We start from the raw sequence: 72089 nt of genomic DNA, 5'->3' as shown, positions 1-72089 counted from the left end.
AAACGAATTTACTGTTTCACTAGTAGTTATTCGTAAACCCTATCACCATTTTTTTTCATTGAAATCAGATGTTAAACCCACCTAACAGAAACCCACCTGCAAATACTATGAAACTATTCTGCTGCAGTACCTTTTCCTTCTGTGTTATGAATAGACATGAATGAAGATGATGATTGAGTATTTTTCTTGATGGCCGACCATATTAAAGGTGGAAAGTTGGACTTGCTTATTATATTGGGTAGTAGCTTTATGCTGGGACGTATGGTGGATTCCAAATCAGCAAATTAGGTGAACCAGTTTACTTATTTAAAATATAAAATCTTGAAGCGGCTGTTGCTATATTGATTTGATTTACAAATGGAATATATGTTACATTAATAATTGACCGAACAAAAGGGTTAGATTAATAGGTTGTCGGGCCGTGATTCCAATTTTTACTAATGGGCCGTGTTCAAATCTTGCTATTGGGCCGAAATCATCACAAGCCCTTGTTACAAAATTTAGACATTGATAAGGTATAACAATGATGATCGGGTTTCAAGTTTAAGGAGAAAATTTAAACTGAATTAAAACGGGTTAAGTACATATAAGTTTGGTATTAATCAGAAAAAAAAAGATAGATATGGAGTAATGGTTTAGGGGTGTTTGTGTGGAACGAGAGGTCATGGGTTCGAGTCTAGTAGCTGCTATTCTTTTTAGAAAATACTTTTCAAAAGGTATAACCTTTTATCCTTGTTTTTGTTATTATTATTATTATTATTATTATTATTATTATTATTATTATTATTATTATTATTATTATTATTATTATTATTATTATTATTATTATTATTATTATTATTATTATTATTATTATTATTATTATTATTGTTATGTATTAATATTATTAAGTATTATTAATTATCATAATTATCATTGCTATTATTATTAGAATAAGTGTTATTATTATTATTATTATGAGTAAGATTATTGCTATGTAATTATTGTTACAATTAACATTGATATTATGAATATTAGTATCATTAAGAAGTAATATTATTATTATCATTATCGTTACTAGTATTATCATTTGTAAATCACTAGTATTATCATTACTAATATTATTATTAATATTAGTATTATTAGTATTGCATTATTTTTATTAGTATTATCAATGTTATTTAGTATATCGATAAAAATGAAAATTTTAAAGATGTTAAGATTATAACTATCAAATTCTAAATATGAAAATAAATGTTAAAATGGAATATCATTATTATTACTAATATTAACACTATTATTATTATGGTTATTATTACAAATAAAAAAACTCTTTATATAAAAACATATTACAATACCTATTACTAAATTTTATTTTTGTTTTATTTAAAACTACTATTATTATCATTATCATAAGAATAATTATTAAAACTATCATTAACAGTATTATTTTTATTAATATTAAGTATTATCAATATTATCATTTTTACCATTACAAATATTATTATTATTATGATTACTAGCTTCAACAAACAAATGATATATGTATAAATATATTCAACATACATAACTTAGCTATATTAATACTTTTATATACAAAATAAATACATTTAATTAACTAATGAAAAATATATAAGTTAATAATATAAAAATTATATCACTAATAAATATTTGTTTAATTTCAATTATGTATATTAATAAATATACAAATGATATAGGTTCGTGAATCCGAGGGTAACCCTGCATTGTTCAGTTTCGTCGTATGAATATTTTTACTACAAAATATTCGATATTGGGTTCATTTGCTCCCTTTTACTCTTTATATTTTTGGGACTGAGAATACATGCGCTACTTTTACAACTGCTTTATTAAATGCTTTTGAAATACATTTTGAACTGCAAATACATGAAATGCTTTTATAAATGTTTGACGAGATAGACACAAGCAAAACATTCCTCGAATGAATTATGTGGACGTGATAATTGCCACCATTGAATTATGTGGACGTGATAATTGCCATAATTTATATGAATATTTTCCCCCTGATTATTATTGCTTGGTAACCTAAGAATTGGAGAACATCACTAATTTTGAGAATTAGTGCACGCCTAATTGACGCGAATCCTAAAGGTAGCTACCGGGTTTAACACCCCCACCCAGAATGTTCACTAGACGGATGAAAGGACCCGTCCTAATCCATCTGGACTAAGTCACCAACATCTGGTTCCATTGAGATGATAGACTCCAAATAATGTCTTTAAAATGAGCAAATGCACATCGGAATGTTTCTTTCATACCTGAGAATAAACATGCTTTCACGTGTTAACCAAAAGGTTGGTGAGTTCATAGGTTTATCATCAAACAATAAAATTCATCATTTTGATAGACCACAAGATTTAAATCCTGCATGGTACAAATGGGCCCAAATCCTATACCCACATATAATGTACATGCGATATCTTTTAAATACAGTACACTTTTCTCGTATACGAAATCATCTTTCATAAGTCTTAATAACCGTACACATATCTTGTGCACAAAAAAATAACATACACATAACTTGTGTATAAAATCATTCTCTCGATATATAACATTCACATCAACTGGTGGCAATTATCATGTCCACATAATTCAATGGTGGCAATTATCTTGTCCACATAATTCAATGGTGGAAATTATCATGTCCGCATAATTCAACGGTGGCAATTATCATGTCCACATAATTTAACGGTGGCAATTATCATGTCCACATAATTCAACGATAATCCGCAGAACTTCTGTCTGCATAATAATTCATTCGAGGAATGTTTTGCTTGTGTCTATCTCGTCAAACATTTATAAAAGCATTTCATGTATTCACAGTTCAAAATGTATTTCAAAAGCATTTAATAAAGCAGATGTAAAAGTAGCGCATGTATTCTCAGTCCCAAAAATGTAAAGAGTAAGAGGGAATCAAATGAACTCACCTAATGTATTTTGTAGTAAAAATACATAAGAAGATATTAAATAATGCAGGGTTGGCCTCGGATTCACGAACCTATATCAATTGTATATATTAAAACATGTAATCGTAGTCGAATATTTTATATGATATTATTATTAATAATATGCCTATTTATATTATATGTTATATAGTTAAATTTAATATATTTAGTTCATATATTTTATATTGTTTATACTTATTATATTAAATATCAATATTGTTTAATTAATAACATTTTATTGATAAAATATAGTAATAGGTAATATTAGTGTAATTGTAATATGTTTATATATAAAGTTTTTGTTTATAATAATAGCAATTATAATAACAGTGTTAACAATAATAATAATCATGATATTTAGTGTTATTCTTATTCATAATTTTCATATTAATATTTATATTTGTAATAATTTTAGTGATAATGATACTGATAATACTAATAATAATAATGATACTGTTAACAATAATACTTAGATTAATAACAATGGCCATAATACTAATAATTTCCTAAATGATACTAATACTTACATTAGCCTTACCAATTATATTACTTGTAATAATAATACTAATATCTAATAATAATAATACTAGTAACAACTATAATAATATTTAGTAATAATAGTCATACTAATATTATTGTGTTTTAATTAATAATACTTAATACTATTAATTATAAGATTACTAATAATGATAATAATCAGTTTAATGATAATACTAATGATAATAATTATAACAATAATATTAATAATAACAATAATAATAATAATAATAATAATAATAATAATAATAATAAGTGAAAAATAACTTTCATGACCCGTCCTAATCCATCCGGACGAAGTCCATATCGATTATAAACGATTCACAACAGTTGATTACATCGCGAGGTACTTGACCTCTATATGATACATTTTACAAACATTGCATTCGTTTTTGAAAGACAACATCGAAAGTTGACAGGCATGCATCACATTTCATAATATATCAGACTATCAATGACTTAACAATAATCTTGATGAATTCAACGACTCGAATGCAACGTCTTTTGAAATATGCTATGAATGACTCCAAGTAAAATCTTTAAAATGACCAAATGCACAGCGGAAGATCTCTTTCGTACCTGAGAATAAACATGCTTTAAAGTGTCAACCAAAAGGTTGGTGAGTTCATTAGTTTAACATAAATAATCATTTCATAATTTTAATAGACCACAAGATTTCATATTTCCATTTCTCATAAACATACGTCCCATGCATAGAGACAAAAATATCATTCATATGGATTGAACACCTGGTAACCGACATTCACAATGTGCATATAAGAATATCCCCATCATTCCGGGATCCTCCTTTGGACATGATATAAATTTTGAAGTACTAAAGCATCCGGTACTTTGGATGGGGCTTGTTGGGCCCAATAGATCTATCTTTAGGATTCGCGTCAATTAGGGTGTCTGTTCCCTAATTCTTAGATTACCAGACTAAAAAAAAGGGCATATTCGATTTAATAATCCAGCCATAGAATGTAGTTTTAAGTAATTGTGTCTATTTCGTAAAACAGTTATAAAAGCAGCGCATGTATTCTCAGTCCCAAAATATATATTGCGAAAGCATTTAAAAAGGGATTAATGAAACTCACCATACTGTATTTTGTAGAAAAAATACATATAACGACATTAAACAACAGAACAATGCAGGGTTGGCCTCGAATTCATGAACCTATATCATTTGTATATATATTAAATCATATACTCTTAATCGAATAAAACTATTTATTATTAGTAATGTATTTGTTATATTAATAACTTATAAGTTTCATTATTTATTTATATATTTTTATTTTATAGAAATATTAATATAGTTAAGTTATGTATTTTAAATATATTTTTTATGTAAAGATCATTTATTAATAGTTGTAAATATATTAGATTAAGGATAATAATAATAATAATGATAATATTAATAATAATAACAATAATAATAATAATAATAATAATAATAATAATAATAATAATAATAATAATAATAATAATAATAATAATAATAATAATAATAATAATAATAATAATAATAATAATAATAATAAATATCAAATTATACCTTAGAAACACTAAAAAGAGATAAACTTCCTGAGACGGGACTCGAACCCAAGACCTCTCGGTTAAACCCAAACACATTGAACTATTCCTATGCTCCTCTATTTCTGTTTTAATACCACAGAATAAATATATATCTAATCCGATATATCTATCGGTTTCTCTTCCTTATTCATCATCATCGTACGTAATATGTAACCTCATCCTCCCTTCATTTATCTTCTCGGCCCAAAAACAAAACAAACACCCTCGACCCAATCTTCAAACGGTTTAGCATTCATTTGGCCCAACAGGAAAAAATGGTTGGAGCTTCGGCCCAATAATAGCCTAACCCAACAACAAAAAGAAATAAATAATTTGCAGCAGCCTTGGTTCGAACTCAAGACCTCTCATTCACCCTAAACGCACCTTAACCATTGAACCGCTATGTATTTTTTGTTATAATCTTTCGTGCATATTTATATATATCATATATTATTCGTATGTCATCATCATCATTAATATCATGTATCATTGTGATCACCATTATCAATCGTTAAACTTCCTCGTTCATTACTATTCAGCGTCTTTATCCCTAACTACCGGAATAGTAGCAGTAGCAATACATAATGATCATGATGAACATGAAGTGGAGAAAAAAAGAAAGAAAGAAAGGCTTGTTACAAAAGCTTGTTGTGTTCTTGTTCGTTTTACAACGATAATCGTAAGTAGCAGGAGTAAAACACAGCAGCAATAACAGTTTTTCAGATTGTGTAGAAGGGTTTTCAAGAAGGTGTTCTAATTATACAATAGAAGAGAGATAGGAAGAGAAATGTTGATTTGTTCCGGTGGTTTACAGCAAACAAAGGAAACTTAAAAGAGTAACAGAAGTAGCAAAAAGTATAGTAGTTGCAATCGCATGTTGCAGGAGAAAAAGAAAGGAAAATATATATATATATATATATATATATATATATATATATATATATATATATATATATATATATATATATAGAGAGAGAGAGAGAGAGAGAGAGAGAGAGAGATCGAAGGTGAATTGCGGATGGTGATGAATCACGGAGGTTGAGGATGGTTTGGCCGATGGATATCCTTGTAGCAGCAGTAAAACAAACAGTTAATGTGATAGGGTTTAGTTGTCTCGAAAAAAATATATAAAGAGAGTGGTGCAATGGTGGACTAGGGTGGTGACATGGTGGTGGAGGAGAGTGATAGGCGGTCCTAACAAGATATGGAAACAAACCATGATCATGATGGTGGTGATCTTCGCGGAACAAAAGCAAAAAAAAAATGTCGGATGTGGTTTACTTATAAATAAACAGAAACGTGAGGTTAGAGGTGACGGGTTTTGTAGTAGTTATCAAGATATTTAAGTGGTGATGGTTCATGGGTTTAAGGTGGTTGTGGCTCAATGAAAAAAAAAATGACAGTGGTAAATGGTTTGGGTGGTTTGCTCTAGTTTGACCATAACAGAAAACACGAGTGATAGTAGTTGGCTAAAGTTTTTGTGGTTTTATTGTTCTCTCCAATTTTAGGTGTGTGTGTTCATAGATATATAGACTACATTAGATACTTGGAAAAATATGAAGACAAACACAGTAACACAAGTTGATATATATATATGTATTTATATAATAATAGTGTTAGCAAATAAGTGCATAAAAGTAGAACGTGTAAAGAGTGATTGAAAAACAAAAACAGTGCATTTTCATTTCTTAAATTCAAGTCACGGATTAAAATGCTATTAATATGCCGACATCCATAATCCTTATATTACACATGATACTTAGTTTTATATATTATTTAATATATATTATATTTAATCTTTAGAATTAATTAAATATTATATTATATTTACGTGCATAGTAAAAATGTAATTTTTGTTGAAATGACTCGTACGTTGTCACTCGACTCATGTACCACTTTCGGTTTTTCGAGCGCACTTTCGTAGGTTTAGAAAACTAGCCTTTTACGTTACGCGACATGTATACTTATTAATAATTTGACTTTACTCATCAAAAATTTACCTTATGATAAATGTAACCTATAAAATTGAGCGTTGTGGTCATTTGCTTCTATAGATCAGTGACTCGTTCTTTATCAAAATATATTATTTTAAATTAAGACGTTTTATGACTAAGTTAAAAATATATATATATATATATATATATATATATATATATATATATATATATATATATATATATATATATATATATATATATTCTTATTTAGAATTGTAAATTTGTACATAATATATGTGTTTGAAATATTTATCTAATGACATAATATTTAGTCTTTCAAAACCAATTACATTTCAAAGTTCATTTTATATAATTTAACTTGTTTTAAATAATAGTAGTTATTTTACCAAATAATGTTTTTAATATGAAAACTAAATAGTTGATTTATCAAGGGACACGATTTTATCAAAGTAAAGTATACCTTTGAAATTTAAACGGAAATGATCACTACTTTTGACTAACTCTCGTTAATGACACTATTGTAAATCACTTTTACCAAATATTCTGGATACCGTTAAAAGGAAAGGTTTTCTAAATAAAAGTGGACCTCTCAATAGAGACTCGAAATCATAATTCAATGTATCTGATAAATCAATCATTGATTTCATCTTCTAATTCCATCGATAAACATATTGAAACAAATACGATCATGTAAACTATAATACGTTTAATACTTTGTTAACGTTTTCAAGTTATAATATATGCACATATACATATATAATCATATCCGTTCATATAATGGTTCGTGAATCATTGGAGTTTGGTCGAGGTTAAATGAATGTATGAACACAGTTTAAAATTCTTGAGGTTCAACTTACAAAATTTGCTTATCGTGTCGGGACTATATAAAGATTAAAGTTTAAATTTCGTCAAAAATTTCCGGGTTGTCACAGTACCTACCCGCTAAAGAAATTTCGTCCCGAAATTTGAGTGAGGTTGTCATGGCTAACAATAAGAATGTTTTTATGACAAATATGAGCTGATAAATAGAGTTTTATCTTTAGTGAGTAATATGGATAAAACAATCCGATTATTCGAAGCGTAAGAGTGAAATTATCACAAAAGATTGAAATAGAAAAAGTAAAGATTCGTCTTAACTTTTGACAGAGTCAGGGTTTAATTTCGAAATTCAAGGGATTTAAAGAAAATCTTCGAAATCTAAAAGATTTGAATCTTCGGCGAGTAAGGAAATTAAGATCTCTATAATTAAATACGGTGATCTACCTCGATTACTATGTCTGCTATTTTCATTATAAATTAAAATCCTTCGTTCCATTATTCTCACCATTCCTATTCTTTCTTTCTTAGTTCATACATCCAAAAGATTGTGAAAATGCTTAGTCCAGTTCTAATCCCTAATATTTTCCTAATTATCATTTTTGTCATCCTTCTTTTCAATCTTCTACCAGAAAAATCTGTTTACTTTTAATATAATCTTGGGGTGGTACTATTCTTAATTATGCCGTCTCTTTATATTGCTATTATATTAATATCTACGGTTTGTAACCTCCGTGTTGTTATTGGACTTTATATTTTCTCTTATATTTTGGAGCTCTTTGCCTTTTTATTATCCTCCCAACCTCTAAATAAGCGAGTAACGGTCCAGAATTCGTAAGTATGGAATTTTGGCTAAACATCATGTTCTAAATAAGAACTAATATATTAGCATGATTTGATTTGTCAAATTACCAGAATCACTGAGAATAAAACTATCAAGAATATACTTTCTTGATATCTTCAGAAGTTAAACAGAATGAAAGAGTTATATAACATGGCACATGATGACGTTATGATCTGTGACTCATCACATTCCATTAGAAACTCAGCATGACCTACTGTAATATAATCACGTTGATCAAGTGTCATTATATTATACTAACTCATGCATCAGTTCTCAACATTACTTCAATAACATTCATATTTTAAGCTCGAAAGTTTACAGAATATAGAAACTAACAGTTTCTATATGATGTAACACTGATAGCACGATGAGATTAATAATTTCAGATAAGAACAGTTATGAAAATATCTTCAGAAATATGGAGAATATTTATAATGAAAGATACGATGATATCTTGGAATTTCTAATATTGATGGATGATGAAGAAGATTTATCCGTAAGGATTTAGATTCGGAAGGAAGGTATTTGCTAAATATTTCATCAGAAACAGAATCATCAGATTCTTTAAATACAGAGTTTGGTACTTGTATTTGTCCTTGGTCTCCTTCGTGGTTAGCTCAATCCATTTTTCAGTTCCAACTTTTCTGAGCTTTTCCAACATACTATTCTTTATCATTAAACTTCCGATGATTAAGTTCGTTTACAGTTGTCTACAATTTCTGCTGCTTCATTAAGCTTTTTCAACATTCAGAGTATTGGTTTGTAGACTGAGTGCTGTTCAGAATTTCAGAATGAAAGATCATAATTCTAAGAGATGAATGTTATACATATAACTATTGATATAGATATGCTGTGAGTTTTTAAAGTACTGATTGCTGATTCCCGGTAATTGGTATGTCAGTTCTCGTTACAAGATGCGGATGAGTATATGATAGGGTTTCAATGAATAAATATAATGATTTATCAGAGAGATTTAAGCCAAGGAGCAACGAGGTTGCTGGTACGTCTGCTGGTAATATGATGGAATATAAAAAATTCCCTGGTAACAATAAAAGAACACACATATAAATCAAGGTTATAATATGGTTGTTTCGAATGAAAATTCGAAGTTGTCTTGCTGGAGCTGTGATAAAATTGGCTATTTTGAAGAAGAACTGCAAAGTTATTTTGGCTAATAATAACACTAAAGGAATTAGCACAGCTACGTGTTAAACGTTTACTTAGTTTTCGAGAGTTTTTCAGGTGCATAACTATATGCATCAATCTTTGCATCCGTAGATGAAGTGCGGTTAGTTCATCCTCTTGATTGAGGTATTTTCAAGAATCATGAAAGGTTTGAACGCAGATTGTAATCGTTAAGATACAAACGAGGTTTAAGATGAAATCAAGTGGCAAACTTGAAGAAATGTTTAGTTTCATATGTTATAATCAATATTTTAATTCATTTTTAATTGTCCAATCTTGATAGTCCACAGTCGATAGTCCACAGTAACAATCCAATATTTCATATATAGTTTAATATATAATATTCGAATTAATTAATACGTGTCGTGACCCGTATATGTCTCAGACTCGATCACAACTCAAACTATATATATTATTGTAGAATCAACCTCAACTCTTTATAGCTAACTCCCGCATTACTGCATATAGAGTGTCTGTGGTTATTCCAAATAATATATATATATATATATATATATATATATATATATATATATATATATATATATATATATATATATATATATATATATATATATATATATATATATATATATATATATATGGGTCGATATGATATGTCAAAACCTTGTATACGTGTCCCGATTTTTAAAGTGTGCAAAATAAATAACAGAAATTAAATGACGATAAATAAAATTACGAGAATATAAATTGTGATAAATAAACTGCGATAAATAAATTGCGATAATTCAATTGCAATAAATAAATTGTGATAAAATAAAATGTAATACCGAATTAACAGTTAGCTAGGAGCAGTTAGCTAGGATCTTGTTAGCGTGGTTTCTTAACAAAATTTCATATTGTTAATTAGTCTGTTTCTAATCAATTTTTATTGTGTCCATTATTTCTTCATTATGCCACTTGTTGGATTCTGATAGGTCAATATCCAAATATGAAATTGAATTTGAATGAAAATAGTTATTCTTTGGTGTACGGATACGTATTTCGGTGGTTGTAAATAGGACAGTAAATGATAGTTGAATCAAATTCGAAGAATGTACAGTGTAACTTATTAATGTGAAATCTAAATATTCCTCGGGTATTACCTACCCGTTAAAATATTTTCACCATTAACAGTTTGTACAAAGGAATTTTTAATTACAATCTTTATGAAAACATATATACATATATATTTTCTTCAGATGTAATCTTGGATTTAATGAGTTAATATGATATTAACTCATTTGATTTACCGTTAGAACAAGAATATATAATCTCTGAAACATTAGAGATTACATACTCTCCGTGAAGAACGAAGATAATTGATGTAGAACAATACGTAGAACGATGTTTATACTCGAGGTATAGAATGAGATATTGAGGCATGGATTGTTGAGGGTACTGGTGCTGTTATTGATGGTACTGTTGGTTCCAGTGATGTTGCTGAAGCTGGTAAATTTTGCACCATATTCTTCGAATTTATTACTCGGGTACGAAGCTCGTTGACTTCTTCCATTACTCCAGGATGATTGTCGGTCGGGACGAGCAGATGAATAAGGTTTAGAATTGTGGATAATATATAATAGTTACGAGATATCCTAGAAATGAGGGTGAAAATGGTGTTTCGAACTGATTCGCCGGTAAGTGTTTCAGGTTCTTCACCAAGAGGTGAATTTGGTTGATGGAAAGGATCGCCTTCTTCACGTCTCCATGGATTAAGTCGACTATGAACCCATCCTCAATTCATCCAGAATAGATGATGGCTAAATGGTTGATCCATTCTGGTTATACTGCTTTTGGAGCTTGAGTGAAAATCCATGTCGGAATAGCTGTCAGAATAACTATCGGAATAGCTATCGAAATCTGAGGGACTCGAACTGGTTGAGGGGTTCATCTTGTACGATCAGATGAAAGATTTTCGATAAGAAATAGATTATAGGATGTAGATTAGTACCCTACAATACATAATTTACATATGCATATATAATACTAAAATCCCATAAGTTATGGAGGAATCTATGGAAGCTGTCAGGCAAAGTCTACAGTAACAGATATGCTAAGATATGAATTAGCAGATACGTTAAGATACGAATTTTTGTCTATACAATATTCATGCAATCATTGCAGTAAGATGTGTCTAGACTAAGAATGATAAGTAGGTAATTTCCAAAGGATGATAAGCAGATGATTTCTGACACGAAATGATAAGCAAAACTTTTGACATCCAGACACGGTCGAAGTCCAGACTCACTAATGCATCCTAATGACTTATCAGTTAGACACACTAATGCAGACCTGGTTCGCTAAGACCACCTTTATTTAGTCTTATTTAGAATTGTAAATTTGTACATAATATATATGTTTGAAATATTTATCTAATGACATAATATTTAGTCTTTCAAAACCAATTACATTTCAAAGTTCGTTTTATATAATTTAACTCGTTTTAAATAATAGTAGTTATTTTACCAAATAATGTTTTTAATATGAAAACTAAATAGTTGATTTATCAAGGGACACGAGTTTATCAAAGTAAAGTATACCTTTGAAATTTAAATGGAACTGATCACTACTTTTGACTAACTCTCGTTAATGACACTATTGTAAATCACTTTTACCAAATATTCTGGATACCGTTAAAAGGAAAGATTTTCTAAATCAAAGTGGACCTCTCAATAGAGACTCGAAATCATAATTCAATGTATCTGATAAATCAATCATTTGATATCATCTTCTAATTCCATCGATAAACATATTGAAACAAATAGGATCATGTAAACTATAATACGTTTAATACTTTGTTAACGTTTTCAAGTTATAATATATGCACATATACATATATAATCATATCCGTTCATATAATGGTTCGTGAATCATTGGAGTTTGGTCGAGGTTAAATGAATGTATGAACACAGTTTAAAATTCTTGAGGTTCAACTTACAAACTTTGCTTATCGTGTCGGGACTATATAAAGATTAAAGTTTAAATTTGGTCGAAAATTTCCGGATTGTCACAATAACTACCTCATAAGCTCATTAAAAAAAATTGCACCCTGCAGGGATTGAACCCAAGACCTCTCGCTAATACGACATCCCTCTTAACCATCCTGCTGTACCACTCTTTCTGATTTAATATCACTTTTTATTCTTATAACCCATATTTCATTTTTCCCTACATTCTTCATCTTCTTCAATTCACTCAAGTCGACTGGAATCCAGATAACAATAACAACAGCCTAATGAGTTGGGTCTTGGATTCATAAATTAAATAGAAACACATTGAGGTTGGAACACTTGAATCGTTTTATCAGTAAAGAATTTTAAAAGGATTAACAGACCCGTTTTTGGACTTCATGAACTCGATGTTGATTTCTGAAATTAAGAACGTTTCAGATAAAATTTCCAACATGAACTATACTTTAAATCATCCTTAGAAACTATAGGAATCATCAATTTAACCTAAATCTAAATAGAAAAAAATTAATTTGGCTGAAGAACATTTATTGACTTTTTTTGAAAATTACCTTTGACTCCAAAATTGGAATTCGATACTAGAAATTAGGTTTTGAAACTTTGCAGTTAGTTTTAGTAATTAAATATTAACATACCTGCATTTAAGGATTTTAAAATGTTATTCGAATTCGAAGTCTTGGATAAAACTTTCAAGAACAGAGACAGTGACCAAGAGTTCTTCAATATTTGCAGTAATTCGAATTCGAAGTCTTGTATAAATTATAGCTGATGTTAGAAAGTGGTATCCAATGGTTATCTCTGTAATTGATCAATCATATAGGAGGTTTCAAGTCGACAAACAAATTTGGCAGTAATCAAATAAAATAAAATAAAACACAACTCAGATCCTGATTACTGACTAAGTTTGTTTCTTATGGAAGTTGATTGGTACGAATTATGAATCAAAAATAGTATGAAAGTTACATTAAACAGATTTGGGTTCCACTTGTTCGTATAATAATATATTAATAATTATAATTATAATTATAATTAAAATTCTATTAATAAAAGTATTAATATTAATGTTACCCAATAATATTAAAAATGATTTTTAATAATATTGTTAATGATAAATATAATAAATTTTATTATTTTCTAGTAACTATAATAGTATTGATAATAATAACTTATAATACTAATAATTCTTAATGATATTAATAATAATAATATCTAATAATAACATTAATTAAAATAATTAAAGTTATAATTTTGTTTATATTAATGATAATATTAATGATGATATTAATAATGATAGTAATATTATTAATAATAATGGTGATATAACAAAACAATTGTATTAAATTCCATATTTATTATTTAATAATAATGATATTATTATTATTAATATCTATTTTTAATCATAATGAAGTACTAAATAGTAATATTATTAATTTTAGTTTATCTGGCATTATATATAGTGAAATAATACTTTCCTTAATACTGATTTTAATATTAGTATTAATATTAATATTAATATTAATATTAATAATGGTAACAATAATAATATTAGTATAACAATTATATTTTAAACTTGTAATTACATTTAATATAGTAAATTTATATGTTATATACTTTTTACTAATAATAACATATGATATTTAAACCTTTTATATATATATCCAATATACATAATAATTATTTAGAGAAATCATATGTATTTTATAGCTTTAGTTTATTAATCATCTTATTATCTTATATATTATTTTACATTCTTACTTCTAATCATTTAGTTTCATTTCAATATTACAAATTAGTATGTATATATATATATATATATATATATATATATATATATATATATATATATATATATATATATATATATATATATATATATAACAATTGTCCGTGAATCGTTGGTAATAGTCAAAGGGTAATTGATTACATAAAATAGTTCAAAGGTCAAATGTATGCATGAACACAGTTCAAAGTTTATGAGACTTCAATATAACTAACTTTGCTTATCATGTCGAATTCATTTAAAGATTTAAGTTTAAATTTGGTCGGAAATTCCCGGGTCGTCACAGTACCTACCCGTTAAAGAAATTTCGTCCCGAAATTTGAGTGAGGTGGTCATGGCTAACAATAAAAATGTTTTCATGGCGAATATGAGCTGATAAAATAGAGTTTTATCCTCATTGAGTGGTATGGATAAAACAATTCGATTATTCGAAGAGTACGAATGAAGCTATCACCAAATAGAGGAATAGGAAAGTAAAGATTCATCTTAACTTTTGACAGAGTCAGGGTTGAATTTAGAAAAAATAAGATGCGTCTTAACTTTTGAAGTTGTATTGGTTGAATTCCGGAATTCGAGGGATTTTTAGAAAATCTTCGAAATCGAAAAGATTTGATTCTTCGGTGAATAAGGAAATTAAGATCTCTATAATTAAATACCATGATCTGTCTCGATTACTCTGTCTGATATTTCCATTATAAATCGAACTCTTCCGTTTCATTATTCTCACCATTCCTATACTTTCTTTCTTAGTCCATATGTGACGATCGCTCCAAATCCATATGGACAATACGTCATTCATTGATTTCATTGCGAGATATTTGACCTCTATATGATATGTTTTGTAAACATTGCATTCTTTTGAAAAGGCACACCATAAATGAATATTTAAATCAAAGGTTTTCTACATCTGATAATTTCTACATATAGATAATCACCGTAAATAATAATTTACAATAGTACTTTCGTTGACAATGCAGTCAAAATAAGTTGACAATGCAGTCAAAATAAGATACATGATGATGATTTGGTGAATGCAACATTTCCTTGAAAAATATGCCATGTACGACTCCATGCACATAGCTTGTCTAACATATAAGCAAATAGCGGAAGACTTCTAGGAAACCTGAGAATAAACATGCTAACAAGTGTCAACACAAAGGTTGGTGAGTTCATAGTTTTAGTGTTTTGCATAACCTGTATATAAAGGTGGATCACAAGATTTCAGTTGTTTCATCCGAAACGTTTATCAAAATATTCTACAAAATTGAGCACCCTGGTAACTAAACTTAACGTATATATAATTTTTACTCTTCGTATAATCATCTTAATAATACACGCAAACCAACGTGTACGATTCTCAAATAGCATACGTCTATTAAAAGGCTAGTGCTCTAGCTCAGACGGGGATATCAAGCCCTATGGATCCATATACTACTACTCGCGCCCACCAGTTCTTATAACTGGCAGTTACTAGTTACCAAAGATAAGGGATTTTCGGTTTAAACTCAGTGTAGAATTTAGTATGTACTTGTATCCATTGCGTTTAAAATAAATTGCATGTATTCTCAGCCCAAAAATATAGATTGCTAAAGCAATTAAAAAGGGAGCAAATGAAACTCACATTAGCAGCATATAAAGTCGTTCACCAAAATATGACTGAAACTCGAAATACCAAATATCCGTAGATCTCAACCTAGAGAGCATATGTTGGTCAATAAATGTCTACCAAGCTAGGTCTGGTCATAGTTTATCATAATCCTAATGCTCGAGATCGACATATAAAAGTTATCCAAAGTTGTTTCAAAAAGTCAATTTTGATAATAGTTCAACAAAATGAGATGTGCTTTATATAAGAATTCATTTACTCGGCTGGTAATATTTAAAAATCCATTTTATCAATCTCGTAAACAAGTTGTTTAAATCTTAATTGCAGATTCAAAAGTAATTTCAATTAACGTCAATCATAATTCAGTTGATCATATCTTTTACTCCGTTCATCGAAACTATTCGATATCTAAATGAAAAGTTATTGATTTTTCGTTAGCTTTCCAAAAACATGTATATCATATACCTTTTACTAGTAATATATGTATTTAATTCGTGATTCATTATAAACTGTTTAACAACGAAATTTAGTATACAAGCATGCATAAACATATATACTCTTGCACTAGACATGGATACACTATTAATATATAGAAGATAAGATATGAATGCTCAGGTATCAATATTGTGATTCAATATTGCAGGAAAGTACGTAGACGCAACAGAGATGATAAACACTAGGTTTGATTTGCAAACAATACCCATGAACCTCCATAGTTATAACCCATAATTTCCTTAGCTCTATCCCGCTCGAAAACCCATTTCAATCGTTTGGCATTATCTTTTATCTCTGTTATCCTTCTTTTCAATCTTCCACCAGAAGAATCTTTTTACTCCTACTATTACCTTGGGGTAATACTATTCTTAATTATATCATGTCTTTATATTGTTATTCGTATTAATATCCACGGTTTGTAACCTCTGTGTTGTTATTGGGCTTTATATTCTCTCTTATATTTCAAAGCACTATGCTTTTGTTTTTCTCTTCCCGACTTCAAGTCAAGCGAATAATGGTCCAGAATTTGTAGATATAGAGTTTCGAATGATTATAATGTTCTAAGCAGGAAGGAACGTGATAACACGATTTGATTTTTAAATTTATCAACATCACGGAAGATAGAACCATCAAGAATACATTTTTCTTGATTTGTTCAGAAGTTAAGTAGAATGAAAGAGTTATGTAACATGGCACATGATGACGTTATGATCTGTGATGAAAGGACCCGTTTATATACATTATAAACGATTCACAATAGTTGATTACATCGCGAGGTATTTGACCTCTATATGATACATTTTACAAACATTGCATTCGTTTTTAAAAGACAAACTTTCTTTACAACGAAAGTTGACGGCATGCACACCATTTGATAATACATCCAACTATAATTGACATAATAATAATCTTGATGAACTCAATGACTCGAATGCAACGTCTTTCAAAATATGCCATGAATGACTCCAAGTAATATCCTTAAAATGAGCTAATGCACAGTGAAAGATTTCTTTAATACCTGAGAATAAACATGCTTTAAAGTATCAACCAAAAGGTTGGTGAGTTCATAGGTTTATCATAACAATCATTTCAATATATTAATAGACCACAAGATTTCCGTTTATAAATATATGTACACTCGCAAGTGTATAAAAGTATTCTATAAGTTGTAGGCACCCGGAAACAAGCCTTAACGTTCATGTTTTACCCTCTAAAGTACACCAGATTAGGTGTGTTTAAAATAACCTCGAAGTACTAAAGCATCCCATAGTCAGGATGGGGTTTGTCAGGCCCAATAGATCTATCTTTAGGATTCGCGCCTACCGTACATAGACAAGTAGTTTAATGTTACTGAGCTAAGGGTATATTTCTGGTTTAAACCCACGTAGAATTAGTTTTAGTACTTGTGCCTATTTCGTAAAACATTTATAAAACAGCGCATGTATTCTCAGCCCAAAAATATATTGCAAAAGCAAATAAAAAGGGAGCAAATGAAACTCACCATACTGTATTTCGTAGTAAAAATACATATAACGTCATTTAACAAGTGCAAGGTTGGCCTCGGATTCACGAACGTATCAATATTGAGATTCAATATTGCAGGAAAGTACGTAGACGCAACGGAGATGATAAACACTAGATTGACCTCACGAGCATACCCATAAACCATACCCATCACCTCCATAGCTATAACCCATAATTTCCTTAGCTTCGACTCATTTAAAAAAACTATTTTGAAATCACTCGGACATCACTCCGTCGTAATATTTTATGTATACTAAAAATATCTTGAAATAATACAGAGCATATATATATATATATATATATATATATATATATATATATATATATATATATATATATATATATATATATATATATATATATATATATATATATATATATATATATATATATATATATATATATATATATATATATAAATCGATTGAGAGAGTTTTAGAGAAATATATTTTCAAGTTTCTATCAAATAATGAAACCTATTGAATTCTATTTATAATAAATTTTTGAATTATTAAAGTGAATTATTAAAGTATGAATTATTAAAGTGAATTATTAAAGTATGAATTATTAAAGTGAATTATTAAAGTATGAATTATTAAAGTATGAATTATTAAAGTGAATTATTAAAGTATGAATTATTAAAGTGAATTATTAAAGTATGAATTATTAAAGTGAATTATTAAAGTATGAATTATTAAAGTATGAATTATTAAAGTGAATTATTAAAGTATGAATTATTAAAGTGAATTATTAAAGTTAAAGTAAAGTAAAAGTAAAGTAAAGGTAAAGTTAAAGTATAGTAAAAGTATAAAAACTATGTATGTATAATACGCATATATATAATATTAATTTAAATCGTTATATATATTTAATGAAATAAAATATAAATATCGTTATATTTATTATACTGGTTAAGTAATGAGTTGTCAAAAGTGATTCTAGATATTTATAAAAGTTATATACGTTTTAATAATAAAGTTCTTTTTAAACTGAAAACGTTTTTGTACGTTTGAAAATAGATTAATAGAATATTATGGAAACCAATTCTCCACTAGCTTTTGTCTAACTTTCGTAAATGACACTTTTTATTTTTATTTATAAATAGCTTTACAAATTATTCCGAATATCGTTAAGAGGAATAGATTTTCTCAAATCATAGTGGACCTCTCAACAGAGACTTGTAATCATAATTCAATGTTTCTGATAATTCAATCATTTAATATATTTTATTTAATTTCATCGATAATCATATTGAAACAAATACGTTCATATAAAGCATTATATGTTTAAATACTTTGTTGACATTTTCAATTTATAACATATATACATATACATACATATTCATATATGTTCATTTAATGGTTCGTGAATCATTGGAATTTGGTCGAGGTTTAAATGAATGTATAAACATAGTTTAAAATCCTTGAGATTTAACTTAACAAACATTGCTTATCGTGTCAGAATAATATAAAGATAAAGTTTAAATTTAGTCGAAAATTTCCGGGTCGTCACAGTACCTACCCGTTAAAGAAATTTCGTCCCCGAAATTTGATAGAGGTGGTTATGGCTAACAATGAGAATGTTATTATGACGTAACGATTATGAAGTTTTATCATGTCTAAGAAGTATGGATAAAATAATTCGATTACTATAAGCGTATGAGGGAAGTTATCGTAAATGAAGGAAATAAGATTATAGTGATTCGTCATATCTTTTGACATCATCACAATTGATCTCCGAATTTAAAGAAAATCTTTGTAATCTATGTTGGATTTGATGCTTCGGTGATTAAGGAGATTATGATTCTCTTCGAATTAATACGATATTCCATCTTGATTTCTCTGTCGGGTATTTCACTATAAATCCACCTCCTTCGTTTCCTTACAACTCACACCTTCTATTCTTTCTCCCTCAACTCATATTTTAAAGTATTTGTCAATATGCTTCATCCAGTACTGATTCTCGATATACTCCTCACTTTCATATCTGTTGTCATAACCCGTCCTTAACCATAAGAACGTGTTAAATAACGTATGATTTCATTGCGAGGTATTGACCTCTATATGCGACATTTTTAAAAGAAAAACTGCATATATTATACATTACAAACCATGATTCTTATTTTTGTTACAAGCTTTGGACAACATAAAAATGATTATCGTTTAGCGATAATCTTCGACTTACAAACTTTACATATAATGATAACAACACGGTTTCTAGCATATTTTACAACACAGATCCTCGGGTATGCAGTTTTATTTTTGACACAAATATGCGTACGCAAGATCCTGCTCAAATTCAACATTATGCAGCGGAAGCTTAAGTAATCTCCTGAGAATAGACATGTTTTAAAAGGTCAACATAAAGTTGGTGAGATATAGGTTTAGTGCCGGCAGCAATATATATATATAGACCACAAGATTTCGTATATAAACAGTTTAATAAAAATATTCTAAGTGGTTGAGCACTAGGTAACCATACTTAACATTTAATCACGTCGCATATTCCCTTTAATATGAAATCTTACTACACCGTACCAAGTGTAGTCACAAAACGAAGTACTGTGCAACCGTTGAATACTGGTCATCCAGTCCGGTTGGGGTTGTCAGGCCCGATAGATCTATCAACAGGATTCGCGTTTACAATACCGCTGTAAATATTAGTTACCAAGCTACAGGGAAGTATGCCAGTGGTACAACTCAACGTAGAATATATTTTTCAGTTACTTGTGTCCATAACGTAAAACATAAAATACATGTATTCTCATCCCGAAATATTTAGAGTTTAAAAGTGGGACTATATACTCACTTTCGTCTTGAAGATATATATATATAATTTGACTTGGTCTCCGGTTGATATCACGAACCTATCCATATATAATATATCAATACCTTTTCTTTTTAAACAAACGTCACATATATATACTTGTTATACTTTTAATACTTTGAATAATTCCTTAGTCCGTAGTTAGCAGTTCGTTGTTAGTAATTCAATTTTAATGGTTCATTTTTAGATGTTTAATATACCCGTAATGAAATAAATAAAACCCCCAACGAAATAAATAAAACCCCATCATATATGTATTGGTCGAGATTAATCTTGACCCACGGTACCGGTGTTGTCAAATGACGTGTTGCGTACATAAAGTACCGGTGTTGTCAAATGACGTGTTGCGTACAATCATGGGATCTTATGATTAATCTTCTCGTGTTGTTTACGGGTGATCCTGAACCATATAAAATTGAATTATATAAAATATCATGTTATCTTAGAAAGATGTGATTTTATTTAATTTTTCCCAATTAATCCCGAAGTTAAACAAGTCTTGGATAACCAATTTTGTTTCGGTCATAGTTTCTTCGTTACAAATCCGTTTTCGTTGATTCAACTTGACATCTCCTTGGATCGAGTCCCTCTTTAAGACTATGAACTGAAAATACCTTGGTTTGTATTCAAAATCACACGGCATAGGTGAAACTTTAGTGAAACTTATGAAGTTAAACATTTTCCTTTATGTAAACAACCTTAAATGATTATTTTTCTAAAAATACTTATACTTTGAATTAAATCATGGAATTTTTATGTGTTATCATATCCATAGTAAAAATCATTTTTCCAGAACATAAACCTCCAATTCAAAGTTTAAGATAGTTTTTAATTATCCAACCCAAAACAGTCCCCGGTGGCACTCCGACGTCGTAAAAACAGTTTTTAAGATAATTTTTGAAAAACCAAGTTATACCTTGTTAAATTAGCATATATTTAAGTTATATTACAGGTCTTGAAGTATTTTAAAAGTTAAGTTAGAAGGATCTATTTAGTTTGCAAACAAGTTTGAAAACTTTCAAACTATGTTCTTGTTGTTAAAATTTTATACCACAAAATAAGATAGCTATATATATATGAATCGAATAAGGTTATGAACATAGTTACTACCTCAAGTTCCTTGGACAAGGTTGCTGTAAAAGAGGAGTAAGAACCTAGAACTAAAAGGGTGATGGAATTGGATGAAAGATTGGAAGTAAGTTTGTGTTCTTGGAAGGATTCTTGAAGTGTTTTTGTAAGGGTTTTCTTATGGTGATTAAGTGATGTTTTTGAAGCTAAATGATGGGGAAAATGCTTGGAGATGATCAAGTATGAAGTTAAGAGTATTTTGAGAGAGAAATGGGAGTGTAAGTATGAGAAAATGGGGTGAAGAAATGGTGTGCATGCATAAAAACGTTTTTAGGTTATAAAGGAAAAAAAAGATACCTAACTTTGTTTTCTTGCTAAATAATTCATGCTACTTGACAAATGGTTGGTTCCACATGTTTCTTAATCATTTAAGGCTGCTAAGGAGCAGATTTTTATTGGTATATACCAATAGTAAATACATCTAGAAGCTGCGTATGATACGGGTACATATACCCTAGATATACGTGTAGAAATCTTTGAGAAAACGGAACGAGGATTCAAATATAGCTATCTTTTGTAAATATAATTATATTGTTTTATGTATGTAAGCCCTTTAAAAGTGATAAAATACATATCTATACGATGCATGTATAAGTATTATAGGTTATAAGTATTTATGTCGAAGAACGTTACGTATAGTTATCGTTTTGAAAACTTAAGTTAGTAGTTTCAAAATATACTTATAACTCATTGTTATTAGTACCCAATGAGATGTTAAACATCCTTAGATCATGTTAAATATATACATATAAATACATATATATACATAAATGTATAATTATCGTATGTTATATAGTTCGTGATATCATCGGTCAAATTGAACGGTCAAACGTTGTGTAAAACTCTTTTCGAAGACATAAGTCTCAACAATTTGGATTGCTTGTCATGTTGGTAAGGTTTAATTTATGTAAATATTAATCTTATAAATATAGAATGATCGAAAAAGTGCGGGTCATTACAGTACCTACCCTTTAAATAAATTTCGTCCCGAAATTTTAAAATTGTACCTATTTTGCGTCATCGGGAAACAAGTGTGGATACTTTTGTTTCATTTGATCCTCTCGTTCCCAAGTAAACTCGGGACCCCTTCGAGTATCTTGTCTTATGTGCCTCATTCAATATCAACTTCCTTAATCCACCCAACTTCGGTACCCAAATACGGTTTGCAAAATATCGAATTCCGTCTTCCCGCATAACGAGTTGCTTCTCATACTTCTTCATTATTTCATTTCCTATATTTTCTTTAGTAAGTGCTTCTCGTTGAACTTCTTTGATTTGTGAGTTGAGATTCATGCGAATTTTTATGTTCATCGCTCGTACTCGAATTGGTTCTCGTTCCTTTCTGCTTAATGCGTCAGCCACTACATTCGTTTTCCCGGGATGATAGCGAATCTCACAATCGTAGTCGTTTATCAGCTCGACCCACCTACGTTGCCTCATGTTCAGCTGTTTCTGATCGAAAATATGTTGAAGACTTTTATGATCAGTAAACACAGTGCATCTAACCCCATATAAGTAGTGTCTCCATATCTTTAACGCAAACACGACTGCTCCCAGTTCTAGATCATGCGTCGTATAATTCCGCTCGTGAATCTTCAATTGTCGAGATGCGTATGCAATAACTTTCTTTCGTTGCATAAGAACACAACCAAAACCTTGTCGCGAAGCGTCACAATATATTTCAAAATCATCGTTCCCTTCAGGTAACGATAAAATAGGCGCCGTAGTTAACTTCTTCTTCAGTAATTGAAATGCGTTCTCCTGCTCCGAGGTCCATTCGTATTTCTTCCCTTTTTGCGTTAATGCTGTCAACGGCTTAGCTATTCGGGAAAAATCTTGAATAAACCTTCTATAATAACCGGCTAAACCCAAAAATTGGCGTATCTGCGTTGGTGTCTTAGGAGTCTCCCATTTTTCAATGGCTTCAATTTTTGCTGGATCAACCTGAATTCCTTTTCTACTAACAACGTGGCCAAGAAATTGCACTTCTTTCAACCAGAAAGCACATTTAGAAAATTTAGCATATAGCTGTTCTTTTCTTAACAACTCTAATATCAACCTTACATGCTGCTCATGCTCTTGCTCACTCTTGGAATAGATAAGAATATCATCAATGAAAACGATAACAAACTTATCTAAATATGGACTACAAACTCGATTCATGAGGTCCATGAATACAGCTGGCGCATTCGTCAATCCAAACGGCATAACCAAAAATTCGTAATGACCGTAGCGTGTCCGAAAAGCAGTTTTCGGTATATCTTCTTCTTTGACACGTAATTGATGATAGCCCGATCTTAGGTCAATTTTCGAGTACACACATGATCCTTGGAGTTGATCAAATAAGTCGTCAATTCTCGGTAGTGGATACCGATTCTTGATAGTTAACTTATTTAATTCACGATAATCTATACACATTCGGAAAGATCCGTCTTTCTTCTTGACGAATAAAATTGGAGCTCCCCACGGTAAAGTACTTGGTCGTATGAATCCACGATCCAGTAATTCTTTTAACTGACTCTGAAGTTCTTTTAACTCGGACGGTGTAAGTCTATATGGAGCACGGGCAACCGGTGCAGCTCCTGGTACAAGATCTATTTGAAATTCTACAGATCTAAATGGAGGTAATCCCAGCAACTCTTCCGGAAATACTTCAGGAAAATCTCTTGCCACAGGCACGTCATTGATGCACTTCTCTTTTTCTTTCTTTTCGACTTTATTAACATGTGCTAAGATAGCATAGCACCCTTTCTTCAAGCACTTTTGAGCTTTCAAATAACTAATGAGTTTTAGCTTTGAGTTACCCTTCTCTCCATAAATCATTACTGGCGTTTTATTCTTACGAGGAATGCGAATTGCCTTCTTGGCGCACACAACTTCGGCTCCTATTTTGGACATCCAGTCCATGCCGACTATTACATCAAAACTTCCTAATTCTACGGGTATCAAATCAATCTTAAATGTTTCTCCGGCTAAATTTATTTTACAATCACGGCAAATTTTATCGGCTTTAATTAGTTTACCATTAGCTAACTCAATCATGTACTTAGCATCTAGAGGTAATGATGAACAATTCAATTTAGCGTGAAAGTCTCTACACACGTAACTTCTATCAGCACCAGTATTAAATATAATAGATGCGGATAAGTTATTAATGGTAAACGTACCCGTAACAAGCTCCGGGTCTTCACACGCCTCTCTAGCATTAATAACAAATGCTCTCCCTCGTGCAGGTCCGATATTTTTCTCTGGATTCGGGCACTGGCTCTTATAGTGACCTTGTTTTCCACACCCATAACAAGTAACGGTAGCCAAAGCAGTTCTATTTGCATTGGTGGCAGGAGTCTTGGTACCATTTGTATTTGTAACGAGAGCCCTACAATCTTCAGCAAGATGACCCTTTCGATTACATTTGTTGCATACCACATTACAGTAACCAGAGTGATGTTTGTGGCATCGGTTGCATAAAGGATTTTGTCCTTTATAACCAAAGCTTAAACCACTACCCGCACCTTGCGTGATTTCTTGTTTCTTAAAAGATTGTTGTTGGTTACCTCGATCATAATTTCCATTCCACTTTCTTTTGTTACCTGATACCTTCACATCAGTATTGGATGCTTTCTTATCCATGATGACCTGATCCATTAGCTCGTTTGCCATGGTTATAGCTTCATGAATTGTCTTAGGTTTCGATGCTGTAACATTTGCCTTGACCTTTTTGGGCAAACCATCTTTGTACATTTCAATCTTCCGTTCTTCGGTTGGAACCAATTCAGGACATAGCAAAACTAATTCCATGAATCGCTGATTGTAGTTGGTGATTTCAGTACCAACAACCTTCAGGCTTCGTAATTCATCTTCCAACTTTCTAACCTCGTTCCTTGGACAATACTCGTTGATTAACATTATTTTGAATTCTTCCCATGGAGTATCATAAGCTACATCTCCTCCTACAGCCTTCACATAATTTTTCCACCACGTGAGTGCACTATCTTGTAAAGTGCACGATGCATACTTGGTCATGTCCTTTTCAACACAACCACTGATTTTAAACACAGTCTCCATCTTTTCTATCCACCGGGTTAAACCGATCGGTCCTTCTGTTCCACTGAATGATGAGGGCTTGCAAGCTTGAAAAGTTTTGTAAGTGCACCCCACACGAGGATTTGGGTTAACTGCAGCACCTCTTGCAGCCTCGACCCATAACATTCTGTCGTTCACTCGCTGATTGATGAGTTCCTGGATTTCTTGTTCCGTCATTCGGTTCAATCGCGCCATATTCTTCTATAAGAATGAAAAGAAAATAATTATTCACATGGAATATTATAGATGTAGTGTATATTTACAGTACATTATAGCTTATTAATAATATGAACCAGGTATTATTATAAAAGCCTTTTCTTCTTATTAGCGTTTTATAATTATATCTAGGGTAGTACCTACCCGTTAATGTCCATACTTAATAGCTTAGTACAGAATCAATTACTACCATCTAAATAATACTTAACCATGGAAAATTATTGCATTTCACACTTCACTATTTTACATATGCTTATCTTACATCGAACATTAAGCAAACCACACTAATAATATTATACAAAACATTATATGATCCCATGGTTTAATACGGCAGCGCATCGTTTGGTCTATTTTCTAGGACGTTTAGGTTCAAAGAATCGCTTAACGCTTATCCTGGCTGTCTGCCTATATTTTGGCTGTGGGACTGAAGAACTGGATGCCGGGATAGAACGAATAGGAATAGCGGGAATAGGGGTGGTAGTGTCTAGTGGAGTTGGTGCCACATCATCCTTACTAAACTCGGGATTTGAATTTTCTAATTCATTAGCCTTTCATTTCTTTCCTAGTTCGAACTCGTCTTTTGTAATTTCCTGTATTTCTTCCTCGGGTTCACTTTCCTCCTCGGGTTCACTTTCCTCCTCGGGTTCACTTTCCTCCTCAGGTTCACTTTCCGGGTTCTCTATAGTCGGTTCATGCGGAATTTGTGAGTCTTCCCCAAAGATATTATTTTCGTCATCGGATAGGTTAATGACTGGAACACCATCTGAAGATTCTGGTTCGGAGTCGCTGAATGTGATAACAAGTTTTGAGCCCGACATCTATCACACAACAACTAACCCATTAGTACTACATAATATTTACATATAAATTTTAACCAACAATGATAAGCAATAGTTTTTAAATCAGACCCGGTCAAAGTCCAGACTTACTAATGTATCCTAACGACTTATCGGTTAGACACACTAATGCAAACCTGGTTCGCTAAGACCACCACTCTGATACCACATGTCATAACCCGTCCTTAACCATAAGAACGTGTTAAATAACGTATGATTTCATTGCGAGGTATTGACCTCTATATGCGACATTTTTAAAAGAAAAACTGCATATATTATACATTACAAACCATGATTCTTATTTTTGTTACAAGCTTTGGACAACATAAAAATGATTATCGTTTAGCGATAATCTTCGACTTACAAACTTTACATATAATGATAACAACACGGTTTCTAGCATATTTTACAACACAGATCCTCGGGTATGCAGTTTTATTTTTGACACAAATATGCGTACGCAAGATCCTGCTCAAATTCAACATTATGTAGCGGAAGCTTTAGTAATCTCCTGAGAATAGACATGTTTTAAAAGGTCAACATAAAGTTAGTGAGATATAGGTTTAGTGCCGGCAGCAATATATATATATAGACCACAAGATTTCGTATATAAACAGTTTAATAAAAATATTCTAAGTGGTTGAGCACTTGGTAACCATACTTAACATTTAATCACGTCGCATATTCCCTTTAATATGAAATCTTACTACACCGTACCAAGTGTAGTCACAAAACGAAGTACTGTGCAACCGTTGAATACTGGTCGTCCAGTCCGGTTGGGGTTGTCAGGCCCGATAGATCTATCAACAGGATTCGCGTTTACAATACCGCTGTAAATATTAGTTACCAAGCTACAGGGAAGTATGCCAGTGGTACAACTCAACGTAGAATATATTTTTCAGTTACTTGTGTCCATAACGTAAAACATAAAATACATGTATTCTCATCCCGAAATATTTAGAGTTTAAAAGTGGGACTATATACTCACTTTCGTCTTGAAGATATATATATATAATTTGACTTGGTCTCCGGTTGATATCACGAACCTATCCATATATAATATATCAATACCTTTTCTTTTTAAACAAACGTCACATATATATACTTGTTATACTTTTAATACTTTGAATAATTCCTTAGTCCGTAGTTAGCAGTTCGTTGTTAGTAATTCAATTTTAATGGTTCATTTTTAGATGTTTAATATACCCGTAATGAAATAAATAAAACCCCCAACGAAATAAATAAAACCCCATCGTATATGTATTGGTCGAGATTAATCTTGACCCACGGTACCGGTGTTGTCAAATGACGTGTTGCGTACATAAAGTACCGGTGTTGTCAAATGACGTGTTGCGTACAATCATGGGATCTTATGATTAATCTTCTCGTGTTGTTTACGGGTGATCCTGAACCATATAAAATTGAATTATATAAAATATCATGTTATCTTAGAAAGATGTGATTTTATTTAATTTTTCCCAATTAATCTCGAAGTTAAACAAGTCTTGGATAACCAATTTTGTTTCGGTCATAGTTTCTTCGTTACAAATCCGTTTTCGTTGATTCAACTTGCCATCTCCTTGGATCGAGTCCCTCTTTAAGACTATGAACTGAAAATACCTTGGTTTGTATTCAAAATCACACGGCATAGGTGAAACTTTAGTGAAACTTATGAAGTTAAACATTTTCCTTTATGTAAACAACCTTAAATGATTATTTTTCTAAAAATACTTATACTTTGAATTAAATCATGGAATTTTTATGTGTTATCATATACATAGTAAAAATCATTTTTCCAGAACATAACCTCCAATTCAAAGTTTAAGATAGTTTTTAATTATCCAACCCAAAACAGTCCCCGGTGGCACTCCGACGTCGTAAAAACAGTTTTTAAGATAATTTTTGAAAAACCAAGTTATACCTTGTTAAATTAGCATATATTTAAGTTATATTACAGGTCTTGAAGTATTTTAAAAGTTAAGTTAGAAGGATTTATTTAGTTTGCAAACAAGTTTGAAAACTTTCAAACTATGTTCTTGTTGTTAAAATTTTATACCACAAAATAAGATAGCTATATATATATGAATCGAATAAGGTTATGAACATAGTTACTACCTCAAGTTCCTTGGACAAGGTTGCTGTAAAAGAGGAGTAAGAACCTAGAACTAAAAGGGTGATGGAATTGGATGAAAGATTGGAAGTAAGTTTGTGTTCTTGGAAGGATTCTTGAAGTGTTTTTGTAAGGGTTTTCTTATGGTGATTAAGTGATGTTTTTGAAGCTTAATGATGGGGAAAATGCTTGGAGATGATCAAGTATGAAGTTAAGAGTATTTTGAGAGAGAAATGGGAGTGTAAGTATGAGAAAATGGGGTGAAGAAATGGTGTGCATGCATAAAAACGTTTTTAGGTTATAAAGGAAAAAAAAGATACCTAACTTTGTTTTCTTGCTAAATAATTCATGCTACTTGACAAATGGTTGGTTCCACATGTTTCTTAATCATTTAAGGCTGCTAAGGAGCAGATTTTTATTGGTATATACCAATAGTAAATACATCTAGAAGCTGCGTATGATACGGGTACATATACCCTAGATATACGTGTAGAAATCTTTGAGAAAACGGAACGAGGATTCAAATATAGCTATCTTTTGTAAATATACTTATATTGTTTTATGTATGTAAGCCCTTTAAAAGTGATAAAATACATATCTATACGATGCATGTATAAGTATTATAGGTTATAAGTATTTATGTCGAAGAACGTTACGTATAGTTATCGTTTTGAAAACTTAAGTTAGTAGTTTCAAAATATACTTATAACTCATTGTTATTAGTACCCAATGAGATGTTAAACATCCTTAGATCATGTTAAATATATATATAAATACATATATATACATAAACGTATAATTATCGTATCTTATATAGTTCGTGATATCATCGGTCAAATTGAACGGTCAAACGTTGTGTAAAACTCTTTTCGAAGACATAAGTCTCAACAATTTGGATTGCTTGTCATGTTGGTAAGGTTTAATTTATGTAAATATTAATCTTATAAATATAGAATGATCGAAAAAGTGCGGGTCATTACATCTATCGTTCTTCTTTTTCATCTGCCTCCGAAAGAATCTATTTACTTCTACTATACTCTCGGTTTTATAGTGTTTTTAGTTCTTCCGTGTCTTTATATTGCTATATGCATCGATATATACGGTTTATAATTTTTGGGTGGTTGTTGGGTTTTATATCTTCCCTTATATTTCAAAGCCCCTGCTTTTGTCTTCTATAATCATTGACATCCACAGTTAATGCTCCCTTCTATTTGCTGCGATTTATACTCCAATTTCTATTTTGGAGTTTTGTCCTTTCGTTTCTTCTTCTTGCGATTAAGCAACGTTTGTAATGGTCCAGTATTCGCAGATATGAATTTCAGAATAAACATAGTTAATGTTCTAAGAAGGAAATGGTAATGGCACGATCTTGATTTGTTAATTTACCAGAATTCCCTGAAAAGACCGAATCATCAAGAAAATATATTCTTGATATTTTTAGAGATTAAAAAGAATACAAGAGTCGTGTAACATGGAACATGATGACGGCATGGTCTGTGAATCGTCATGTCCCATTAGAAACTCAGCATGACTTACTGTAATATAATCACGTTGATCAAGTGTCATTATATTATACTAACTTATGCTTCAGTTCCCAACACTACTTCAAAACATTCATAATTTAAACTCGAAAGTTTATAGAATATAGAAACTAATAGTTTCTTATATGATGTAACACTGATAGCGCAAAGAGATAAATGACTTCAGATAAGATTAGTTGTGAAAATATCTTCAGAAATATCGCGGATATTTATAATGAAAGATATGATAATATCTTAGAATTTCTAATATTGATGGATGATGATGAAGATTTTTCTGTAAAGGTTTAGAATAAAGAGTAAGGTATTCGTTAATGACTTTAGCAGACACTGAATCATTTGGATTCTTTGAAGGCAGATTTAGTCTTTGTGATTTGTCCACAGCCTCCTTCATAGTCTGTTCAATCCGTTTTCCAGTTCCAAACCTTCTCTTTTTCTCAGCTTTACCACCTTACTATTCTTTGTCATCAAACTTTTTAGTGTAAAGATCGTTTACAGTTTTTGATGCTTCGTCAGCATTTCAAGAACTAGTTTGCAGTTCAAAATATTTTTCAGAACTTCACATTCAAAGTATGTAAGTCCAGGAGATAGACGTTTTACGTACACATATAACTGTTGGCGTAGACATGCTGCGAGATTTCAAAATACTGGTTACTGTTTTCCGATGATTCGTATGACAATTCTCGTTACAAGATGCGAATGAGTAAATGATGTGATTTCAATAAATATAATGATTTTTCGAAAAGTCAAAGATAATTGAAGTTGTTGGTAAGTTTATTGCTAAGGTGGCGAGATATGAAAGGTCCCCAGTAATGATGACGAAAGGGCAACGTATCTATCGAGGTTATAATAAGACTAGTCCGACTGAAAAGTCAAAGTTGACTTGCTGGAGCTGTGACAAAACTGTCTACTTTGAAAAGGAATTGAAAAGTCATTTTAGCTAATAAATGCCAAAGGGTCTGACACGGATACGCGTCGAAATATGACTTTGGCTTCGAGAGCTTTTTAGGTACATAAATGTGGGTAATATGTGGTTGGATCATCATCTCGATTGTTCATTGTTTGAAGTGTCTTCGAAAACTTCGGAGAGTTTGAACACAGTTTGTAATCGTTAATATACATATGATGTTACACAGTTTTGAAGTCAAAGTATAGCTTTGAAAGATGTAGGAATCTAAGAGTGATGTCTTCTGTTAAATCATGACTTGGATTTTGATTTGTCAAAATCAGAATGCGTAATCAAATTTGGGTGAGAATGGTTGTTTTGATTACTATACAAGAATGTATATTGTTGTGAGATATTGGGAGTATAGTTGATGATTTGCTTAATCAGATTCGAAAAATGTAACATATTAATTGTGAATTTATATATCTCTCGGGTATTACCTACCCGTTAAAAAAATTTCACAATTAATATTTTGTACAACAGAATTTTATTACAGTCTTTATGAAAATATATATGTGCATATTTTCTTCAGATGTAACATAGATTTAATGAGTTAATATTAAATTAAACTCATTTGATTTACGGTTGAAACTAGAACTGAATAATCCCTAAAGACTTTAGAAATTACATAACTTTTACGGAGTATTTATTCAATAAAATTGAAATTATGAATTAATACTTCGTTATTTGTTGGTGTTTGTAACCCTTGCACCATATTCTCTAAAGCCACTACTCGAACACGAAGCGCGTTGACTTCTTCTATTACACCGGGATGATTGTCGGTTCGAACGAGCGGATAAATAAAATCTAGAATTTGATGTAGTATATAATCGTGACGAGATACTCTGGAAATGAGAGAGAAAATGGTGTTTCGGACCGATTCGCTGGTAAGTGCTTCAGGTTCATCGCCAAGAGGGCAATGTGGTGGATGGAAGGGATCACCTTCTTCTTGTCTCCAATTATTGAAGAGGCTACGAACCTATCCCCAATTCATCCAGAATAGATGATGGCTAATTGGTTGATCCATTCCGGTCACACTGCTTTCGGAGCTTGAGTGGGATTCCATATCGGAATTCGAGGGACTTGAACTAATGACGAATTCCATTTCGTTCGAGTGAATAAAGGATTTTTCGATATGAACTGATTTTTCGGCTATCGGGTGGTATTCTAATTACATAGAATATCTATATATATAGCGCAAAAGATTTCGTAGATTACGGAGGAATTTACGGGATATGTCAGGCAAAGTTTACAGTAACAGATACGCTAAGATATGGATTAGCAGATACGCTAAGATACGAATTTTGTCTATACACTATTCATGAAATCAATGCAGTAAGACGTGTCTAGACTACGAATGATAAGCAGGCAATTTCTGACAAAAATTATAAGCAAAACTTTTGACATGCAGACACGGTCGAAGTCCAGGCTCACTAATGCATCCTAACAACTATCAGTTAGACACACTAATGCAGACCTGGTTCGCTAAGACCACCGCTCTGATACTAACTGAAAGGACCCGTTCATATACATTATAAACGATTCACAATAGTTGATTACATCGCGAGGTATTTGACCTCTATATGATACATTTTACAAACATTGCATTCGTTTTTAAAAGACAAACTTTCTTTACAACGAAAGTTGACGGCATGCACACCATTTGATAATACATCCAACTATAATTGACATAATAATAATCTTGATGAACTCAATGACACGAATGCAACGTCTTTCAAAATAAGCCATGAATGACTCAAAGTAATATCCTTAAAATGAGCTAATGCACAGCGGAAGATTTCTTTAATACCTGAGAATAAACATGCTTTAAAGTATCAACCAAAAGGTTGGTGAGTTCATAGGTTTATCATAACAATCATTTCAATATATTAATAGACCACAAGATTTCCGTTTATAAATATATGTACACTCGCAAGTGTATAAAAGTATTCTATAAGTTGTAGGCACCCGGTAACAAGCCTTAACGTTCATGTTTTACCCTCTAAAGTACACCAGATTAGGTGTGTTTAAAATAACCTCGAAGTACTAAAGCATCCCATAGTCAGGATGGGGTTTGTTAGGCCCAATAGATCTATCTTTAGGATTCGCGCCTACCGTACATAGACAAGTAGTTTAATGTTACCAAGCTAAGGGTATATTTCTGGTCTAAACCCACGTAGAATTAGTTTTAGTACTTGTGCCTATTTCGTAAAACATTTATAAAACAGCGCATGTATTCTCAGCCCAAAAATATATTGCAAAAGCAAATAAAAAGGGAGCAAATGAAACTCACCATACTGTATTTCGTAGTAAAAATACATATAACGTCATTTAACAAGTGCAAGGTTGGCCTCGGATTCACGAACGTATCAATATTGAGATTCAATATTGCAGGAAAGTACGTAGACGCAACGGAGATGATAAACACTAGATTGACCTCACGAGCATACCCATAAACCATACCCATCACCTCCATAGCTATAACCCATAATTTCCTTAGCTTCGACTCATTTAAAAAAACTATTTTGAAATCACTCGGACATCACTCCGTCGTAATATTTTATGTATACTAAAAATATCTTGAAATAATACAGAGCATATATATATATATATATATATATATATATATATATATATATATATATAAATCGATTGAGAGAGTTTTAGAGAAATATATTTTCAAGTTTCTATCAAATAATGAAACCTATTGAATTCTATTTATAATAAATTTTTGAATTATTAAAGTGAATTATTAAAGTATGAATTATTAAAGTGAATTATTAAAGTATGAATTATTAAAGTGAATTATTAAAGTATGAATTATTAAAGTATGAATTATTAAAGTGAATTATTAAAGTATGAATTATTAAAGTGAATTTTTAAAGTACAAATTATTAAAGTGAATTATTAAAGTATGAATTATTAAAGTGAATTATTAAAGTTAAAGTAAAGTAAAAGTAAAGTAAAGGTAAAGTTAAAGTATAGTAAAAGTATAAAAACTATGTATGTATAATACGCATATATATAATATTAATTTAAATCGTTATATATATTTAATGAAATAAAATATAAATATCGTTATATTTATTATACTGGTTAAGTAATGAGTTGTCAAAAGTGATTCTAGATATTTATAAAAGTTATATACGTTTTAATAATAAAGTTCTTTTTAAACTGAAAACGTTTTTGTACGTTTGAAAATAGATTAATAGAATATTATGGAAACTAATTCTCCACTAGCTTTTGTCTAACTTTCGTAAATGACACTTTTTATTTTTATTTATAAATAGCTTTACAAATTATTCCGAATATCGTTAAGAGGAATAGATTTTCTCAAATCATAGTGGACCTCTCAACAGAGACTTGTAATCATAATTCAATGTTTCTGATAATTCAATCATTTAATATATTTTATTTAATTTCATCGATAATCATATTGAAACAAATACGTTCATATAAAGCATTATATGTTTAAATACTTTGTTGACATTTTCAATTTATAACATATATACATATACATACATATTCATATATGTTCATTTAATGGTTCGTGAATCATTGGAATTTGGTCGAGGTTTAAATGAATGTATAAACATAGTTTAAAATCTTTGAGATTTAACTTAACAAACATTGCTTATCGTGTCAGAATAATATAAAGATAAAGTTTAAATTTAGTCGAAAATTTCCGGGTCGTCACATGTGAATCATCACGTCCCATTAGAAACTCAGCATGACTTACTGTAATATAATCACGTTGATCAAGTGTCATTATATTATACTAACTCATGCATCAGTTCCCAACATTACTTCAACAACATTCGTATTTTAAGTTCGAAAGTTTACAGAATATAGAAACTAGCAGTTTCTATATGATGTAACACTGATAGCACGAAGAGATTAATGATTTCAAATAAGAATAGTTATAAAAATATCTTCAGAAATATGGAGGATATTTATAATGAAAGATATGATGATATCTTGGAATTTCTAATATCGAAGGATGGCGAAGAAAATTTATCCGCAAGAGTTTGCAGTCAAAAGCAAGGTATTCGCTAAAGATTTCATCAGAAATAGAATCCTCAGGTTTCTTAATGTACAAGTTTAGTCCTTGTATTTTGTTCAGAGACTCCTTCGTAGTTTGCTCAATCAGTTTTTCAGTTTCCAACTTTTTCTGAGCTTTGCCAACATACAATTCTTTATCATCAACTTTTGGCTGTTGCGGTCGTTTACAGTTTTTGTTGCTTCATTCAACTTTTCAAAATTCAGAGTATTAATTCGCAGACTGGGTGCTTTTCAGGATTTCAGAATGGAAGATCATAGTTCTAAGAGATAAATGTTATATGGATACATATAACTGTTGATGTGGAAATGTTGCGAGACTCAAAATACAGATTTGATGATTCCCGGTAATTGGTATGGCAATTCTTGTTACAAGATGCGGATGAGTACATGATAGGGTTTCAATGAATATAATTACGATTCAGGAAGTCAAAGATTAATGAAGTTGCTGGTAAGTTTTCTGCTAATGTGGTGGAATATAAATGGTTCTCCAGTAACAATGACGAAAAAGGCAATCGTATACATCAAGGTTATAATAAGACTAGTACGATTGAAAAGTCGAAGTTGACTTGCTGGAGCTGTGACAAAATTGTCTACTTTAGAGAGGTATTATAAAGTTATTTTCGGTAATAACACGCCAATGGAGCTAACACAGATACGTGTTAAATGTTTACTCAGGTTCCGAGTGTTTTTAGGTGCATAACTATATGCATCAATTTCTTTTTACATAGATGAAGTGCGGTTGGTTCATCCTCTCGATGGAGGTGTTTTCAAGAATCGTGAAAGGTTTGAACACAGATTGTAATCGTCAAGATACAAATGAGGTTTACGATGAAATCAAGTGGCAAACTTGAAGAATTATTTAGTTTCATATGTTATAATCAATATTTTAATTCATTTTAATTGTTCAATGTTGATAGTCCACAGTTAGCAGTGTATAAATAATAATTCATATATAGTTTACTATATAATATTCGAATTAATTAATATGTAACGTGACCCGTGTACATGTCTCAGACTCGATCACAACTCAAACTATATATATTATTGTAGAATCAACCTCAACCCTGTATAGCTAACTCCAACATTACTGCATATAGAGTGTCTATGGTTATTTCAAATAATATATATAGATGCGTCGACATGATATGTCAAAACCTTGTATACGTGTCCCGATATTTAAAGTGCGTAAAATAAATAACAGAAAAATAAATGACGATAAATAAAATTGCGATAATTAAATTGCGATAAACAAACTGCGATAAATAAAATGTAATCAGTTAGCTAGGAACAGTTAGCGTGGATTCTTAACAAAATTTCAATTAGTTAATTCGTTTGTTTCTAACAAATTTTATTCTGTCCAATGTTTTCTTCATTATGCCACTTGTTGGATTCTGAGAAGTCAAAACCCAAATATAAAATTGAATGAAAATGGTTATGTTGTGGTGAACAGATTCGTATATCGGTGGATGTTAGTAGGATAGTAAATGACTATTGAATCAAATTGGAAGAATGTACAGTGTAACTTATTAATGTGAAATCTAAATATTCCTCGGGTATTACCTACCCGTTAAAATATTTTCACCATTAACAGTTTGTACGAAAGAATTTTTAATTACAATCTTTATGAAAATATACTTACATATATATTTTCCTCAGATGTAATCATGGATTTAATGAGTCAATATGATATTACACTCATTTAATTTACCGTTAGAATAAGAATATATAATCTCTAAAACATTAAAGATTATATAATCGCCATGTCGAACGAAGATAAATAATGTAGAATGATTCGTAGAACGATGATTATGCTCGAGGTACAGAATGAGATATTGGGGCATGTGATGTTGAAACTTGTGTTGTTGGTGGTACTGTTGATGCCAGTGATGTTGCTGAAGCTGGTACGTTTTGCACCATATTCTCCAAATTGATTACTCGAGCACGAAGTTCGTTGACTTCTTGTATTACTCCGGGATGATTGTCGGTCAGAACGAGGAGATGAATAAGGTTTCGAATTTTGAGATAGTATATAATCATGGCGAGATATTCGGGAAATGATGGTGAAAATGGTGTTTCGTACTGATTCGCAGGTAAGTGCTTTAGGTTCTTCGCCAATAGGTGAATTCGGTTGGTGGAAGGGATTGCCGTCTTCGCGTCTCTATTGATTAAGTCGACTACGAACCCATTTAGATGAATTGGGATGGCTGATTGATTGATTCATTCTGGTGACACCACTTTCGAAGCTTAGATGAATATCCATGTCAGAATAGCTATCGGAATCTGAAGGACTCGAACTGGTTGAGGGATTCATCTCGTACGATCAGATGAAGGATTTTTCGATAAGAATTAGATTATAGGACATAGATTAGTACCCTGCAATACATAATTTACATATGCATATATAATACTAAAATCCCATAAATTACGGAGGAATCTACGGAAGTTGTCAGGCAAAGTCTACAGTAACAGATATGCTAAGATATGAATTAGCAGATACGCTAAGATACAAATTTTGTCTATACACTATTCTTGCAATCATTACAGTAAGATGTGTCTAGACTAAGAATGATAAGCAGGTAATTTCCTAAGGATGATAAACAGATGATTTTCGACAAAAATGATAAGTAAAACTTTTGACATGCAGACACGGTCGAAGTCCAGACTTACTAATGCAAGACCTAGTTTACTAAGACTACCGCTCTGATACCAACTGAAAGGACCCGTCCTAATCCATCTGGATGAAGTCACCAACATTTGGTTCCATTACGATGATCAACTCCAAATAATGTCTTTAAAATGAGCAAATGCACAGCGGAATGTTTCTTTCATACCTGGGAATAAACATGTTTTAACGTGTCAACAAAAAGGTTAGTGAGTTAATAGGTTTATCATAAAACAATAAAATTCATCATTTTGATAGACCACAAGATTTAAATCCTGCATGGTACAAATGGGCCCGAATCATATACCCACCTGTAATGTACATGCGATATCTTTTAAATACAGTACACGTTTCTCATGTACGAAATCATCTTTCATAAGTCTTAATAACCGTACACATATCTTGTGCACAAAAAAATAACATACACATAACCTGTGTATAAAATCATTCTCTCGATATATAACATTCACATCAACTGGTGGCAATTATCATGTCCACATAATTCAATGGTGGCAATTATCATGTCCACATAATTCAATGGTGGCAATTATCATGTTCACATAATTCATCGGTGGCAATTATCATGTCCACATAATTCAACGGTGGCAATTATCATGTCCACATAATTCAACGATAATCCGCAAAACTTCTGTCTGCATAATAATTCATTCGAGGAATGTTTTGCTTGTGTCTATCTCGTCAAACATTTATAAAAGCATTTTATGTATTCACAGTTCAAAATGTATTTCAAAAGCATTTAATAAAGCAGTTGTAAAAGTAGCTCATGTATTCTCAGTCCCAAAAATGTAAAGAGTAAGAGGGAATCAAATGAACTCACCTAATGTATTTTGTAGAAAAAATACATAAGACGATATTGAATAATGCAGGGTTGGCCTCGGATTCACGAACCTATATCAATTGTATATATTAAAACATGTAATCGTAGTCGAATATTTTATATGATATTATTATTAATAATATGCCTGTTTATATTATATGTTATATAGTTAAATTTAATATATTTAGTTCATATATTTTATATTGTTTATACTTATTATATTAAATATCAATATTGTTTAATTAATAACATTTTATTGATAAAATATAGTAATAGGTAATATTAGTGTAATTGTAATATGTTTATATATAAAGTTTTTGTTTATAATAATAGCAATTATAATAACAGTGTTAACAATAATAATAATCATGATATTTAGTGTTATTCTTATTCATAATTTTCATAATAATATTTATATTTGTAATAATTTTAGTGATAATGATACTGATAATACTAATAATAATAATGATACTGTTAACAATAATACTTAGATTAATAATAATGGTCATAATACTAATAATTTCCTAAATGATACTAATACTTACATTAGCCTTACCAATTATATTACTTGTAATAATAATACTAATATCTAATAATAATAATACTAGTAACAACTATAATAATATTTAGTAATAATAGTCATACTAATATTATTGTGTTTTAATTAATAAGACTATTAATTATAAGACTACTAATAATGATAATAATCAGTTTAATGATAATATTAATGATAATAATTATAACAATAATATTAATAACAATAATAATAATAAGAATAATAAATGAAAAATAACTACCTCATAAGCTCATTAAAAAAAATTGCACCCTGCAGAGATTAAACCCAAGACCTCTCGCTAATACGACACCCCTCTTAACCATCCTGCTGTACCACTCTTTCTGATTTAATATCACTTTTAATTCTTATAACCCATATTTCGTTTTTCCCTACATTCTTCATCTTCTTCAATTCACTCAAGTCGACTGGAACCCAGATAACAATAACAACAGCCTAATGAGTTGGGTCTTGGATTCATAAATTAAACAGAAACACATTGAGGTTGGAACACTTGAATCGTTTTATCAGTAAAGAATTTTAAAAGGATTAACAGACCCGTTTTTAGACTTCATGAACTCGATGTTGATTTCTGAAATTAAGAACGTTTCAGATAAAATTTCCAACATGAACTATACTTTAAATCATCCTTAGAAACTATAGGAATCATCAATTTAACCTAAATCTAAATAGAAAAAAATGAATTTGGCTGAAGAACATTTATTGACTTTTTTTGAAAATTACCTTTGACTCCAAAATTGGAATTCGATACTAGAAATTAGGTTTTGAAACTTTGCAGTTAGTTTTAGTAATTAAATATTAACATACCTGCATTTAAGGATTTTAAAATGTTATTCGAATTCGAAGTCTTGGATAAAACTTTCAAGAACAGAGACAGTGACCAAGAGTTCTTCAATATTTGCAGTAATTCGATCAAATTGGAGTAGTAGATGTAATGTATAAATTATAGCTGATGTTAGAAAGTGGTATCCAATGGTTATCTCTGTAATTGATCAATTATATAGGAGGTTTCAAGTCAACAAACATATTTGGCAGTAATCAAATAAAATAAAAAAAAACACAACTCAGATCCTGATTACTGACTAATTTTGTTTCTTATGGAAGTTGATTGGTACGAATTGTGAATCAAAAATAGTATGAAAGTTACATTAAACAGATTTGGGTTCCACTTGTACGTATAATAATATATTAATAATTATAATTATAATTAAAATTCTAATAATAGAATTATTAATATTAATGTTACCAAATAATATTAAAAATGATTTTTAATAATATTGTTAATGATAAATATAATAAATTTTATTATTTTCTAGTAACTATAATAGTATTGATAATAATAACTTATAATACTAATAATTCTTAATGATATTAATAATAATAATATCTAATAATAACATTAATTAAAATAATTAAAATTATAATTTTTTTTATATTAATGATAATATTATTGATGATATTAATAATGATAGTAATATTATTAATAATAATGGTGATATAACAAAACAATTGTATTAAATTCCATATTTATTATTTAATAATAATGATATTATTATTATTAATATCTATTTTTAATCATAATGAAGTACTAAATAGTAATATTATTAATTTTAGTTTATCTGGCATTATATATAGTGAATAATACTTTCCTTAATACTGATTTTAATATTAGTATTAATATTAATATTAATAATGGTAACAATAATAATATTAGTATAACAATTATATTTTAAACTTGTAATTACATTTAATATAGTAAATTTATATGTTATATACTTTTTACTAATAATAACATATGATATTTAAACCTTTTATATATATATCCAATATACATAATAATTATTTAGAGAAATCATATGTATTTTATAGCTTTAGTTTATTAATCATCTTATTATCTTATATATTATTTTACATTCTTACTTCTAATCATTTAGTTTCATTTCAATATTACAAATTAGTATGTATATATATATATATATATATATATATATATATATATATATATATATATACATACATATTTATTTATAAACAATTGTCCGTGAATCGTTGGTAATAGTCAAAGGGTAATTGATTACATAAAATAGTTCAAAGGTCAAATGTATGCATGAACACAGTTCAAAGTTTATGAGACTTCAATATAACTAACTTTTCTTATCGTGTCGAATTCATTTAAAGATTTAAGTTTAAATTTGGTTAGAAATTCCCGGGTCGTCACAACGGAAGGGCTAGTGGGCGTGGTGTTTAGTACTTCGAAGTTTATATGATTATTATACAGACGAGATGTTCTGTTTTGGGGATATTATTATGCGCATTATATGTTAAGGTCGGTTACCAAGCCAAGCTATGAAAGCAATGAAAAGTGAATGTTATGTATCGAGAGAATGATTTTATACACAGGTTATGTGTATGTTATTTTTGTACACGAGATATGTGTACGGTTACTAAGATTTATGAAAGATGATTTCGTACACGAGAAAGGTGTATTGTATTTAAAAGATATCGCATGTACATTACAGGTGGGTATAGGATTCGGGCCCATTTGTACCATGCAGCATTTAAATCTTGTGATCTATCAAAATGATGAATTTTATTATTTTATGATAAACCTATGAACTCACCAACCTTTTGGTTGACACTTGAAAGCATGTTTATTCTCAGGTATGAAAGGAACCTTCCGCTGTGCATTTGCTCATTCTAGAGACATTATTTGGAGTCGATCATCGTAATGGGACCAGATGTTAGTGACTTCGTCCAGATGGATTAGGACGGGGTATGACATGTGGTATCAGAACGGTGGTCTTAGCGAACCAGGTCTTGCATTAGTGTGTCTAACTGATACATTAGTGAGTCTGGACTTCGACCGTGTCTGCATGTCAAAAGTCTTGCTTATCATTTAGTGTCGAAAAATTATTTACTTATCATCCTTAAAGTCTAGACACGTCTTACTACCTCTATTGCATAGACAGTGTATAGATAAATTCATATCTTAGTGTATCTGTTATTGTTACCTTTACCTGACAGCTTCCGTAGATTCCTCTGTAACTTATGGGATTTTAGTATTATATATGCATATGTAAATTATGTATTGCAGGGTACTAATCTACATCCTATAATCTATTCCTTATCAAAAATACTTCATCTGGTCGTACGAGATGAATCCCTCAACCAGTTCGAGTCCCTCAAATTTCGATAGCTATTCTGATAGTTATTCCGACAGCTATTCCGATATGGATTTCCACTCGAGCTCCGAAAGCAGTGTAACCAGAATGAATCAACTAATTAGCCATCATCTATTCTGGATGAATTGGAGATGGGTTCGTAGTCGACTTAATCAATGGAGACGCGAAGAAGGCGATCCTTTCCACCAACCAAATTACCCTATTGACGATGAACCTGAAGCACTTACCGGCGAACCTGTTCGAGACACCATTTTCTCTCTCATTTCCAGAGTATCTCGTCACAATTATATTCTATCCACAATTCTAAACTTTATTCATCCACTCGTTCCGACCGACAATCATCCCGAAATAATAGAAGAAGTAAACGAACTTCGCGCTCGAGTAATCAATTTGGAGAATATGGTGCAAAATTTACCAGCTTCAGCAACAACACTGGCACCAACAGTACCATCAATAACAGAACCAGTACCATCAAGAATCCATGTCTCAACATCTCATTCTGTACCTCGAGTATAATCATTGTACTACGTATCGTTCTATCTATTTTATCTTCGTTCGACATGGTGATTATGTAATCTCTAATGTTTTAGAGATTATATATTCTTGTTCTAATGGTAAATCAAATGATTTTAATATCATATTGACTCATTAAATCCATGATTACATCTGAAGGAAATATATATGTATATATGTTTTCATAAAGATTGTAATTAAAAATTCTTTCGTACAAAACTGTTAAGGATGAAAATATTTTAACGGGTAGGTAATACCCAAGGAATATTTAGATTTCACATTAATAAGTTACATTGTACATTCTTCGAATCTGATTCAACAGTCATTTACTATCCTACTTACACCCACAAGATATATGAATCCGTTCATCACAAAATAATCATTTTCATTCAATTTCATATTTGGATTTTGACCTATCAGAATCCAACAAGTGGCATAATGAAGAAAACATTGGACAAAATAAAATTTGTTAGAAACAAACAAATTAACTATGAGAAAAATTTTGTTAAGAATTCACGCTAACTGTTCCTAGCTAACTGATTACATTTAATTATCGCAATTTATTATCGCAATTTTAATTCTCGCAATTTTATTTATTGTCATTTAATTTCTGTTATTTACTTTATGCACTTTATTTATCGTCATTTAATTTCTGTTATTTATTTTACGCACTTTAAATATCGGGACACGTATATAAGATTTTGACATATCATAACGACGCATCTATATATATTATTTGGAATAACGATAGACACTCTATATGCAGTAATGCTGGAGTTAGCTATACAGGGTTGAGGTTGATTCTACAATAATATATATACTTTGAGTTGTGATCGAGTCTGAGACATGTACACGGGTCACGATACGTATTATTTAATTTGAATATTATATATTAAACTATATATGAATTATTGGACTGTTAACTGTGGACTATCGACTATGGACTAATAACATTGAACGATTAAAATGAATTAAAAGATTGATTATAACATATGAAACTAAACATTTCTTCAAGTTTGCCACTTGATTTCATCTTAAATCTCATTTGTATCTTGACGATTACAATCTGCGTTCAAACCTTTCATGATTCTTGAAAACACCTCAATCGAGAGGATGAACCAACTGCACTTCATCTACGGAAGAAAAGATTGATGCATATAGTTATGCACCTGAAAACACTCAGAACCTGAGTAAACGTTTAACACGTATCTGTGCTAATTCCTTTAGTGTTATTATTATCCAAAATAACTTGGTAATTCCTTTCAAAGTAGCAAATTTTATCACAGCTCCAGCAAATCAACTTCGACTTTTAGTTCAAAACAACCTTATTAACACCTTGATATACATGTATGCTCTTTTATTGTTACCTGGAAACCTTTTATATTCCACCATATTACCATCAGCGTTTAATCATCTAAAAACAAAATCCTCCTGAAACCACCTCGGATTGATAACCGATGATTCAGATATCGTAGCATTAAATGCAGAGGAAACAAAAAAATTATAGATGATCTAAACGGCCAAAATTTTGATGATAAAGAAAGGAGTGTTAGGAACGCTCGATAGAAAATTTAGTACTGAAAAACATATTGAGCAAACCATGAAGGAGACCAAGGCCAAATACAAGGACCATACCATATATTCAAAGAATCCACGTAATTCTGGATCCGATGAAACCTTCAACGAATATCTTGCTCCTTACTCATGTTAAAATCTTGCGGAAAATCTTTCTTCATCAACAATCCAACTTAGAAATTCCAAAATATCATTATAAATATCTTCGATATTTCTGAAGATATTTTCATAAATATCCTAGTCCAAAATTATTTATCTCTTCGTGCTATCTATATTACATCATAAAGGAAACTACTTTAGTTTCTAAATTTCTTTAAAATTTGAGTTTGAATTATGAAAGATTTTGAAGTAGTGTTGGAAATTGATGCATGAGTTAGTATAACATAATGACACTTGATCAACGTGATTATATTACAGTAAGTCATGCTGAGTTTCTAATAGAACGTGATGATTCACAGATCATAACATCATCATGTGCCATGTTACACGACTCTTACATTCTATCTAATCTATAAACAAATCAAGAATATATTTTCCTGATAGTTGTATCTCTTCTCTTGAATTATGGTAAATTAACCAATCAATATCATGCTATTACAAACTCTCTCTTAGAACATTAGTCATGTTCATTTGAACTTCATACTTACGAAATTCTGAACCATTATTCGTTTGACTTAAAGTCGGGAAGAGGAAAACAAAAGGATGGGACTCCAAAATATAAAGGAAACGAAGGGGTGGATTTATAATAAAATATCCGACAGAGCAATCAAGACAGATGATCACATTTAAAGCGGATCCTAATTCCCTTGATTTCTGAAGAATCAAATCTTATAACGAAGATTTGCTCCAAATCTCTTGAACTTGGAAATCAATCCTATCTACGTCAAAAGATATGACGAATCTACACCTGCTCATTTCACTCTTTTGTGATAGCCTAACTCTTACTCTTCACAAAATCAAATTTTTTTTTATCTATATTACTTGATGATGACAAAACTCTAAATTTTCAGCTTGTATGAGTCATGAAAACATACTTATTGTCATCCATGATCATTCCACTCAAATTTCAGGACGAAATTTATTTAACGGGTAGGTACTGTGACAACCCGGAAATTTTTGACCAAATTTAAACTTAATCTTTATATGTTTCCGACATGATAAGCAAAGTCTGTAATGTTGAGTCTCAAAGTTTTTGAACTGTTCTCATGAAATCATTTGACCTTTGACTATTTCCGACGATTCACGAACAATTGTGTGCAAATAAAAATGTAAATATATAAATATAAATATAAGTATATGTAATATTTTTGAATAAATAAAATACCCTTTTATCAATTGGAATTAAAAGTTTAAAATAATAAACAAATTAATTAAATTGTTATAAATATATATAAATAGATATATGATATAAATCTATATAATTATAGCTACAAAACATTTCTATTAATAATTATTATATTGAAATTTTTATGAAATGCATAAATATTAAAAATTCAATAGATGTATTCATATAATATATGATATAAATTGTAATACAAATATATTAAATGTAATTACGAGTTTAATTATGATTCTTATATGATTGTTATTATTACATTCATTATTGTTATTAATATCAATATTATTAAAATCATAATACTAAAAATTGTTACATTTGATTTGTTAATATCATTATTATTATATTTAGTAGTAAAGTTATCATTCTAGTTAAATGATTAATATTAGTAATATTATTAAATATTATTATTACCAATTTTATAAAGAATTATTATTATTATTATAAATTTTATTATTATTATTATTATTATTATTATTATTATTATTATTGTATTTGTGAGTATTAGAAAATAATACAATCTGTTGTTTTTATCATTTATAATATTAGAATTTCTATTATTATTATTAATATTATTATTATTATTATTATTATTATTATTATTATTATTATTATTATTATTATTATTATTAATTAGAATTATGAATATTATTAATATAGTTATATTAATTATATGAAGAATCTATGTACCGCTAATTACGCATTAGTTTGTTACAAATCTCTATCAATCTTTACTCCAATCACATCTGATGCAATTCGATTAACTAAATCCCAAGGACACCATACGAATTTGTTATCATTATTTTTCTAGCTTCATTATTTGTTTTGTTTTTGTCTGCTCGAATGATTCTATAAAATCCTGTATTCACTTTAAAGCAATTAAAATTAATCAATATAATTTAGGAAGTCATTCAATTATCCACCTTCATTATATCGAAACCCATCACCACTTGACAACCCTCGGTCATCTCCACCACTTCACCATCTCCGGCAACCTACAACCACCGATGACCGCCTTCACCTTCCACCTCTATCTCTGTCTATATCTCTCTTCCATAACTCGTGAATATTTTGGTTTCCGTTTCAAATTGCCATCGATCACCATGGATGCAGTTTTGTTTCCTATGCCATTCACCAACATCACCACTAAACACTACAACTAAACCGCTGCACCATATCTATTTTCTGTTTATATTAGAATCAACCATGGAAAACCCATTTAAAACACCAACTGCTAACACACGTTTTCTGTTGTTTGCCGCCATAAAATACCATCAACCACCTTCGTCGTTGTTTGAGTTGTTGTTTTGCTACTGCAAATCATTCAACACTCACCATTCATATAAACCGCTTATCATTGTTTCTGTCCGAACACCACCTCAAACGAATTTACTGTTTCACTAGTAGTTATTCGTAAACCCTATCACTGTTTTTTTTCGTTGAAATTAGATGTTAAACCCACCTAAAAGAAACCCACCTGCAAATACTATGAAACTATTCTGCTGCAGTACTTTTTCCTTCTGTGTTATGAATAGACGTGAATGAAGATGATGATTGAGTATTTTTCTTGATGGCCGACCATATTAAAGGTGGAAAGTTGGACTTGCTTATTATATTGGGTAGTAGCTTTATGCTGGGACGTATGGTGGATTCCAAATTAGCAAATTATGTGAACCAGTTTCCTTATTTAAAATATAAAATCTTGAAGCGGCTGTTGCTATATTATTTTAATTACAAACGGAATATATGTTAGATTAATAATGGACCAAACAAAAGGGTTAGAATAATAGGTTGTTGGGCCGTGTTTCCAATTTTTACTAATGGGCCGTGTTTAAATCTTGCTATTGGGCCGAAATCATCACAAGCCCTTGTTACAAAATTTAGACATTGATAAGGTATAACAATGATGATCGGGTTTCAAATTTAAGGAGAAAATTTAAACTGAATTAAAACGGGTTAAGTACATATAAGTTTGGTATTAATCAGAAAAAAAAAAAGATAGATATGGAGTAATGGTTTAGGGGTGTTTGCGTGGAACGAGAGGTCATGGGTTCGAGTCTAGTAGCTGCCATTCTTTTTAGAAAATACTTTTCAAAAGGTATAACCTTTTATCCTTGGTTTTGTTATTATTATTATTATTATTATTATTATTATTATTATTATTATTATTATTATTGTTATGTATTAATATTATTAAGTATTATTAATTATCCTAATTATCATTGCTATTATTATTAGAATAAGTGTTATTATTATTATTATGAGTAAGATTATTGCTATGTAATTATTGTTACAATTAACATTGATATTATGAATATTAGTATCATTAAGAAGTAATATTATTATTATCATTATCGTTACTAGTATTATCATTTGTAAATCACTAGTATTATCAGTACTAATATTATTATTAATATTAGTATTATTAGTATTGCATTATTTTTATTAGTATTATCAATGTTATTTAGTATATCGATAACAATGAAATTTTTAAAGATGTTAAGATTATAACTATCAAATTCTAAATATGAAAATAAATGTTAAAATGGAATATCATTATTATTACTAATATTAACACTATTATTATTATGGTTATTATTACAAATAAAAAAACTTTATATAAAAACATATTACAATACATATTACTATTTTTTTTGTTTTATTTAAAACTACTATTATTATCATTATCATAAGAGTAATTATTAAAACTATCATTAACAGTATTATTTTTATTAATATTAAGTATTATCAATATTATCAATATTATCATTTTTACCATTACAAATATTATTATTATTATTATGATTACTAGCTTCAACAAACAAATGATATATGTATAAATATATTCAACATACATAACTTAGCTATATTAATACTTTTATATTCAAAATGAATACATTTAATTAAATAATGAAAAATATATAAGTTAATAATATAAAAATTATATCACTAATAAATATTTGTTTAATTTCAATTATGTATATTAATAAATATACAGATGATATAGGTTCGTGAATCTGAGGCCAACCCTGCATTGTTCAGTTTCGTCGTATGAATATTTTTATTAAAAAATATTGGATAGTGAGTTCATTTGCTCCCTTTTACTCTTTATATTTTTGGGACTGAGAATACATGCGCTACTTTTACAACTGCTTTATTAAATGCTTTTGAAATACATTTTGAACTGCGAATACAAGAAATGCTTTTATAAATGTTTGACGAGATAGACACAAGCAAAATATTCCTCGAATGAATTATATGGACGTGATAATTGCCACCATTGAATTATGTGGACGTGATAATTGCCACAATTGATATGAATATTTTTCCCCTGATTATTTTTGCTTGGTAACCTAAGAATTAGGGAACATCACTAATTTTGAGAATTAGTGCACGCCTAATTGACGCGAATCCTAAAGGTAGCTACCGGGTTTAACACCCCCACCCAGAATGTTCACTAGACGGAAGGGCTAGTGGGTGTGGTGTTTAGTACTTCGAAGTTTATATGATTATTATACAGACGAGATGTTCTATTTTGGGGATATTATTATGCGCAATATATGTTAAGGTCAGTTACCAAGCCAAGCTATGAAAGCAATGAAAAGTGAATGTTATGTATCGAGAGAATGATTTTATACACAGGTTATGTGTATGTTATTTTTGTGCACGAGATATGTGTACGGTTACTAAGATTTATGAAAGATGATTTCGTACACGAGAAAGTTGTACTGTATTTAAAAGATATCGCATGTACATTACAGGTGGGTATAGGATTCGGGCCCATTTGTACCATGCAGCATTTAAATCTCGTGGTCTATCAAAATGATGAATTTTATTGTTTTATGATAAACCTATGAACTACCAACCTTTTGGTTGACACTTGAAAGCATGTTTATTCTCAGGTATGAAAGGAATCTTCCGCTGTGCATTTGCTCATTTTAGAGACAATATTTGGAGTCGATCATCGCAATGGGACCAGATGTTGGTGACTTCGTCCAGATGGATTAGGACGGGGTATGACAGTTTCAAGTTTACAAAAGTAGTTCAACAACTAGTGACGTTACAACGTTTTAAGTACAAATGAAATCTATGCGACACAATTTCTAAGTAAAGTCAAAAGACGCTCCATGTATGCATGTATACTCCACATCCAAGCAAGTATCAAAAAGAGTGCGGAAGCATGTATCACATAGCGTTCAAGGACCTGAGAAAACATATAGAAAAATGTCAACAAAAAACATTAGTGAAATCATAGGTGTATTAGTAACGTTGTTTTTGAACCACAAGATTTAATATTTCCATAAAGTTGATTATCTAAATCGTTTGCATTCCAAAAGTTGTTGCATGTTCGCGAGCACCCAATTATCAAAACTTAACTGTTTTGTACTCTGTTACATAGTGTTAGAACATACACTATACTCGAATATATATTTCAATCGCTAACGGTAGTGAACCGTCCGAATAAGGGCTCGTCAAGCCCATGTGATCACATAACATAAGTTCACGTTTACACTCTGCAAGTGTAACTAATGATAATTGAATTGAGGCTTTTTGTTCTAACTCGCTATGGAATGTTTGTTTCATACTTGTGTTCAAAGCATAAAAGTATGGTACGTATATGTTTCTCATCCCATGATTTAAAGTATAAAAGTTTTTGAAAAGATGGGACTATGATCTCACCTTGATTGCACGAAAGTAATTGTACTTCACAAGTAAACGTGGGCAAGAACGTATGCTATTGTTGACCTAAACAATAGGTCGTATCAATAACAGTAAACACGATTGGTCAAAGTTGTTCAATTAGTTCTATGGCTCGTTACAACTCGATTATATAGCATGTGAGTCAAATTGTCAAGTTTCATGCAAGATACAAGTATAAAAACAAGTTAGAACGATTGCATAAGTATTTGGTTAAGTTTGATTAAAAGTCAACTTTGGTCAAGTCAAAGTCAATGAAAAAGTCAACACGTTCGGGTCGGGTCTCGAACAATTTTCTGAGGTTTTAAATCATATATAAGCATGTTAGAATAAGTTACATGTTAATCGGAGGTGCGTAGCATAGTTAGAATTTTTCGTGAAATGACCAAGTTGATCAGCCCCTGGTAGTTCATTTGGATAGCGTCCAAAAGGGCTGGACGGCGTCCAGTAATGAAGGACAGGACGGCATCCAAAGGGTTGGACGGCGTCCAAACACCTGGGCAGTTTGAAGTTACTGAAATTTCATAAGTCTCGAACCAAAATTCAAACAAACACAAATTGTGAACCGTAAACACTTACATCATGTATCTTACACCGTTGGAAAGGTATTTTGACGAGGAAAACAACTAAGCATATTTCATCAATCAATCCAACATTTACAACAAACAAAACTGCGTTAAATATTCATCATTTATTACATTTAAGATCATAAATGCAATTTGATAATTCGGGAACTTACTACCTACATATAATACGCCGTTTCGTAGGTAATTACACATACAATACAACTAAACACTTACCAACAACATTTCATAGCATTCAATGCATCAAAAGTTCATATTTAAGTCTATCAAACCCTAACCAAAATCACAACATCAATAATCATGTTAGTGAAGTTTTCCTAATCAACCTACACATCAAATTGAAGCTAATGATGCTAGTAACACATTTAATACATGAACTTTAACATAGCAACAACATTTAATCATCCAAAACTCAAGATTAAACACACACTTTTTAAGTTCAAGCTAGTTACACTAAAACAACAAGATCGAACATGCAAATCATATATTCATATTAGACTTGAGCCATAGACACTAATAAACACACTTTTAAGTTTAAAAGATCAAGATAAAGAAATTTAGTGTTTTTAGAAAGTTACCCAAACGAGATGAAGTTAGTATGGAATTGAAGAGGAAATTTCAAGGATTCCAAATATGTAATTTGTTTTGAAGAACGCTTGCTAGATCGAAAATAGATGATGATTCTTTGAATTGGGTGTTTGAGAGAAAAGTTGAAAGTATCAAATGGAGAACGAGGTGAATGAATGGAGGAGGATGGGGTTTTGTCCTTTGACCTAGTTAGGACTTTGGTCCTTGGGCAAGTTTTAGTCCCTCAAGTTTGAAAGCGGGTGCGTGAATTACCTAAACGAAAATATTTTAAAAACGCGTATTAACGGAAGATGTTATAATTAAATAACGGACTTTAAATTAATTTAACGGAAAGTAAACAGAAAAAGACTGGATGTTACAGCATTGCCTACCATATATATCACCTTTCAACTTCTAATTCAATTTCACTGCAACTCGCGATAGGATAGATAAGGCTCGCGACAGCGAGTCTTCAGCACCAAAATTAATCCACCTTCTGTTGTGCATTTCGCGACCCTAGCTGAATTTATCTGACCATAGCTCCGTCTATGCAAGTACGAGGTTGTGTAATTCGATTGCGAAAATTGTTATTCAGCTCATGTCTTCTTTAAATGATGAAATCCAAACTTCAAGTGTCTTTGAAGGCCTAAAACTTGCTGAAATCAAACATAACTCTATTATTGAAGACTTATTGAACCCAAATCATCAATATTTTAACTTTAAACACGAACAAAAGTCTTTAAATCCATGTAAAATGCAAACGCTAAGGCCCGATTTTACGTAAAAATATATGTATAAATGAACCGATATCATATACTTAACATTATGAAGAACATTTGCAGGTTGTTGTTGGTCTTCCTCTTAGTGAGCCATTGATGAAGGATCCATGTGCCATGATGTATATAATAGGCCAAGATGATGTAACATCCTTTTATGCATGCATTATATATTTCTCTATAAGAGCACTGGGTGTGGTGACACGTCAGTTCAGTGTTAGTTCAGTGTCTTGCTGATGACTGGACGCTAATTGGACTGACACTGAAAACTGACATTGGTGAAAAAATAGGGGAATTGGGAAGATTGTCAGTTCAGCGTCAGTTCAGTGTCTTGGAAAGAGAAAATATTTTATGTTTTTATTATTTAATTATTTAATTATTTTTTAAAATTAATTAAATTATTTTAAAAAACAATATTAACACAAAATAAACTTCATTAATAATAAAAAAAGTTACATAATTAAAAAATTTAAACTACAAAATAAAAATACAATGCATAATAAAGATGTTATTTGTAAGTCGAATAGCCCAAAGATTTTCGACTAACGAAGTGCCGCCGTATGCCAACTGACGAAGTGCCGCCGTTAATTTTAAATGTGTACTAATGCCTAACTCACCACGGGCATCAGGTCTAACATGAAACCATTCAAAATATTTAGGTAAACGATTTGCTAAAATATTTAATATACCTTCCATAATGCGGTTGAATACGCGTCCCCTCATTCGAAATCGATGTTTGAACTCCACGTCGCTATACTTGGGATGTTCAGCAAAATAGTCTCTTATGAGGCGATCATGTGCTTCATGGTGATCACGTCTGATATAGCGTCGCGTTAAACGAACATTAGAACTATTCCCCTCATCACTTTGATCGGCTTCTAACATTTCGAGTGCAAGCATCATATACTCATCGTCGGAAGATGAATAAGCCATTGTATTTTATAAACTATATTTTTGATTGTATATAAAAAATGAGAGAAGTGAGGTTTGTGTGAGTGTATAGATTGTGATTTGTGTGTGTATATATAGAGGTAAATATATATGTTATTTAAAGAAAAAAAAATGCAATAAATCAGTAACGGATATAAATTTGAAAACGGGGCCCACTAAATATCAAAAGACCGAAGTCTTGCTCACGATGTCGAACCAGACGATGTAACGACCCTGGATTTTCCAACGTTTAATTATTAATAATTTATTATTAATGTTTGTGTTTTAATAAACGTGTTCTTATACGTGTTACTTGTTACCGTATTTACATTTTCATGGCCCGACTTGTCTTTGTGACACACGTACTTTACACGAATAATATTTCGAATATTATTTACGTTCATGATTAATTATTATTAATCATTTTTAATTAACTAATGTAACTAGTTAATTACTTGGGCTTTGTTTATTTAATTTGTTACTTATTTGGACTTGGGCTTTTATTAATGATATTATGCGAGGTGTATACAAAATAGTTATATATTTACTACGAAAAACTATTAAATACGATACAATTTTACACAAGTTATTTATTTATTTATAGAGTGGATATACCTAAACCTTGCTACAACACTTATAGGCAGTGTACCTAATCGTACAGTAGTGTAGTTTTTAGTAAGTCCGGTTCGTCCACAGGGAACTCAGCCAAGTTTAACGCTATATTTTTAAAAACTATATTTGTAAACATATAAATATATATATAAGTAGTATTATTATTATAAAAAGGGGGTTTTTACCGTTTAATGACCGGTTTGTCGATTTTAAAACTTTAGTCGCAGTTAAAATCTAATGTAAAATATTAAAAATAAATATAACTTAAATTAAAGCGTAAAGTAAATAACGATAATGAAATTGCGATAACTAAAAGTGCGATAAATAAAATGACAATAAATTAAAGTGCGATAATTAAAAAGTACGATAATTAAAATGACAATAAATTAAAGTGCGATAATTAAAAGTGCAATTAAATATGAAATAAAGGAATTTCGCTTATTTAAACTTCCGTAATCATGATGTTTGACGTGTTGATTTTAGTTTATTCCCATGGGTTAATTGTCCTTTGTCCTGGATTATTCAATATGTCCGTCTGGTTTTTGTCCATAACAGTCCATCAGTCATAAATATAAAGTGCGAGTGTCCTCGTCAAATTATCCTTATATCCGAAATCAAATATTTCAACTAATTGGGGACTTAAACTGCAACAAGGTCTTAATACTTTGTTTAATAATTACACCAGAATATCGACTGCGTGTAACCCAAGGTTTTAATACTTTGTTAACAATTACGCCAAGTGTCCTTGTACATAATTCACCCTTGTTTTAATAAATCCATTAACTATTAATCCATTCCCGTGTCCGGTTAAATGAACGATTATTTGTACTTATAAATATCCCGCCCATCGTGTCCGATCGAGTGTATATGGTTATTTATAGGTACGTCCAATTGTAAATCTTTATATTAAATTAACAAACTATCATTTAATTAAACAAATTTAAAGCCCACTAATAGCCCATAGTCTAATTTTCACAAGTGTCGTTCTTTTGTCCAAACCCCAATTATGGTACAAAGCCCAATTACCCCGTCTTAATATTTTAGTCCAACATCACGATTATTTCGGCTAAAATAAGCATAATAATAACTTAGCTACGAGACATTAATTTAAAAAGGTTGAACATAACTTACAATTAATAATAGCGTAGCGTTACACGGACAGAATTTTGACTTATACCCTTACAACATTCGCAAACATACCCTTATTATTAAAATTAAAATTAAAATTAAAATTAAAATTAAAATTAAAATTAAAATTATAATATATATATTTATTTTTACGTAAGAGGAAAGAAGAGAAAAAGATGTGTTGAGGTTCGGCCAGAAAACTGCAATTTATATAAGTGTGGCCTGCTACAGGAGCTCATGCGATCGCATGAGTTTTCCTCTTCGAAGCCATGCGATCATATGGCCGTAATTCTCAGCTAACATTCACAGGTTCAATAGTTTGCCGACACTTTTATTAATATATATAATATATATATAATTTCAAGTAATTATATATATATTATATTATATTTATGCGCATAGTTGGCTTGTAATTTTAGGTCCGTTGCGTCGAGCATTGAGAGTTGACTCTTGTCCCGGTACAATTTAATATCTTGTATTTTGCGTTTTGCGTCTTGTATTCTTGTAATTTTGAGACGTTTCTCATCAATAATTTGAACCACTTTGATTGTACTTTGTACTTTTTAGCTTTTTTGTCGTTTGCGTCTTCAAATCGTCGAATATGTCTTTTGTCTTCACCTTTTATTATTTAAACGAATATCACTTGTAAATAGAACAATTGCAACTAAAAGCTTGTCTTTCTTGAGGAATAATGCTATGAAATATATGTTCGTTTTTAGCATTATCAAATATTCCCACACTTAAGCGTTGCTTATCCTCAAGCAATATAGTCTTGAAAATAAAAATGAAAATAAAAATACTAGAATCACTTCTTTTATTCTTCACACTTTGTACATCAATGATTTCTATACGGCGGTATAAACAATGATAGTAACGTTATGGTTTACAGTCTCACATGACTATGAAAATTTAGATCCTTAAGGAAATTAGATCTTTATGAAAATATTTGATCTTTTGAAAATTCAATCTAGCTTTTACCCTAGATAAGTTTTCCGGAATAACCCTTCACCGGTGTTTGCAAAATTGTTTTTGTGGGTTTTGTGGGTTTCAGATTTGAAAATTTTAGCTCAAAACTTATGGTTTTGTGTCACCCACTTGCTAACCTTGTATTGGGAAAGAAACACGTCCAGTTTACTTGCTCCGTATATTACCTTTCGGTAAACTACCGTTCGGTTGTAAAGGAAAGCGTTGAACAAGAAACTGTTGAGGCAATGTCCCGTGACATGCTTTTGATTATGGTCTATAACGTGTCGGATGCAATTACTATCCTTGATAGGAGCAATAGTGAAGCTCACCCTATGGTTTTTCGGTCTGGCACAAAGTCCTGTATTTGACCATGCTATGCAACCACCGTTCTTACGGTTGACACCCGATTTGGTTCAGGTGACCCAATGAATTCCAGGTGAATTCCTAGAATTTTACGTTCAATGTTAATGAACGCATTAAAAATGGGTTTTCAGAAAACAAATCGGTTTGTAATTTTGATCAAAATATTTTCTCGTTCAAGCTCGAGTTTAGATATCATCGAATTCCATGAGTTTGAATTCTCAATCTTTAAAAGTCAATCTCAAGGATTGAGTAATATCAGTCTTAAAAGCTGATTTTTGATCTTTTAAGGAGATTATCCTTTCTAGGGGTATGATTCATTAGTCTTATCAAGCTAATTTGCACGGCGCCCTCCCCATTTTACGAGACAGATCCTCTCATGGTTAGGATAAGTCTGACCACTTGGCGACCCTATTTGATGCTGAGGTCTGTGGATTTCCAGCTGATTTTCGGGAAAACTTTTCAAGGTTTTTCGTAGACTCTACAACTGGTCTGGACGACAACTTCCTGACCTAAATCAAGAAGCGCGTGTCTTTTTCGGAAGACTTTACTTCCTTTTAATGATGGAATTGATTCATCGTGCAGATCCATCTTTTCTTTCAAATATATTATAAGAAATTGGGTAAAACTGATAAAATTGTCTAAAACAAAAGTATCTTCAGTTATTTGTACAAAAATATGTGATATATGTTTTAAATAACTTGGTAAATTTTTCCCACACTTGGCTTTTATTTTCCTTTCTTTGCCTTTTTATTGTCCTCTATTCCATTTTAAATGAATTCTAACATTTTGAGTTGTTTCTCAATTTATGTCTTTTCCGAGGTAACAATAATTTCGGTGTTAACACCTAGTTTTATCGTTCATAAATATGTATAAACATGATTTTGAATTCATTTATTTGAAAATTTTGAAAAATTTTACTAGAATTGAGTAGTCAGTATATAAGACTAGGGCTGTTCTTTATTATCAGAGAGCACTAGATTCTAATACAACTACTGCGTTACTAGTATTTTTAATAGTAACCAAGTGTATAAGTTAAATTTTTTTTTTTTAAATCCGAAAGAATTTAACCCCTTCTCACACTTAAGATCTTGCAATGCCCTCATTTGCAAGAAATCAGTAACAATTTAAATTATTGAGGGTGATTAGCGTAGAAAAATGATTAAATTTTACCAAAATTTCCAAACATATTGGCGTTTGTTTGCTGAATGATAAATGGTGCACATCATTTGTTCATTCCATCTTGTTGTTACATCACATTTGTTTTTTCGTTTTGTCGTCAAAATTAGTAGCTTTTGCTGAACTTAATGCCAGTCTTTGAAAATGCGTTGTTTTACCCTGTTTTGTACATAAGATAAACTATAAACACATATAATATATATATATATATATATATATATATATATATATATATATATATATATATATATATATATATATATATATATTATAAAACCTTTATTTATTAAAACAATTTAAATGAATAATTTTTTAAAATTTTATTTCCTTTTACTTTAGGTAGTTTCAGTATGTTTACCTAGTCCGTCCCTCGACAAAATTTAAAATTTGTCATTTTTAAAGCGATTGTTTTAAAAGCAAAGGTTTTCGAGTTTTTTTTAAATGTTTTTGGCATACTTTAATTCAATAAGATTAAAAATAATGATAATAAAAGTTCTCGTCCCTCCCTTGGGTAATGCAATTTCGGTTCAACGACCTAGTTTTCAACTCACGGTGAATTTTAAAAATCATATTTTTATCTTAGTGAAATAAAGTAAATTTTTGTTTTTACATTCACACCAAACTTAAATTTAAAATGCATAAAATTAAAAATTCATATTATTAAAATTAAAAATTCACGCCAAACTTATATTATATTTTTGTTTTTATACATACAAACTTATATTAAAAATATTAATTTTTCAAATATTTACAAACTTAAATATATTGATTTTAAAAATTTTAGAATATTAATTTAATATTTATATATTAATTTTAAAAACATGGTAAAAAAATAAAATTAAAAATCTTTTTGGTCTTTTATCCCACTTTAATCAATCAAATATTATCAAAAATATACACCCCTCTTTTCGGTAAAGTAATTTCGGTTCCATAACCTAGTTTTACTCCTGACGAATTTTTGAAATATTTTGGGTTGATTGATTAAAGATATTTATACCTTAAGAATAAACGGTAAATTTCGCAGTGATGTAATAAATTTTTGTATGATATCAATAATTTCGGTTACGCATACCAAATTTTATTGAATACCAATTTAATACTTTATAGCGAACGATTCAGCGTTTATTATCAAAAGGTTAAAAGCAATAAAAATAAAAATAAAAACTGTACATACTTACCTGTGAGAAAGAATTCTCAGAGACCTGCTTTAGCCGACTCATATGAGAGTCGTGTGATTTGGTTCTCCATACCTACGTAAGCATAACCTCGAATCTTCAATATCTTTTCTTCTAAATATATAAACGGTCCTTCTCTGCATAGAGTAACAAATTCGGTATTTGAATATGTTTGATTATTTGAACATTTACCTTCGTGTGACCATTTTCCGCATTTCTAACATCTTTCAAGGTGTCGTGCTCTTCTTTTTGTTGCGGATTTTGATTTTCCTTTACCAAAATCTATCTTATGATGATCTTTTCTGAGTTCTTTTCTTACTCCATCCATTTTTTCTCTTATGAATGATACCAGTTCACTGGGAAGTGTGTCATTATTACGTTTAGTAATAATAGCGTGTAGCATTAGACCATGGTTCAGATCAAAGGAATTCTTCATCTCGTAAAACCTAAAAAAATAAAAATTCAGAATGGGGGGAGAAGACTAGTTCTTTAGGGTCTGCTAGGGAAAGACCATTCGGATTCCATTCTCGGAAACTACACGAAAACAGAATATCTAACTCTAACAGAAATATATATTACCCTAAAAAGATTCGAACCTTCCCACACTTAGTTAGCTGTGGTATCGAAATTGTGATTAACTTCATCTTCAACTTCCATTGGATTATCTATGTAATGTTTAACTCTGTGACCATTAACCTTAAATTCAATCCCATTTGAATTTATTAATTCTACTATTCCGTACGGGAAAAATCTTTTGACTATGAATGGTCCAGACCATCTTGATTTTAATTTTTCAGGAAATAGCTTGAATCGTGAATTGAAAAGAAGAACTCTGTCTCCTTCCTTAAATTCTTTTGAACTTTTGATTCTTTTATCATGCCATTTCTTCGTTCTTTCCTTATAGATTAACGAATATTCGTATGCTTCATGTCTTAATTCTTCTAATTCGTTTAATTGACTTAACCGTAGATGTCCAGCTTCATGTAAATCAAGATTACATGTCTTCAAAGCCCAAAATGCTTTGTGTTCAATTTCTACTGGAAGGTGACATGCTTTTCCATAAACGAGTCTGAAAGGTGTGGTTCCAATTGGAGTTTTGTAGGCTGTTCTAAAATCCCAGAGTGCATCCTCCAATTTCATAGACCATTCCTTCGAATTTGATCCTACGGTTTTCTTTAGAATACGTTTTAAAGCTCGGTTGGTATTTTCAACTTGTCCACTTGTCTGTGGATGATAAGCGATTGAGATTTTATGAGTTACTCCATATCTTTTGAGAACTTTTTCAAGTTGATTATTACAAAAATGAGTACCCCGATCATTTATTAAAGCTTTCGGTGTTTCAAACCTTGCAAAAAGACATTTTAAGAAGTTGACTACAATTCGTGCATCGTTAGTTGGGAGAGCTTGTGCTTCTGCCCATTTAGATACATAATCAATGGCAACGAGAATGTAGAGATTATTATGAGATTTTGGAAATGGACCCATAAAGTCAATACCCCAAATGTCAAATACTTCACATACTTGAATGACATTTTGTGGCATTTCATCACGTTGACTTATTTTTTCGGCCCTTTGACAAGCATCACAGGATTTGCAAAGAAGGTGTGCATCTTTGAAAATTGTAGGCCAATAGAATCCAGCGTCGTAAACTTTTCTTGCTGTGAGTTGAGGCCCATAATGCCCTCCTGTTGGTTCTGTGTGACAATGGTTTAAGATTTGACTAGCTTCATCTCCGAATACACATCGGTGTATTATTCCACCGGGACAACTTTTAAACAAATGTGGATCTTCCCAGAAATAGTGTTTTATATCACTAAAGAATTTCTTTCGTTTTTTGGTACGACAATCCTTTTTCAAGGAATCCACATACTAAATAGTTCGCATAGTCTGCAAACCATGGAATTTCATTATAATCTATCTTCAATAGATATTCATCAGAAAAGTTATCTTGTATGGCCGATTCATTTAGAACTTCTAATTCGGGATTTTCAAGACGGGAAATGTTGAGTCCCCAAAATAATTAAGGATTTAATTATGACAAAACTGTAATTTATTTACACTAAAATGTTATGTGCAGCCAGCACAAGTTTGTTTATGTTGTTTATGTACAGTCAGCTAATATAGCTATGTCGAGTGTGTAGTATGCTGGCTGATCTACTAGCACAAGGTAGAATGTATTCTTCGAATCAGCACAGGATGAGTACTCAGCTAATTAAGAATATCAAGTGACTCAGCATATGAAGAACCAGTAGATCTGGATAGCAGCATACAACACAAGACAGCCATGCTCCATTACAAGCATAGTAGTTTCCCAGAGTGGTCTACATCAACGCACTATTCAACAGAAGTCGAAGACAAAGTTGAACAGAAAAGGACAGGAGTCGGCGGCTGATAAGTGACCTTACAAGACCACGTGGGAATGCAGAAGTGGAACGCATGTGCAGACATGTGTTATACTTTATTCATACCTAGGGAACATAACATTCCATTTGTTTAAATCAAATGGTAGTGCCAAACCGAATTGGTGTGTTCCTGCAAATAGCTACCTAAGAGGAAAGAAGGAGAGCACGCCTTCTGACACAATTGTCCCCACAAGTACAAGGCATCCAATGTACTAGTGGACAATAGATTAATTACACGGACAATAGGACTACTATATATTGTTGTATTCACTGTTGTATCAACTAGTGGTGTGGGTTTCATTATTTAGAGTCCTAAACGTGTAATAGCTTTTAGTTTACCTCTTAGCTATAATCTAGGTATTCTGTATCAACCAACTATCATTCCGCCAAGGATAGTTGTAATTCTTTGTGATTCAATCAATAAAGAATAACCGTTGAAAATTACCTGTGACTCTATCTAATTTGCATGCTTGAATACATAATCGAGTTTAACTGTTTAGTTAATTGAAAAGTAATTGTATTCACCCCCCTCTACAATACTCCTGTTGTTATTAAGGGACCAACAACTGGTATCAGAGCTTCAGTCTTGATAATTAATATAGAGGATCTGAATTCTCCCATGGCTGCTTATTCCAATTCAGCTTACCTTGAAAATGGCTCATCCAATAGACCACCCAAATTTGATGAAGAAGAGTATGAAACTTGGAAAGCAAGATTCATGCTTCACCTTGAGTCTATTGACCCACTCATGCCTGATATTGCCTCAAATGGTCCATTCGTTCCTACTGAGACTATTGGCAGTGTACCAGCGACTGCTGACACTCCTGCTGTTCCTGGCAGAGAGGTTATTCTCACTCCTTCTAGATGGGATGCTGAGGATAAATGTCGTGTTGGACTTGACCCTAAGATCAGAACCTTGTTAGCTATAACTTTACCTAACACATTGTTCAAACTAATTAAGGGAAAAGAAAATGCTAAGCTTATGTTGGACTATTTAGATGTTACCTATGAGGGTATGGGTGAGGTAAGACAGAACAGAATGATAGCTTTGAAAAGAGAATATGAAATGTTCTTTGCCTACAAGAATGAAACCCTTAAGCAAACCTTCATTAGGTTTAACTCCCTAATTGCTGACCTGAATACCTTGAATGTCACGTATACAGAATTTGAACAAGTAAACAAATTCATTGACTCACTGCCTGCTAAATGGAAACCTGTAACTGACCCATTAAGAACCACTCAGACCTTAAAAAACTTTAACTTGTCTTCTCTCTATAGCTCCTTATGGAACCATGAGAAGGCAGAAGCTAAATTTGAACTTAACTTGAAAGAAAACTTTAGGTCTGCCCCCACCACTTCAAAATCGTCTAAAACTGATGATACTGCTCTTATTGCTAATGCAAAAAAGAAAGCTCAAAAGGCTTTACTGGTTCAAAAGCTGCTGGCAGAAGAAGAGACAGCTGAGAGTGATGTGGATAGTGGTACTGGGTCTGAAGAAAGCAGTGATGATGAAAGTGATGTAGAAGGGTTTGCTGAAGGTATGGCCTTGCTGGCTAGGTAGTTCAAAAGGTTCAATCGTAATAGAACCAGCAAGTCATACAAAGGGAGTAAGAAACCAAGTGCTAGGTTTAGCAGCAAATCAGTCAAAGGTCCTAAATCTGAGTGTTATAATTGTGGGAAGGTTGGACACTTTGCAGCTGAGTGCATGTCCAGGAAACCTCCAACTTCACATGCTAACTCTTTCTCTAAAGCTGATAAGTACAAGAACAAGTACAAAGCTATGAAAGCTCAGATGAAGGAAAGTGCTAAGACTGATAAGAAGGGTAAAAAGCCAGAAAAGGTTCTAGTTGCTGAGCATCATGATTGGGATGAAACCAGCTCATTGTCATCCTCTGATAGTGATACTGATGATGATGGTGCTGGTTATGCTCAAGAAAAGAAGCTGTGTTTAATGGCCAAGGAGGTCAAGGAGTCTGATGAGGATGATAGTGGTAACAAGTTTTTGGATGATATGAGGGAAGCTGATCAGAAAAGAGATTCGCCTCAATGGAAAACTGAATTGATGTATAAGGTTGATAATTTTCGAACTTATACTGATGATGAAAAGGCCGAAATGTTTGACTACCTAAGAGTTGACTTATGTAGAGGCAACAAACGTGAAGAAGTTTTGATATCAGACAACAAATCTTTAAATGAGAAACTTAAATGCAAAAATGATGAAATTAAAATCTTGAAAGATGATATTTCAAAACTCGAAAAACAAAATTTTGCTTTAAAGTCTCTTCACGTTGAGGCAGCAGAAGTCAAGAACCAGCTGGATAATCTTAAAAAGGTTGTCGCTTCATGGTGTACATCAGCTCAACGCACAGCAAAGTGTGTTAACGAGCAGGTGCCTGCCCAAGTTGAAGCTTTCTTTGCTGGTGACTATGCTGCTGCTGCTGCTATTGCAGAGGTTACTTTCATGGACCCAATTCTTGAAACAGATCCTGAAGCTGTCTTGCCAAATACTTTTGCCAAGATAGTTAAAGGTAAAAAGGTCTTGACGAATAAATTTGTTAGACCTGCTACTGTGTCCCCACCACCTGCCATGAAAGAGATTTTGGAGGATGAGGTTAGAGCAAGAGAAGCCAGTACCTCAATTGATGAGACTACTGACCCCTCAAGCATCTACTACATGACCCCAAAAGAAAGACGTATAAAAAGGTAAATCACTGAAAATAATCTTAGAAAAGTTAAATCTACTGATTCCCCTTCGTGTTCGAGTTCCAATTGTGCTGTTCCAGCAGATGACAAACTTACTGGTCAACCAGTAGCTGCAGACAAGCCAGTTAAACGTAATACTGGCAAGTCCAAGGCAGCAGGAAAAACATCTTCTAGTTCATCAGCTTCAGATGACAAGCCAGTAACTTCCTACACTGGCTCATCAAATGATAAAGGCAAAGTAATTCGTCATGACTATGGTACTGGTTCCAAGAAGAAAGCTACCCTTAAGGGAAAAGAAAAAGTGGACTCGAATGAAGGTATATTCTTAGGATATTCCAACATGTCAAAGGCATACAGGGTTTTCAACAAGAGAAGGGGTTGTTTTGAAGAATCCATTAATGTTACATTTAATGAAACTGCTCCTTCTTCTTCTTCTGATCATGAAGATGAAGTGCTACTGTTTGAAGAGCCTACTCAGCCAGCTCTAGATGATGAAGAACCAGCAGCACAACCCTCACCTATTCATGTTGATGGGTTCTCTGATGATGAGATGGAACACTCTGTTCCATCTGTGTCTAAACCAGGTAGACCTACTGGCTCTACTGAAGTCTTACAACTTGAGCATAGGTCTATTGGTTCTGAAGGATCACAAGCTGATACTGGTTACACTAATAATGAACAGCTGTCTCCAACTGCTGTTCATACTTCTGAACCAGCTGATGATCAAGATGCTGTGTGTTCCACGACAAGCTCACCTATTCATAACTCTAGATGGACAAAAGAGCATCCTATCGAGCAAGTTATTGGTAATCTGGCTAATGGTGTTAAAACCAGATGACATGCAACCAGCAATTTTTGTATGCATGTAAACTTTATGTCTACCATTGAACCTACATGTCCTGATGAAGCTATTAAAGATCCAAGCTGGGCAGAAGCTTTGCAAGAAGAGATCTCCCAGTTTGATAGGAATAAGGTTTGGACATTGGTACCTAAACCTGATGATGAAACTAAGAAAATCATTGGTACCAAGTGGGTTTTCAAAAACAAGATGGATGAAGATGGGATTGTGATCAGAAACAAAGCTAGATTGGTAACTCAAGGTTTCAAACAGGAAGAAGGATTGGATTATGGAGAGACTTATGCTCTAGTGGCTAGGATGGAAGCTATCAGACTGTTCTTGGCGTATGCTGCTAATATGAACTTTAGGGTATTCCAAATGGATGTTAAATCTGCATTTCTAAATGGGAAGCTGCAAGAAGAAGTTTATGTCAAACAGCCTCCTGGTTTTGTAAGCAGTAAATATCCAGACCATGTCTACAAGTTAGACAAAGCTCTTTATGGCCTCAAACAGGCTCCAAGAGCATGGTAAGAGACACTTCATGTGTATCTCACTGGTATAGGCTTTAAAGTTGGAACAATTGACACCACTCTGTTCTCAAAAGAGACAGATGGTGATCTCTTGCTGGTACAGATATATGTGGATGATATTATTTATGGATCTAAAAATGAGAAACATTGTCAAGATTTTTCAAAACTTATGTCAAAGACATATGAAATGAGCTTACAAAGAGACTTGCAATACTTTTTGGGATTGCAAATTAAACAACTTGCTGATGGAATTTTTATAAGTCAGGATAAATATATCAAAGATATGCTAAAGAAATTTGGTCAGACCTGTTTAAAAGATATAGGGACTCCAATGGCAGCATCTATTAAAATAGATGCTGATCCTAATGGTGAACCAGTCAATATCACTGAGTATAGAGGTATGATTGGATCCCTACTTTATCTCACAGCCAGCAGACCAGATATTATGTTTTCCACATGTCTGTGTGCCAGATATCAAGCTGATCCTAAAGAGTCACACTTGCTAGCAGTCAAAAGGATATTTAGGTATCTGAAAGCTACTGCTAAACGTGGTCTTTGGTATCCCAAAGACCCAGATTTTGAGCTAATTGGGTATTCAGATGCTGACTTTGCAGGGTGTAAAATAGACAGGAAAAGTACTACTGGTGGCTGCCAGTTACTGGGTGGTAGGCTAGTCAGCTGGACGAGTAAAAAGCAAAATACTGTGTCCACATCTACTGCTGAGGCAGAATACGTTTCTGCTAGTAGTTGTACTGCTCAAGTACTATGGATGCAAAGCCAGCTGAAAAACTATGGTGTTCATGTTACAAAGACTCCAATCTACTGTGACAACACAAGTGTAATAGCTATCACCAACAATCCTATGATGGATTCAAGAACAAAGCACATTGACGTTCGATATCATTTCATAAAGGATCATGTTCAAAAAGGAGACGTGGAGCTACATTTTATTTCAACAGCCAGCAGTTAGCAGATCTATTCACAAAGCCCTTAGATGAGAAACGTTTTAACTATCTCATCTCTGAGCTGGGTATGCTTGAACTTTAAATAAAAGACAATTTTTGTTGGTGTGCTGGCTCTACAACATGTAGGGTAAACCAGTAAGCAATTTTTTTTGTTATCTTACTGCCTACATGTAAAACACTCAGCACAACAAGGTCTTTTATATTTTGGTTACTCCAAGTTTTTTTTTTTTTGAAATAATAAATAGCTCACAAAATTAAATGATTCCTTAAAACTGAAACTCATTTACTTCCAATGATTTAAATTAAATTCATGACATATTAAATGTAACAAAGTATCTTGTATTTAATACAACACTTATTTTGTGGTTTTCAATTCTTTTTAAATAAAAAAATTAATTAAAACCTGCTGCACTTAATGTTGAATGGAAGGTATGAGTATTCAAGCCGTATATACGTCAAATCATCAGTCTGTGTCCCCTCGAGTGTGCCAGTCTGTCACATATACCCACGCGCCAGCTAATAGCAGTTGTCACTTTCTCTCTCCTGCCTTTTTCACCCAATCACAACGGTTAAAAGTGTGTTTTATCTTCCATAATAACCTTTGGTTATTCAGTTTTCAAATTCACACTCCTCTCTCTAAAAATCCCCAAATCTTCATATATTCACTTTCTACAATCATCAATGGCAGAACAACAACAACATTAATCACCACCTGCTGAGATCCAGCAACCGGAACAACAATCGGAGCAACCACGAGCATCGGTGGAACCACAACCGGAACAGCAACCACCGCCGGCTATAGAGGAACAAATTGAACAAGGGCCACTATTCAACCTGCACCCCAATCTTGTTAGGGCTGCAAACGCACCTGACCACTCTACGATTCGCCTTTCAAGAGGTAATGCTGCTCATGCCATTTCTGTTCCCAAATTGAAAGTTAATGCCGGCTATGAAGAGCTGATTTCTTATATCCGTCAATCCCCTCTGGTAAGAGCCATTACCGGTGTACCTTCACGATTATATCCAGCCTGTTTGGCCAGATTCTGGTATACTGCCACCATGTCCACCACCGAACAGAACGTTCCATGTATTCATGGCATGGTGACTAACAGCTTACCCTGTTCCATTACTGTTGACGCCATCCGACGAGCTCTTCAATTACCCAATGGTCCATTTGTAGATTCACCTACAAGTGATGAGTTTCGAAGGGAGGTACTGGAAATCATTGGCTATTCTCAACCAGTATCTCATACACCACTCAGGAAACACATGCCACCCCTATGGTATTATTTCTTTGGGTTACTGACTCAGTGTATCAGTCACAAATCTGGCAGTTTTGATCAATGCTCAGATTATGAGTTAAAGATGGGTCATGGGCTGCTGTTCAACCGCAACATAGATTATGCTGGTGAAATCTACTTAAGGTTAAGGGAAATGGTGCTTGCACCCAAACGAACACATCTAATCCCCTTTCCAAGGTTTTTGAGCCTTGTTTTTGAAAATGAGCTGGGTGAAGCTTACCAGCAGATTGCTGAAAAATCATATAACCTGCCTCTTAAACAAGGGGGGATGCCAAAGGATAAGCCTAATGCTCCATATGCTGTGTTGACACCAGCAATGCTTGAGTATCTAGCTGCTCTGGGTGGAGCTACCCCATTGACTGCGTCTGGTGTTGCACCAGCTGACGGGGAGGGTCTTCAGCGAAAGCCATCTGTCAAGAAGAAGAAGCCAGCTACCTCAACTAGTACAGCCACCATCTCACATACTGGTAACGCAGTAGTTGTATTAGAATCTAGTGCTCTCTGATTACAAAGAACAGCCCTAGTCTTATATACTGACTACATACTTCTAGTATTGGAATCCGTTGCTTAACTATTTTTTGGTAACAGGCAAATCCAAACGTGCAAGAGCTGGCTCCAAGAAAACCACAGGGGGAATTACACCAGTCTCAACTACTGCTCCTGCAAAGGATGTGGCTATGGAACCTGGTGCGTTTCTAGACCATACAGCAGAAAATTCTAACATAATTAAAAATCTTTTATCTGCTGACTTGAAAAATGAATGTGGAGTTCAAGGTATAACCCTGGCTCCCAAGCTGACTGGTTTTAAAACTAGAGTTAAGAAGAGTAGCAACCCATACTCCTCTAGCCAGACACTTCCACATTTTTCAAATTTGAACTTCATGTTATATCCTCTGCTGCCAGTACAATCAGCAGAGCGCATACCTGACCCCCAAAGCAAACTTGAGCTGGCTCCTCATCGTGTTGAACCAGCTCAGGATACTGCACAGCCATTATGTTACTCGAATCATGCTAAGAGTCTCACTCCTACATCATTACCAGCCAGAACTCTTACACTATCTGGGTCAACATGTGTCGCCAATGAGTCAGCAGAGTCACAGCTGTACTTACAGACACCTTATTCTGTCTCATTCGAAGGGCTGACCAAATCACCAGTCTGTCCCCAGAGACCAACACCAGATGCAATTGTTGAGTCAAATTTATTTGGTTCTACAGTTGTTAACCTAAAATGTTCTATTATTTCAGTTCTTAGCAGGGTAGATGAACAGGCAGAGGGGGAGCAAGTTAAAGATGTTATTATTCCTACTGAGCAGATTGCTGCCTCTGCTACTAGTATTGGTGCTATTGTTTCTCCTACTGGTGGTGCTGATGCTAGTACTATTGCTTCTACAGCTGCTAGTAATACTGCTCCCAGTATTGTTGCTTCCACTACTACACCTGAAGTGGAAGATGAAATCATAGTGGATTCTCCTGTTCTTAAAAAGGTAATTGACAATATTGTCAAGGATGTTCTACTTGATGAACCTGTCACTGAACCAAAGGGTGACATTACGTCTGCTGCTGCTACCGATGCACAATATGTTATCATGGAAGCTGATACAAGTGCTACTTTTCCATCTGATGTTATCCTGGATGCTGGTAAAAGTGCTACTTTTCCATCAGATTCTGGTTCAGAGGATGATATTGTTCTGGAGGGTCCTGATTTTGTTAATGCTGGCTATGTTGGCTATGTTCCCACAGAACCAACGGTGGATACTGATGCTACTACTGGAGATGCTGCACAGTTACTCACCGATGCTACTGGTTCTACGGAACCCGTTATGGATGCTGGTACCTCTGCTATTGCCACTACTGACTCTTCTCAGGCTACTGTTTCTGCTGAGAAGAAACCTTATGTGTGCCAGGTGCCAGATCCTGATGAAGTTGTCCCTAACTTCATCTATCGGGGAGCATCTATCACTCCCAGAGTTGCTCTGCTGGTGGATCAGCTAACTTTTGATCCTCAAACTGCCATAGTATCAACCAGCAAATTGCCTCTTGAGGAGCTGACTGAACTATTGTCTCAGCTTGACCAACCAGCTAGAGTAGAAGTTTATGATAGGCTGGCTACTTTAGAACAGATAAACGAGCAGCCATTTTATCACTATTTTGGCATGGCTCCAGCTGCTTCTCCATGGCCTGGTACATGGAGGCCTCTCAAGTTCATCAGGGATCCCTCTACTGGTAAATATGTTATGCAAAATATTCCTGATTCGCCAGTACCTTCTGATTCATCAGCTTCTTCCTCATCATCTTCTTCTTCTGATGGTGATGCTGATAAAGGTACTGGTAAGGATGAACCAGCCACTCATGATAATGTGACTGGTTCCAAAGAAAAACCAGTGGATCTCACATATGATACTGATCTTCATGCTGACAAGGATACTAGTGGTTCTAAACCTTCGGGTGAAGGTAAAAATGATGGTGATCATGGTGACGAGTCAGCTCCTGACCTTCCACCTCCACCACCCCACATAAGTACTCTCGTGTCAGCTGTTCTGACCAGCCCTCAACCAGCTATCTTAAATTTAATGCTGATGAGGTGGCTGATATTTCAACCTTCGCTGTACTTAGGACACTCAGAGAAGTTACACCAGATCTCCAAAACACCATTCGCACTGCTATTGATGATAGTGTAACTCAAGCCATCCGGAATGCTGGGCAAGTCACCTCTTCAAATATTGAGGCCCAGCTAGGACAAATACGTGCTTTTGCTGATCTTGCAGTATCAGCCATTGTCAAGCAACTAGAAGGGGAGGAGGAATTAAAGAAGCAAATCCTTTCTCACAATGAGTACATGGAGGACATTGCTAGCCTTAAAGCTGATTTGGAGGCTGCCAATCGCAGAGTCCTGTTTCTTAATGAAGAAAATGTTGTTCTGCATGAGTGATTGGAATCGCAGGAACAACAAATGGCTAACATGATTCCTGTCTCTGCCTATGTTCAAATGGTGGAGAATATGCAATGCCTGGCTGCTCTACAGGGTGATGTTAGGGCTATGGTTGAACAGATGGCCATGGGTGTTGCAAGGAATAAAGTTAGATCCTCCAACCTTCTCCTAAGATAATTTGGTGTGGATCCTGGTGCCTATATCACTCCTGAAGTTGCTGATTGGAGCAATTTTGCTTTCTCTGTTCCCAACTCAGATAGTGATCTTGATGCACAAGTCTCCCCTGTTCTTTCTCCTGCCTCTGCTGATGACAAAAAGGGGGAGAAGAAGAAATCTAAGAGTAAATCTAAAAAGAGAAAACAATCAGAGGGGGAGCATGAGCATGAAAAGGCTCCTAAACAACCAAGGAGGGATGGTGATGGTGATGGTGATGGTCAAGACTCTGACACTAAGCCCAGCAACGCTCATACTGAAACTGGTGTACAGGCAGCTGGTGGTTCTCAACCCAATGAGTCTGTTACATCAGTGGATGATATTGGTTCTGGCAGTAAGCCCAGTGATGTTTCTGATATGGCTGTTGCTAAAGCTCTTCTTGTCTCTCAGTCTATTGAAAGGAAAATGAAAAGAAAACTTGAGAGATATCAGAAGAGATAGCAAGACTTAAATGATGCCTTCAATGTCAAATGGGATGCCTATGTTGCTCTTAAACGCCGTAGAATTGATCATAGGAGATGGCTGACCCAATAAAAGAAGGACATTTATGATG

Source organism: Rutidosis leptorrhynchoides, chromosome 7 (genome assembly GCF_046630445.1).
Source record: "Rutidosis leptorrhynchoides isolate AG116_Rl617_1_P2 chromosome 7, CSIRO_AGI_Rlap_v1, whole genome shotgun sequence".
NCBI lineage: Eukaryota > Viridiplantae > Streptophyta > Magnoliopsida > Asterales > Asteraceae > Rutidosis > Rutidosis leptorrhynchoides.
Note: the sequence above shows the minus strand (reverse complement) of the source record.